The sequence below is a fragment of the Tursiops truncatus genome, unplaced genomic scaffold (genome assembly GCF_011762595.2).
Source record: "Tursiops truncatus isolate mTurTru1 unplaced genomic scaffold, mTurTru1.mat.Y mat_scaffold_495_arrow_ctg1, whole genome shotgun sequence".
Lineage (NCBI taxonomy): Eukaryota > Metazoa > Chordata > Mammalia > Artiodactyla > Delphinidae > Tursiops > Tursiops truncatus.
The window spans coordinates 1-52,814 of NW_022983328.1; the positions used below are offsets into that span (position 1 = coordinate 1).

Below are 52,814 nucleotides of genomic sequence, written 5' to 3' on the forward strand. Positions count from 1 at the left end.
ATTTTATGATTTTTTCCCCTTTTCCTCTTTTTGTGATTGTGTATGTGTATGCTTCTGTGTGAGATTTTGTCTGTACAGCTTTGCTTCCACCATTTGTCCTAAGGTTCTATCCGTTCGTTTTTTTTTTAATTTTTTTCTTAATAATTATTTTTTATTTTAATAACTATTATATTTTACTTTAAATTCTATCTTTATTTCTTTTCTCCTTCCTTCCCTCCTTCCTTCCTTCTTCCCTCATGCCCTCCCTCCCTCCTTTCTTTCTGTCTTTCCTTCCTTCCTTCCTTCCTTCTTTCCTTCTTTTCTTCTTTCTTTCTTTCTTTCCTTCTTTCTACTTCTACTAATGCTTTCTCTCTACGATTTCTCCCTTGTATTCTGAGCCGTGTGGATGAAAGGCTCTTGGTACTGCAACCAGGAGTCACTGCTGTGCCTTTGACAGGGGAGAGCCAACTGCAGGACACTGGTCAACAAGAGACCTCCCAGCTCCACATAACATCAAATGGTGAACATCTACCAGAGATGTCCATCTCAATGCCAGCACCCAGCTTCAATAAACGACCATCAAGCTACAGTGCTGGACACCCTATGCCAAACAACTAGCAAAACAGGAGCACAAGCCCACCCATTAGCAGAGATGCTGCCTAAAATCATAATAAGTCCACAGACACCCCAAAAAACACCACCAGACGTGGACCTGCCCACCAGAAAGACAAGATCCAGCCTCATACACCAGAACACAGGCACTAGTCCCTTTCACCAGGAAGCCTAGACAACCCACTGAACCAAACTTAGCCACAGGGGACAGACACCAAAAACAACGGGAACTACGAACATGCAGCCTGCAAAAAAGAGACCCCAAACACAGTAAGATAAGCAAAATGAGAAGACAGAAAAACACACAGCAGATGAAGGAGCAAGAAAAAAACCCACCAGACCTAACAAATGAAGGGGAAATAGGCAGTCTACCTGAAAAAGAATTCAGAATAATGATAGTAAAGATGATCCAAAATCTTGGAAACAGAATAGACAAAATGCAAGAAACATTTAACAAGGACCTAGAAGAACTAAAGATGAAACAAATGACGATGAACAACACAATAAATGAAATTAAAAACACTCTAGATGGGATCAGTAGCAGAATAACTGAGGCAGAAGAACGGATAAGTGACCTGGAAGATAAAATAGTGGAAATAAATAGTACAGAGCAGAATAAAGAAAAAAGAATGAAAAGAACTGAGGACATTCTCAGAGACCTCTGGGACAACATTAAATGCACCAACATTCGAATTATAGGGGTTCCAGAAGAAGAGAAAACGAAAGGGACTGAGAAATTATTTGAAGAGATTACAGTAGGAAACTTCCCTAATATGGGAAAGGAAAGAGTTAATCAAGTCCAGTAAGCACTGAGAGTCCCATACAGGATAAATCCAAGGAGAAATATGCTAAGACACATATTAATCACGCTGTCAAAAATTAAATACAAAGAAAGCATATTAAAAGCAGCAAGGAAACAGCAACAAATAACACGCAAGGGAATCCCATAAGGTTAACACCTGATCTTTCAGCAGAAACTCTGCAAGCCAGAAGGGAGTGGCAGGACATATTTAAAGTGATGAAGGAGAAAAACCTGAAACCAAGATTACTATACCCAGCGAGGATATCATTCAGATTTGATGGAGAAATTAAAACCTTTACAGACAAGCAAAAGCAGAGAGAGTTCAGCACCACCAAACCAGCTTTACAACAAATGCTAAAGGAACTTCTCTAGGCAAGAGAAGGAAAAGACCTACAATAACGAACGCAAAACAATTTAGAAAATGGGAATAGGAATATACATATCGATAATTACCTTAAATGTAAATGGACTAAATGCTCCCACCAAAAGACACTGATTGGCTGAATGGATACAAAAACAAGACCCATATATATGCTGCCTACAAGGGACCAACTTCAAACCCAGAAACACACACAGACTGAAAATAAAGGGATGGTAAAATATATTCCATGCAAATAGAAACTGAAAGAAAGCTGGAGTATTAATTCTCATATCAGACAAAATAGACTTTAAAATAAAGACTATTAGAAGAGACAAAGAAGGACACTACATAATGATCAAGGGATCGATCCAAGAAGAAGATATAAAAATTGTAAATATTTATGCACCCAACATAGGAGCACCTCAATACATAAGGCAAATGCTAACAGCCATAAAAGGAGAAATCGACAGTAAAACATTCATAGTAGGGGACTTTAACACCCCACTTTCACCAATGGACAGATCATCCAAAATGAAAATAAATAAGGAAACACAAGTTTTAAATGATACATTAAACAAGGTGGACTTAATTGATATTTATAGGACATTCCATCCAAAAACAACAGAATACACATTTTTCTCGAGTGCTCATGGAACATTCTCCAGGATAGATCATATCTTGTGTCACAAATCAAGCCTTGGTAAATTTAAGAAAATTGAAATCATATCAAGTATCTTTTCCGACCACAACGCTATGGGACTAGATATCAATTACAGGAAAAGATCTGTAAAAAACACCAACACACGGAGCCTAAACAATACACTACTTAATGACAAAGTGATCACTGAAGAAATCAAAGAGGAAATAAAAAATACCTAGAAACAAATGACAATGGAGACACAACAAACCGAACCAATGGGATGCAGCAAAAGCATTTCTAAGAGGGAAGTTTATAGCAATATAAGCCCATATTAAGAAACAGGAAACATCTCAAAAAAACAACCTAACCTTGAACGTAAAGCAATTAGAGAAAGAAGAACAACAACAAAAAGCCCCGAAAGTTAGCTGAAGGAAAGAAATCATAAAAATCAGATCAGAAATAAATGAAAAAGAAATGAAGGAAACGATACCAAAGATCAATAAAACTAAAAGCTGTTTCTTTGAGAAGATAAACAAAATAGATAAATCATTAGCCAGACTCATCAAGAAAAAAAGGGAGAAGACTCAAATCATTAAAATTAGAAATGAAAAAGGAGAAGTAACAACTGACACTGCAGAAATACAAAAGATCATGAGAGATTACTACAAGCAACTCTATGTCAATAAAATGTACAACCTGGAAGTAATGGACAAATTCTTAGAAATGCACAACCTGCCAAGACTGAATGACGAAGAAATAGAAAATAAGAATAGACCAATCACAAGCACTGGAATTGAAACTGTGATTAAAAATCTTCCAACAAACAAAAGCCCACGACCTGATGGCTTCACAGGTGAATTCTATCAAACATTTAGAAAAGAGCTAAGACCTATCCTTCTCAAACTCTTCCAAAATAGACCAGAGGGAGGAACTCTCCCAAACTCATTATACGAAGGACCATCACCCTGATACCAAAACCAGACAAGGATGTCACAAAGAAAGAAAACTACAGGCCAATATCACTGATGAACATAGATGCAAAAATCCTCAACAAAATACTAGCAAACAGAATCCAACAGCCCATTAAATGTATCATACACCATGATCAAGTGGGGTTTATTCCAGAAATGCAAGGATTCTTCAATATACGCAAATCAATCAATATCATAATCCATATTAATAAATGGAAGGAGAAAAACAATATGATCATCTCAATAGATGCAGAGAAAGCTTTCTACAAAATTCAACACCGATTTATGATAAAAACTCTGCAGAAAATAGGCATAGAGGGAACTTCCCTCAACATAATAAAGGCCATATATGACAAACCCACAGCCAGCATCATCCTCATTGGTGAAAAACTGAAAGCATTTCCACTAAGATCAGGAACTAGACAAGGTTGCTCACTCTCACCACTCTTATTCAAAATGGCTTCGGAAGTTTTAGCCACAGCAATCAGAGAAGAAAAGGAAACAAAAGGAATCCAAACTGGAAAAGAAGAAGTAAAGCTGTCACTGTTTGCAGATGACATGATACTATATATAGAGAATCCTAAAGATGCTACCAGAAAACTACTAGAGCTAATCAATGAATTTGGTAAAGTAGCAGGATACAGAATTAATGCACAGAAATATTTGGCATTCCTATACACTAATGATGAAAAATCTGAATCTGAAATCAAGAAAACACTCCCATTTACCATTGCAACAAAAAGAATAAAATATCTAGGAATAAACCTACCTAAGGAGACAAAAGACCTGTATGCAGAAAATTATAAGACACTGATGAAAGAAATTAAAGATGATACAGATAGATGGAGAGATACACCGTGTTCTTGGATTGGAAGAATCTATGTTGTGAGAATGACTCGACTACCCAAAGCAATCTACAGATTCAATACAATCCCTATCAAACTACCACTGCCATTTTTCACAGAACTAGAACAAAAAATTTCACAAAATGTATGGATACACAAAAGACGCTGAGTACCGAAAGCAATCTTGAGAACGAAAAATGGAGCTGGAGGAATCAGGCTCCCTGACTTCACGTTACAGTACAAAGCTACAGTAATCAAGACAGTATGTTACTGGCACAGAAACAGAAAGATAGATCAATGGAACAGGATCGAAAGCCCAGAGATAAACACACGCACATATGGTCACCTTATCTTTGATAAAGGAGGCAGGAATGTACAGTGGAGAAAGGACAGCCTCTTCAATAAGTGGTGCTGGGAAAACTGGACAGCTACATGTAAAAGCATGAGATTAGATCACTCCCTAACACCACACACAAAAATAAGGTCAAAATGGATTAAAGACCTAAACGTAAGGCCAGGAACTCTCAAACTCTTAGAGGAAAACATAGGCAGAACACTCTATTACATAAATCACAGCAAGATCCTTCTTGACCCACCTCCTAGAGAAATGGAAATAAAGACAAAAATAAACAAATGGGACCTAATGAAACTTCAAAGCTTTTGCACAGTAAAGGAAACCATAAACAAGACCAAAAGACAACCCTCAGAATGGGAGATTATATTTGCAACTGAAGCAACTGACAAAGGATTAATCTCCAAAATTTACAAGCCGCTCATGCAGCTCAATATCAAAAAAAAACAAACAACCCAATCCAAAAATGGGCAGAAGACCTAAATAGACATTTCTCCAAAGAAGATATACAGACTGCCAACAAACACATGAAAGAATGCTCAACATCATTAATCATTAGAGAAATGCAAATCAAAACTACAATGAGATATCATCTCACACCAGTCAGAATGGCCATCATCAAAAAACCTAGAAACAATAAATGCTGGAGAGAGTGTGGGGAAAAGGGAACACTCTTGCACTGCTGGTGGGAATTTGAATTGGTTCAGCCACTATGGAGAACAGTATGGAGGTTCCTTAAAAAACTACAAATAGAACTACCATATGACCCAGCAATCCCACTACTGGGCATATACACTGAGAAAGCCATAATTCAAAAAGAGTAATGTACCAAAATGTTTATTGCAGCTCTATTTACAATAGCCCGGAGATGGCAACAACCTAAGTGTCCATCATCGGATGAATGGATAAGGAAGATGTGGCACCTATATACAATGGAATATTACTCAGCCATAAAAAGAAACGAAATTGAGCTATTTGTAATGAGGTGGATAGACCTAGAATCTGTCATACAGAGTGAAGTAAGTCAGAAATAGAAAGACAAATACCGTACGCTAACACATATATATGGAATTAAAAGAAATGTCATGAAGAACCTAGGGGTAAGACAGGAATAAAGACACAGACCTACTGGAGAACAGACTTGAGGATATGGGGAGGGGGAAGGGTGAGCTGTGACAAAGCGACAGAGAGGCATGGACATATATACACTACCTAACGTAAGGTAGATAGCTAGTGGGAAGCAGCCACATAGCACAGGGAGATCAGGTCGGTGCTTTGTGACCGCCTGGAGGGGTGGGATAGGGAGGGTGGGAGGGAGGGATATGCAAGAGGGGAGAGATATGGGAAAATATGTATATGTATAGGTGATTCACTTTGTTATAAAGCAGAAACTAACACACCATTGTAAAGCAATTATACCCCAATAAAGATGTTAAAAAAAAACTACAAATAGAACTACCATACGACTTAGCAGTCTGACTACTGGGCATATACCCTGAGAAAATCATAATTCAAAAAGAGTCATGTACCAAAATGTTCATTGCAGCCCTATTTACAATAGCCAGGCGATGGAAGCAACCTACGTGTCCATCATTGGATGAATGGATAAAGAAGATGTGGCACATATATACAATGGAATATTTCTCAGCCATAAAAAGAAACGAAATTGAGTTATTTGTAGTGAGGTGGATGGACCTAGAGTCTGTCATACAGAGTGAAGTAAGTCAGAAAGAGAAAAAAAAATACCTTATGCTAACACAGATATATGGAGTCTAAGGAAAAAAACAAAAGGTCACGAAAAACCTAGGTGTAAGACGGGAATAAAGACACAGACCTACTAGAGAATGGACTTGAGGATATGGGGAGGTGGAAGGGTAAGCTGTGACAAAGTGAGACAGTGGCATGGACATATATACACTACCAAACGTTAAATAGATAGCTAGAGGGAAGCAGCTGCATGGTATAGGGAGATCAGCCTGGTGCTTTGTGACCACCTAGAGGGGTGGGATAGGGAGTATGGGAGGGAGGGAGATGCAAGAGGGAAGAGATATGGGAACATATGAATATGTATAACTCATTCACTTTGTTATAAAGCAGAAACTAACACACCAATTAAACAATTATACTCCAATAAAGATGTTAAAAAATAAAATAAGGTAAAAAAAAAGAAATCCAAAGGATAAACCTACACACCTTTGGTCAATTAATCGATGACAAAGGACACATGAATACACACTGGAGAAAAGACTGTGTCTTCAACAAGTGGTGCTAGGAAAACTGGACAGGTACATGTAAAAGAATGAAATTAGAACACTCCCTAACACCATAAACAAAGATAAACTCAAAATGGATTAAAGACCTAAATGTAAGGCCGGACACAATAAAACTCTCAGAGGAAAACATAGGCAGAATATTTTTTGGCAAAAATCACAGCAAGCTCTTTCTCGAACTGCATCCTAGAGTAATGAAAATAAAAACAAAAACAAAGAAAAGGAACCTAATGAAACTTAAAACCTTTTGCATAGCAAAGGAAACCATAAACAAGACAAAAAGATAACTCTCAGAACAGGAGAAAATATTTGCAAATGAAGCAATGGAGAAGAGATTAATCTCCAAAATATACAAACAGCTCACAGAGCTCAATATCAAAAAAAAAAACCGCAATCAAAAAAATTGGCAGAAGACAGAAATAGACATTTCTACAATGAAGACACACATATGGCCAAGAGGCACATGAAAAGATGCTCAACATCGCTAATTATTAGAGAAATGCAAACCAAAACTATAATAAGGTATCACCTCACTCCGGTTGGAATGGCCAACATCAAAAAATCTACAAACAGTAAATGCTGGAAAGGGTGTGGAGAAAAGGGAACCCTCCTGCATTGTTGGTGGGAATGTTAATTGATACAGCCACTATTGAGAACAGTATGGAGATTCCCTAAAAAACTTAAAATAGAAGTACCATATGACCCAGAAATCCCACTACTGGGCATATACTCTGAGAAAACCATAATTCAAAAAGACACATGCAACCCAATGTTCATTGCAGCACTCCTTACAATATCCAGGTCATGGAAGCAACCTAAATGTCCATAACAGATGAATGGATAAAGAAGATGTGGCGCATATATACAATGGAATATTACTCAGCCATTATTAAAAGAACGAAATTGAGTTATTTGTAGTGAGGTGGATGGGCCTAGAGTCTGTTATACAGAGTGAAGTAAGTCAGAAAGAGAAAAACAAATACCGTATTCTAACACATATATATGGAATCTAAGAAAAAAAAAGTCATGAAGAACCTAGGGGCAAGATGGGAATAAAGACACAGACCTACTAGAGAATGGACTTGAGGATATGGGGAGGGGGAAGGGTAAGCTGTGACAAAGTGAGACAGTGGCATGGACATATATACACTACCAAACGTAAAATAGATAGCTACTGGGAAGCAGCCTCATAGCATAGGGAGATCAGCTCAGTGCTTTGTGACCACCTAGATGGGTGGGATAGGGAGGGTGGGAGGGAGGGAGATGCAAGAGGGAAGAGATATGGGAACATATGTATATGTATAACTGATTCACTTTGTTATAAAGCAGAAACTAACACAAAATTGTAAAGCAATTATACTCCAATAAAGATGTTAAAAAAAGAAAAGAAGATGTGGTACATATACAGAATGGAATATTACTCGGCCATAAAAAGAAACATGTGGGGTCATTTGTAGAGACATGGATGGACCTTGAGACTATCACACAGAATGAAGTAAGTCAGAAAGAGAAAAATATCGTATATTAACACATATATGTGGAATCTGGAACAAATGCTACAGAAGAACTTGTCTGCAAGGCAGAAACAGACACACAGACATAGAGAACAAATGTATGGACACTAATGCTAAAGTGGGGGTGGGATGAACTGGGACATTGGTATAGGTATATATACACTAATATGTATAAAATAGATAACTAATGAGAACCTGCTGTATGGCATAGGGAACTCTACTTAATGCTGTGTTGTGACCTAAATGTGAAGGAAATGCAAAAAAAGAGGGGATATATGTATATGTATAGGTGATTCCCTTCACTTTACAGCAGAAACTAACACCACAATGTAAACCAACTCTACTCCAATAAAAAAAAATGTCGTCAAATATTTTAAGTAATGGGCAGAAGACCTAAATAGACATTTCTCCAAAGAAGACAGACATATGGCCAACAAACACATGAAAAGATTCACAACATCACTAATTATTAGAGAAATGCAAATCAAAACTACAGTGAGGTATCACCTCACACTGGTTAGAATAGCCATCATCAAAAAATTTACAAACAATAAATGCTGGAGAGGTTGTGGAGAAAGGGAACCCTACACTTTTGGTGGAAATGTAAATTGGTACAGCCACTACGGAGAACAGTATGGAGGTTCCTTATAAAACTAAAAATAGCAGTACCAAATGACTCAACAATCCAACTCCTTGGCATATATCTGGAGAAAACCATAATTCAAAAAGATACAGGCACCCAAATGTTCATTGAAGCACTATTTACAATAGCCAGGACATGGAAACAACCTAAATGCCCATCAACAGAGGAATGGATAAAGAAGATGTGGTGCATATATACAATGGAATATTACTCAACCATAAAAGTGAACGAAATTGCATTATTTGTAGAGACATGGATGGACCTAGGGACTGTCATACAGAGTGAAGTAAGTCAGAAAGAGAAAAAAAATATCATATATTAACGCAGATATTTGGAATCTAGAAAAATGGTATAGATGAACTTATTTGCAAAGCAGAAATAGAGACACAGACGTAGAGAATAAACATATGGATACCAAGGGGGGAATGGGGAGTGGGATTGATTGGGAGATTGGGATTGACATATATACACTACTATGTATAAAATAGATAACTAATGAGAACAGACTGTATAGCACAGGGAACTCTACTCAAGGCTATGTGGTGATCTAAATGGGAAGGAAATCCAAGGAAGAGGGGATACATGTATACATGTGGCTGAATCACTTTGCTGTACAGCAGAAACTAACACAACATTGTAAAGCAACTATTTTCCAATAAAAGAAAAAAGGATATTATTAGAGATGGGCAATTGCATGCTATAGCTAAGTAACAGAGGTGGTTTTCTGAAGGATGTACATTTGATCAACTTACTGGGCTTTGGTATAAGCCAACGGCCACCCTCCTCTTTCTGAAGCCACTCAAGAAACCATACTAAAATTAATACATTAAATGACTCATTGGGGGAACTGATAAAATGATAGCCTGGGGAAAACAATACTTTTGGAAACCTTCCCCCGAAATAGTAGCTGAAATATGTCAGAGGTGTCAGATCTGTCCTAAGTATAACCCAGAAAAACCTATTTATACTTCTCAGAACCACTTTCCTTTGCCTCCTGGTCCCTTTGCTATCTGTCAACTGGGTGTTATCTACCTGTCTCCCTCTCAAGGATACAAATATGTTCTGATGATGATGTGCATGTATTCCCATTTGGTGGAAGCCTTTCCTTGCAGACGTGCAACTCCCCTTACAGTGGCCAAAATATTGTTGGAAAGGATTATTCTTTTTTTTAACATCTTTATTGGAGCATAATTGCTTTACAATGGTGTGTTAGTTTCTGCCTTATAACAAAGTGAATCAGTTATACATATACATATGTTCCCATATCTCTTTCCTCTTGCATCTCCCTCCCTCCCACACTCCCTATCCCACCCCTCTAGGTGATCACAAAGCACCGAGCTAATCTCCCTGTGCTATGTGGCTGCTTCCCACTAGCTATCTATTTTACGTTTGGTAGTGTACATATGTCCATGATAAATACCGTATGCTAACACATATATATGGAATCTAAGGGAAAAAAATGTCATGAAGAACCTAGGGGTAAGATGGGAATAAAGACACAGACCTACTAGAGAATGGACTTGAGGATATGGGGAGGGGGAAGGGTAAGCTGTGACAAAGTGAAAGGATTATTCTTAATTGGGGAATTCCTCTGCAATTACATAGTGATAATGGTGTCCATTTCACTGGACAAATTCTAAATGCTGTTTGTGAAATCTGGCCTATGCTACCACATTTCCACTGTGACTATCATCCTCAATCTTCTGGTGTAATGGAAAGAACAAATGACATAATCGAGACCTAACTAGCAAAAATCTCTGAGGCCTTCGGCCTTCCTTGGCCTAAATTGCTACCCATAGTTCTGGTAAACTTAATATCTATACCCTTTCGAAAACACAAACTGTAACCATTTGAAAAAATTATTGAAAAACCCATGATTCTTGACTCAGGACTATGTAAGCCCCTTCTAGTCAAGGGAGATCTTTTACATTATTGTCAAAGTCTCATTAAGGCTCTAAAAAAATGAGCACCTGGTTGAAAACTTTTTCCACAGTGAGCTCCTGGGAGATGGAGATACAGAACACCACAATTTAAAACCAGTGGACTATGTTTATTGGAAAAGACATATTTTAAAGGACTCCTTACAACCCAGATAGAAGGGACCCTATCAGGTACTTTTAACCAACACCCTGTGCTGCTAAACTTAAAGGCGTTGATTCTTGGATTCATGTTTCCAATTTTTAAAAAAAGGCTTCCCCACCTGTGTGGGCCTCTGAAACAGTTGGAGACCTAAAGCTGAAAGTGATCCAGAAGTGACTCAGATGGCACCTAATGTAGATGGCTCTCCCAAGACTTTGGACAAGGCTGGTACTCTCCATGGTCCTCATTGATGAAATCCCTCAAGTTACCCTCGTTCTAATTACTGTCATCATAGAGTTGTTACATCTTCTTCATTATGTAATAACTGATGAGGCACCAAATTGCCTTTCCTTCTTATAGACACACTTTCAAGGAGTGAAAATTTTCATGAATAGGTTCATGGCCAGGAATTAAAGTTTAGTGGAAATGACCCTGGCCCTTTGGTCCTTCGATTTTGACTATGAAGGACTGGAGAATTGAACTTTTGGGACTCCTCCTTGAAGTTACAGTTTTATTAATGTGCTTTATCCTATTACATACAGTAGGCATCCTCCATGAGTGGCAATTCTATCTTGCATTAACTCTGCTGGGAATAAGCCTCTGGCTCCAAGTCTTGCCCATTCGATTAATTTATTCCACTTGGTATTCTTTCACCAACCAAGACCAGGAGTTACCCTTAGTCTTCTTTATATTAAAATAGCTGACTTTTCTTGGGATACTTCCTTTACTAGAGTTATGTTATTATCTCTCTTATTATCCACCCAGGCTCCTTATGACTGGGAAAATAATGCCTTATTCTGCATTTCCCAAAGTCTAGCCATGGAGGAAATCTAAAAGACTATTGGATATGCCATCAGCACCCTAGATAATTCACTGAATACCCAGGATCCCCTTGCCTTGGCTATCTCCAATCTTACTCGTATCCCTCTACCATACCCTTTTCAGAATTCATCTATTCTCCAAGCATACCATGTTCATCTACTCAAATCCACAGTTCCCTTTCCTTGTTTGCCTTGTTTGGAACCAGATAAAACCCAGAATATTCCCATAGGAACATGTGTTCCAACGAAGCCCTTTGGTTACCTGGAAACATCAGATCCAGCTTCCAAACACCTAACTTTACTTCACTGTGCCAAGAAAAACATATTCTCATGATAACCGCCATGTATTCCTACAAGGAAGGCTTCTAGACTGCTCAAATATAACCAACACATGGTTGAATTTCACCTTTGACACCTCCTTTCTCTATGCTCCATCTATGTCTTTATTTGTGGTTGGAAGAGTAGCACCTGGGGGATGTCCTGCCCCAACACCCTAACCCCACGTTCTCAATGTGCTCTAGGACTTTTAATAGTTCCTTTGACTGTGTTAAATTCTTCAGAAATTACCAAATGGCACACACACTCTACTTTCAGCCTATGCCAAGAAACCCCTTCTGAGGGATTTCAGAGGTTCCCAAGAATTATTCAAACCACGTGGGGAGATGGAGCCATTGAAAAAATTATTCAAAATCTCTCTGCTACCATAGCAGACACAGCTAATGCCACAGCTAGAGCATTAAGTGCCCAAAAAGACTTCCTGAATTTGCTTGCTCATGTTATGTTAGATAAAAGATTTTCCTTGGATTACCTTCTTGCAGAACTTGGAGGTATCTGTGTCATCTTAAATAACACCTGTTGTACTTGGATAAATGCCTCTGGTATAGTAGAAACTCAAATTAAGATCTTAACAAAAGAAGACCAATTGACTTCATTCTGATAGTCTTAATACTCCCCTAATGTTTGATTTTTTTATTTGGTTACCCTCAAACATTGTATCTTGGTTCAAAACTGTTCTGCAAACTGGGTTATTACTCTTAATAATTGTTGTCAGCTTCTTTATATTGATAAAGTGCTTGCTTAAATTGATTACTTCTATACTTAGCCATTCTACTGCTCAGTTGATGTTCACACAAGTCGATATACTCGAGGCAGCACATCACGGTGCCTCCAATGAATTTTACAGTCCATCCATTGATTCATTCACACAACCACCCTCTAAGGGACATGATGGACCTGGAGCAGGCAACCAAGCCATTCTGGCTATGTAGGAACAAGAATTGCTCCAATGATGTTTTCTTCAGGAAAAAGCATGGGCAAAAGGGGGAAATGTGAAAAGAACTATGTCAGGAATGACTAAGACATGACCTGAGGACCTCCACGTTTGCTGCCCATGCTGGACTTTTGCTGAACACTCTAAATTAAAACTGCTAAAGAGTTGCTGAGTTGCTAAAAGGAAAGAATAATACTGAGAACTGGACTTCATCTGGACTAAGAAAACATAACTTTCCCTAGTAATGAATGAGATGCATTCCATAACTCAATCTTATGTACAGAATAATTTTACCCTCCAATCCAAATTGTTGGTAAACAACTTGTATAAGACTGCATTGATGTCCCTCTTTTCCTCTAAAAACCCTGGCCATTTCCTCTAGTGGGACACTATTCTGGTTTCTTCCAGACTTTCTGTGATCCCTGAATTGCAATTCTAAGATCCCAAATAAATTACCTTTTTGACTCTTTACAGTTAGTGGTCCATAAAAGTTGATACAAAAAAAGCTTAGTCACAAAAAAGCTTTCACACACATCCTTTTATTTAGTCCTTACAACCACCCTGTGAAGTGAGGAGAACTAATTTCATTATCCCCATTTGGTAAAGGAAGAAAGACAGTCTCAGAGAGGTTAATAAATTTGTCCAGTCATAAGCTACTAGTTGAGGGGACCAGCATTCTAACTCGAGTCTTCCGGCTTCAAAATCCGTGATCTTTCGATTACAACATACTGGGCTTTTATGTGCGTGTCAGTTAGCCTGGGCCACATCTGTTATGATGGATAGAAAAAAATTAAGCAGAGACCAGTTGTAACTCTTCTCTGATCCTCAGCCTGACAGTAGAAAGAAAACTGACTGGAGGGACGTGGAATTCGAATAGAAAGAGGCTGAAGTTGGGGAGGGAAAGAGTAGGCTCTGGAAAGAAAAGAAGTAGAAGAAGCTCTAACTGGGGGGTCAGCTATACACAGACGCCAGCTGGCCTGGCAATGTCACCTCTCGCGTTTTCCTTCCCGGCTGAGCAAGTCCAGGTCCACTCTGCTACACCTCCTTCCTTTCTCATAGCCCACCTTGGGGCTGCACAGATGTTTTTGCCCCCAAAACCCACACATGCATGCGGGGGAGCTGGGGTGGGGGTGATGGTGGTGGTCTGGGCAACTGCTGGGGCAGGTCAGGGGAGGAGTCAAGAGGAGAGTAGGGAAACACTGGATAAAGGAAGTAACTCTCCGGGAGGCAATGCCAAGTGCGGCGCTCAAGAAAGGCTGTTACAACTGCAGCGAGTGTATATAAAAGGCTGGAGTAAAGGCGTGTGTGAGGTAACGACTGGGGAGCCGGGAGGAGCTGGGGTCGGAGGGACAGGTCAGGGAGGGACCCATCAGGCAAACACCCGGCGCGGGGTCCGCGTCACGTGAGAGGACAGTTGGCACAGGACCACCTCTCCTTCGCGCCGCAGCCGCCAGCAGGCAGATCCCAAGGAGAAGAAAGTTCAGATTGGGTGAAAGGGGGTGTGAACCGAGGAATATCACTCGGGTCCCGCGCGGAAGAGGGCGTCAAAGAGCACCCTGAGAAGGCTTGAGGGGGCGTGCCGGGGCTCACGGCAGAGCACCGAGAGGGAGCCCAGGGTTCCCAGCCTCGCCAAACTCTTCTCCTTACCTTGGGCACCGTGATATGGTCCATGACCGCGGCTCCCGCCACCCGACTGCCTCACCGCTACTCGGGCTGCTGCCGCCACCACCGTTCTACTTGCCTCCTTGCCCAACCCGGGTTCCATCTCCCGCCCTGCCCTACTGGATCAAGCTCTCGTCACCTGATCCTCGGGAGGCTCCTATCGCGGCACTTCGCCCATGGCTGCTCCCGCCATCTTGCTTCCTGGCAAATGCCCTTTTCTTTGGGGGAGCCTGTCAAAATGCTGTTTCTTTGGCAGGGGAAACTGTTAAATATACATTCTAGCTTTCTAAGAACACTTAGTTTAAATAAAATCCAGTGATTGTGAGCTTTTTCATATTTTTTATGTGCAAAGCTACTAGGAATGTAGACAGGAGGCAAAAGAGTGACATATTAGGCTCACAAATATTTCTAGGACTGCTTCCATTTTCTTAAGATTAAAAAACAATGACAGATTGTTCTAGCTCAGACTCCAGGTTTGGCCGGAGAGTTCTTAAGTCCCAGACTCGAGTACTGACACCCTTCTCACATCCCATGATGCTGTAAGGATTCTGAGCACCAATATCATTCCACTACTATTTAATGTTATCAGCGATGCACCAGGCAAAGATAATACAGACTGCCTTGTGGTGAAGACTGGTTTTCTGAAGAGTTTCCTGTGAGACCTTGAGCAAGTCACTGTAGAATATTTTTGAAATGGCTTATAACCATGTCCTCCTTTCACTCCCCTTATCCAGGGGGAGCCTACTACCATCAATCTAGTTAAAGCCTGGACTATTACAGTAGCCTCATAACTTTTGTCATCACAGATGTGGGGAAAGGACCAAGGACCCACTGGACCACCTCTCAGATGAGATGCAGTTACTCAGTGGTGTTCTCTGAATCAGACTTGTGATGGCCAAAACAACAGTCTGGGAGTTAGAAAACCTGTTTGTTTTTTTTAACATCTTTATTGGAGTATAATTGCTTTACAATGCTGTGTTGGTTTTGGGTGTATAACAAAGTGAATCAGCTATATGTATACATATATCCCCATATCCCCTCCCTCTTGCATCTCCTTCCCACCTTCCCTATCCCACCTCTCTAGGTGGTCACAAAGCACCGAGCTGATCTCCCTGTGTGATGCAACTGCTTACCACTAGCTATCTATTTTAAATTTGGTAGTGTATATATGTCGATGGAAAACTTGGGTCTTACTCTCAGGTCTGCCACTAACTTGCTTTGTGACCTTGAGCAAATCATGTCACCTCTCTGGGCCTTAAGTTGACCAAGGTTACAATGAGGGTATTGGCCACAATTTGTAGGGTCATTTCTACCTCACTATTGTGATGTTATGGTTTGAAATATCACCTTCCCTACAAAGTGATTTTTTTCTTCTTTTAGTATCCATAACATTTGCTAGTTAAACTACTCATTCCTCATATTTTGCTTTTTTCCCTAGCCTAAAAGCCCTTCCCTCAATCCATGACCCGAGTATCCCTTCACTTCCACGTCTTCAGAAGATACTCACTGCATGCTAAACACTCCTCTCAATTGGCTCTTTTACAATCATCTTGAACTCCAGTTGCTTCATCCAATAGCTCTTCGCAGTGTTCAATCTCCATTTGTTTTGCAGCTTTTTACACTGTTGATTCATTTTCCTTTTTGACATTCTTTCTTCCCTTGGCCTTTATTGTAAAGCAGATTCATTGCCAGCATCCCTCAGTATTCCTTTTCTGCCTTCCTCCCAACTCCTCTTTGCCCTTATTTATCCATTTCCCTGGCTTCTGTCCTCAATCTTCTACTCTCTTTGTTTTCTTTCCCTTGGTAATCTTGATCTCATTCTCAAGTTATATCCTTATCTGCTGGTAGGGTACTCCCAAATTTACATCTCAAGTCCTGTGACCTTTCTCCTGTGCTCAAGTTTGGAACTTCCAACTCTCCCCTGAGAGTTCCGCTTTGGTGTTCCAGCTAGCACATTAAACGCATCACGACTGAAAACAAACTCATCTTTTACACCTTCCTCCTGCCTCTTGCCCTCTCCCACTTCTGCCACCGGCTCTTTCTCAAGTTTTCTTTATCCCTAGTAATACCACCATCATATACTCAGTTACTTAGACTTTAACCTCATGTCCATGCTCTTTGGGATAGTTAAAAGGAGTATGGACTTCAAGTTAAAATTTCGACTCTGCTATTTGCTAATGGTATATGACCCCGGACACGTTACACAACATCTCTGAGTCTCAGTTTTCTCATCTGTAAACCAAGTCTAGTAAGGTGCTTGTGAGGATTCAAGGAAGTAACGTATATCAGGTATCAGGAACATCATAAGGGCACAATGAATATTGGCGGTTACCTTCCCTTCCTCAACTCAGTTATTAAATATTTCTGTTCTCCTCTCTCTCAGATGATTACCCTCCTTCCTTGTTCACTGATAAAATAGAAGGCATCAAAAAGGAACTTCCACATCCTCCCACAACCAAATCTAATTGCTGCTCTTCATGTGAACCCATATAATCTTCCTTCAATGAATCAACTGTTCCTGAGCCTTCCTAAGGCAACTCCTCCACTTGTCCACTCAATTTCATACTCCCTCGACTACTAAATTGTCCCTTCTTTCCTTTATCATAAAACATTCCCACTTTACCAGATCATTTCCATCAGCACAAGGACATGTTTATAATAACATGTTTATTTCCAATTTTAAAAAACCCTTTCTTGACCCACATTCCTCTCCCCCACCTACCATCCCCTACCCCATTTCTCTATTGCACCTTATAGCAAAATTCCTCCCAAGATTTGTCTAAATTATCTACCTCCACTTCTTTTTCTCTCCTCTCATTCTCTATTGAAAACACTCTAATCAGGTTTTACCCCCACCACTCCAACAAACTGTCCTTGTCAGTGTTACCAGTAATCTCCATATTGCAAAATCCAATGGGTAATCCTCAGACTTCTTTTCCTCTCAGCAGTATCTGATCACTCCCTTCCCTTTGATACATTTTTTTTCACTTGGTTTCAGAGACACTGCTCTCTCTCCTACTTCTCTGACATCTCTTTCCCAATCTCCTTTGCTATTTCTCACTTATCTTACCTTCTTTATATGTTGGAATGCTGTCAGTACTCAGACCTTGGTCCTCTTCTCTATTTACACTTATTCCCTGGGTGCTGTCATCCAGTCTCATGCCTTTAAATACCATATTTGCAAAGAACTTCCAAAATTTTATCTCTATTCCTGATCCATCCTGTTAACTCTTAAACTTATATAGTATCCAACAGCATACTGACATGTCTACTTGGATGTCTTAGAGGCACCTCAAACTTACCATATCCAAAGCAGAATTTTTGATTTCTACCTATCTTCTCAAATCTGCTCTTTTTATAGTATATCTCATATCAAAAATGGGCAACTCCAGTTGTTTAGGACAAAAGCCTTGGAGACATTCTCTTTCTTTCATACCCCATACTCAATTCATCATCAAATCCTATTAGCTCTTCTTTCAAAATATTCCAAATTTAATCACTTCTCACCCCTGTATTCTGGCCCCAACCTCTATTTATCTAGCCTGGATTATTGTCATAGTCTAGTCTCCATGTTTTGGCCCTGGTTCCCCTAGCATCTATTCTTTACATAGCATCTTCTAGACTCTAGAATCTATAGAGACATCTCTCCTTTGCTTAAAACCTACCAGTGGCTCCCCATCTCAGAGTAAAAGCCAAATCCTTACATGGCCTATGAAGCCCTACATATGATCTAAGCCTAGTGCCTCTCTGACTATACCTTCTATCACCCTTTGCTTTCTCTGTTTAAGTCATATTGATCTTCTTGTTCTTTCTCAAATATACCAGACATGCTCCTGCCTCACGAGCACTTGCTGTTCCTTCTGCTTAGAACGCTCTTCCCCCAGAAATCCACATGTTCACTCCCTCATTTCTGTCAGGTCTCTGATTAAATGTCACAATATCAGAGAATCCTTACTCGAGCACCTCATATTAAATAAAACCGCCACCACTTCTTCCCCAGCATTCTCTATCTTCTTAACATTTTTTCTTTATAGTTATCAACACCACCTGATATGCTATAAATGTCTTTCTCAGTTATTTGTCTCCCCCTCTAGGATGTCAGCTTCATGAGGGCAGGGACTTTCTGTCCACTGCTAGATCTCCAAAGTCTAGAACAGGCCTGGAACACAGTAGGTACTCAATAAATATTTGTTGAATAAATGAATTTTCTAAGCTATCCCAGATTTTCTCCACCATTAAATTTAATCATTCCTCCTAACATTCCCTCCTTAAGGCAAGTTAGTGTCATTTCAGAGGAAATTAAGATACAGATGGTGAATTGTCAAAGGTTGCAGAAGAGTCACATGTCAGATTGGACCCCCACAGGAGTAGAGAAGGCCTGGGACTAAGAGGAAAATTATGGAAGAAGAAAGTATTAGACTTGTAAAATATTTTCTGTGAAAGGGATACTATCATCTATTATTTATTTGTTTTCTGCCATTATGATATCAACCCCATGAGGTTTTTCTCTGTGCACTACTGTACCCCAGTGCTTAGAAAAATACTTGGCACATAGTTAATGCTTGATAAATACTTGCTGAATGACTAAATGAAAATGAATTACTCTAGACTCACAGCTGGTGTGGGCCAGAAGGTAAACAACTAAAGGGAAAGAGTCTGGAGGCAAGGAAATCATTAGGAGGCTATTATGTTTATCCCCAAAAGGTTGTAAGCCAGTGAGCCTGTGGACATTTTGACTTTGTACCTAGAGCTCAGATCTTAGATTAGCCAACGTCTGAGATACTAGTTGCCACACTAAACCTCACCTGTCCTGCTTTATATGCAAACCTCCAACTCAGTTATGACCCACTTATTTTCTACTTTGAGGGATTTTCTGCTATTAGGGGTTGGTGTCCTTCCCATGGTATCCTAGGGAAGTAAGTAGGTGTGCTTTGCCCCAATATCTCACTAGCTGGAGCTATAACCTAAGAAAGCTACTGCCAAAAGTCACCCATGAAGTGGTGCATTATGACTATTTAAGAAGCCACAGAGCCTTTGTGACCTCACTCCTGCTCCAGAGGTAGCTTGATAAGTCACAGCAGAGGGCAGTTGGGGCATAACTTCACACAAGTCATCAAGACCTCCTCCACCTTGTTTCTGAGGAGAAGCCATCAGAAACGAACTGTGCTTTTAGCTTATTTCAGTTTCAGTTTATCAGTCATCTTGGGCCAACTACCAACCAACTTCTTTTGAAGACCAACTTGCCAGAAAGCACTCTTTTCATCTTTCAGATACAGCTTACTTGAATCATGCAGTGCATAGGGGATATCAGTGAAGAAGTCTGGCAAGACTACATCACCCTCTTCCTACAGACTGGAATGTGCTGTGATGCAGCGGTAATCACCAATTCCCCTCCCTGGTTGTTAGCTTCTTATCCTGAAGTCAACTTGTTCCAATTGACCCAGGAAGAAATGCAGATCTTGCTGGTGAGAGAGGAGAGAGAAAAGTTGTTTCTTCAGGGAATCACCCTTACAGGGACCAAATGCTTGTTGATCCGGGACAACCTGTACACTGAAGGCAACAACACCATGGACCTCCACACCAAAGGCCAGAGTCGGGGCAGCCATGCAGTGACAGTAGTTCAGATCGAGTCTGTATACCTTGTGGTGATAGGACACAAAGGAACAGGAGGAGGGTCTCTCAACTTCAAGGCTTTCAGGATGGCGGGTTACATCAGAGAGGCCATTCATCAACACCTGGCGCATTTCTAACTAAATAAAAAGGCACTGGTGTTTGACCTGGAATTTGAATTCAGTGTTATCTGATTCACCTTCTAGATTAACATAGTCTTGAGGAAAATAAAAGGAGATCCCAGATCAGGTTTGGAGATGTGTGTGTGTGTGTGTGTGTGTGTGTGTGTGTGTGTGTGTGTGTGTGTGTGTGTGTTAGGAAAGGGGCAGATTGGGGAGTGAGTATTCAAGCATTTGTTTCTTTGCACATTTTTTACACCTAGAACACAATCTCTCCCTTCTCAACACTTGGAGGGAAGAGTAGTGGACTGGGAAGTAGAAAATCTTGGTTGTACTCCCAACTTTTTCCTGACTTACTATATTTTTCTCTGGGCCTCAGTTTCCTTATCTGTACAATGAGGAGTGCACTATGTCTCTAAGGGCCCTTCAAGCTCTGGAAATCTATGCTTTTGTAATAATCACATACATCCTTCAAAATCCAGCACAAGTACTACCTCCTTGAGGAAGCTTTCTCTGCCTGCCTGTACCTTAGGACTGACCATAATTTGAATTACTAAAGCACTAACTCTCTGGGTAATTGGTTTGGACTTAATCATACTTTGCCCAACATTTCTTGTATGATTGTCCTGTGATCTTGTTTAACTTTTCACGTACACACTAGTTTTGTTTCCCAACTTTATTATAATCTCCTAAAGGGCAGGTTGTTTGTCTTCTACTTCTCTATTTCCCTCCTGGGATAACCCAGCATGGGGCTTTGCTAGGGGAGTTGGCTACACACATAAAATCACTTATCAGGAATAGAGAGATTTTCCAAAGTGGGGATTCTGCTGGGTGTTGATGATCCAGGGCACTTGTGGCTAGATTTTATTCTTCCAATTTGTAGCTCACCTTTGGACCATTTATCTGTTCATTGTTGTCACCATCAGGGGAAACATGGGTGGGCAGAAGCTAAGACAGAAAGTAAAAAGTTCTAAACATTCCATCTGGCTTGTTGCTAGCTGCTGTGGACATGCTGGAGTGAAAGAAGACAGGAATGAGAAAGATGAGGTTGAGTAATAAAGCATAGTGCTTATTTGACCCTGCTGCCACCAGTCCCCAGGAGCAGTGATTATGGAGAACCCTCTTCTCTGTCAGTCACAGGGAACCACATCAAACCCCCCCATACACACTCTCAAAAGCCTGTAAAGGTCAAGGTTTAAACATGGAGGTTGTAAAATATCTGTGTGCTATTCAATACAAGTATAATGCCTGTCATATATGTAACTTAAATATTTTAATAGCCACATTAAAAATGAAAAATGAGGGGAAGGCGGAAGATGGCGGAAGAGTAAGACGCGGAGATCACCTTCCTCCCCACAGATACACCAGAAATACAACTACACGTGGAACAACTCCTACAGAACACCTACTGAAGGCTGGCAGAGACCTCAGACCTCCCAAAAGGCAAGAAACTCCCCACGTACCTGGGTAGGGCAAAAGAAAAAACAGAGACAAAAGAATAGGGACGGCACCTGCACCAGTGGGAGGGAGCTGTGAAGGAGGAAAAGTTTCCACACTGTAGGAAGCCCCTTCGCGGGCGGAGACTGCGGGAGGCGGAGGGGGGAGCTTCGAAGCTGCGGAGGAGTGCACAGCAACGGGTGCGGAGGGCAAAGCGGGGAGATTCCCGCACAGAGGATCGGTGCCGACCGGCACTCACCAGCGTGAGAGGCTTGTCTGCACACCCGCCGGGGCGGGCGGGGCTGCGAGCTGAGGCCGGAGCGCAGGGAGAGGACTGGGGTTGGCGGCTTGAACATAGCCTGAAGGGGTTAGTGCACCACAGCTAGCCGGGAGGGAGTCCGGGGAAAAGCCTGCACCTGCAGAAGAGGCAGGAGACTTTTCCTTCCCTCTTTGTTTCCTGGGGCGTGAGGAGAGGGGTTTAAGAACGCTGCTTAAAGGAACTCCAGAGACGGGCGCGAGCCGCGGCTAAAAGCGCGAACCCCAGAGACGGGCGCGAGCCGCGGCTGAAAGCGCGGACCCCAGAGACGGGCGCGAGCCGCGGCTGAAAGCGCGGAATCCAGAGACGGGCGCGAGCCGCGGCTGAAAGCGCGGAATCCAGAGACGGGCGCGAGCCGCGGCTGAAAGCGCGGAATCCAGAGACGGGCGCGAGCCGCGGCTGAAAGCGCGGAATCCAGAGACGGGCGCAAGCCGCGGCTAAAAGCGCGGACCCCAGAGGCGGGCGGCAGACGTTAAGGCTGCTGCTGCCGCCACCGAGGGGCCTGTGTGCGAGCACAGGTCACTCTCCACACCCCTCCTCCGCGGAGCCTGTGCAGCCCGCCACTGCCGGGTTCCCGGGATCCAGGGACAACTTCCCCGGGAGAGCGCACAGCGCGCCTCAGGCTGGTGCAAAGTCACGCCGGCCTTTGCCACCGCAGGCCCGCCCCGCACTCTGTGCCCCTCCGTCCCCGCCGGCCTGAGTGCGCCAGAGCCCCCAATCAGCGGCTCTTTTAACCCCATCCTGTCTGAGCAAAAAACAGACGCCCTCCAGCGATCTACACGCAGTGGCAGGGCCAAATCCAAAGCTTAGCCCTGGGAGCTGTGAGAACAAAGAAGAGAAAGGGAAATCTCTCCCAGCAGCCTCAGAAGCAGCGGATTAAAGCTCCACAATCAACTTGATGTACCCTGCATCTGTGGAATACCTGAATAGACAACCAATCATCCCAAATTAAGGAAGTGGACTTTAGGAGCAAGATCTATGATTTTTTCCCCTTTCCTCTTTTTGTGAATGTGTATGTGTATGCTTCTGTGTGAGATCTTGTCTGTATAGTCTTGCTTCCACCATTTGTCCTAGGGTTCTATCCGTCCATGTTTTTTTTTAATTTTTTTTCTTAATAATTAATTTTAATAACCTTATTATACTTTACCTTCGTTCTTTCTTTCTTTCTTTCCGTCCTTCCTTCCCTCCTTTAGACAACGAATCATCCCAAATTGAGGAGGTGGTCTCTGACAGCAAGATTTAGGATTTTTCCCCATTTACCTCTTTTAGTGAGGGTGTATGTGTATGCTTCTGTGTAAGATTTTGTCTGTATAGCTTTGCTTCCAACATTTGTCCTAAGGTTCTTTCCGTCCCTTTTTTTTTTTTCTAAATAAGAAGTTTTTAATTCAATAACTTTATTATACTTTATTTTATTTTTACTGTATCTTCTTTCTTTCTGTCTTTTTTCCTTCTTTCCCTCCTTCCTTCCTTCCTCCCTCCCTCCCTCCTTTCTTTCCTTCTTGCCTTCTTTCCTTCTTTGCTTCTTTCTTTCTTTCTTCCTTCCTTCCTACCCTCCTTTCCTTCTTTCTTTCCTTATACTTCTACTAATTCCCTCTACTTTTTCTCCCTTTTATCCTGAGCCTGTGGATGAAAAGCTTTTGGTGCTCCAGCCAGGAGGCAGGGCTCTGCCTCTGAGGTAGGACAGCCAACTTCAGGACACTGATCAACAAGAGACCTCCCAGCTCCACATAATATCAAACGGCGAAAATCTCCCAGAGACCTCCATCTTAACACCAGCACCCAGCTTCACTCAACGACCAGCAAGCCACAGTGCTGGAAAACCTATGCCAAACAACTAGCAAAACAGGAACACAACCCCACCCATTAGCAGAGAGGCTGCCTAAAATCATAATAAGGCCACAGACACCCCCAAACACACCACCAGACGTGAACCTGCCTACTAGAGAGACAAGATCCAGCCTCATCCACCACAACACAGGCACTAGCCCCCTCCACCAGGAAGCCTACACAACCCACTGAACCAACCTTAGCCACTGGAGACAGACATCAAAAACAGGAGGAACTACAAACCTGCAGCCTGCAAAAAGGAGACCCCAAACACAGTAAGATAAGCAAAATGAGAAGACAGAAAAACACACAGCAGATGAAGGAGCAAGATAAAAACCCACCAGACCTAACAAATGAAGAGGAAATAGGCAGTCTACCTGAAAGAGAATTCAGAATAATGATAGTAAGGTTGATCCGAAATCTTGGAGATAGAATGGACAATAGATTGGACAAAATGCAAGAATCAGTTAACAAGGACCTAGAAGAACTAAAGATGAAACAAGCAACGATGAACAACACAATAAATGAAATTAAAAGTACTCTAGATGGGATCAATAGCAGAATAACTGAGGCAGAAGAACGGATAAGTGACCTGGAAGATAAAATAGTGGAAATAACTACTGCAGAGCAGAATAAAGAAAAAAGAATGAAAAGAACTGAGGACAGTCTCAGAGACCTCTGGGACAACATTAAACGCACCAACATTCGAATTATAGGGGTTCCAGAAGAGGAAGAGAAAAAGAAAGGGACTGAGAAAATATTTGAAGAGATTATAGTTGAAAACTTCCCTAATATGGGAAAGGAAATAGTTAATCAAGTCCAGGAAGCACAGAGAGTCCCATACAAGATAAATACAAGGAGAAAGACGCCAAGACACATATTAATCAAACTGTCAAAAATTAAATACAAAGAAAGCATATTAAAAGCAGCAAGGGAAAAACAACAAATAACACATAATGGAATCCCCATAAGGTTAACAGCTGATCTCTCAGCAGAAACCCTACAAGCCAGAAGGGAGTGGCAGGACATACTGAAAGTGATGAAGGAGAAAAACATGCAGCCAAGACTACTCTACCCAGCAAGGATCTCATTCAGATTTGATGGAGAAATTAAAACCTTTACAGACAAGCAAAAGCTGAGAGAGTTCAGCACCACCAAACCAGCTTTACAACAAATGCTAAAGGATCTTCTCTAGGCAAGAAACACAAGAGAAGGAAAAGACCTATAATAACGAACACAAAACAATTTAGAAAATGGGAATAGGAACATACATATCGATAATTACCTTAAATGTAAATGGACTAAATGCTCCCACCAAAAGACACAGATTAGCTGAATGGATACAAAAACAAGACCCTTATATATGCTGTCTACAAGAGACCCACTTCAGACCTAGAGACACATACAGACTGAAAGTAAGGGGATGGAAAAAGATATTCCATGCAAATGGAAGCCAAAAGAAAGCTGGAGTAGCAATTCTCATATCAGACAAAATAGACTTTAAAATAAGGACTATTAAAAGAGACAAAGAAGGACACTACATAATGATCAAGGGATCGATCCAAGAAGAAGATATAACAATTGTAAATATTAATGCACCCAACATAGGAGCACCTCAATACATAAGGCAAATACTAACACCATAAAAGGGGAAATCGACAGTAAAACATTCATAGTAGGGGACTTAAACACCCCACTTTCACCCATGGACAGATCATCCAAAATGAAAATAAATAAGGAAACACAAGCTTTAAATGATACATTAAACAAGATGGACTTAATTGATATTTATAGGACACTCCATCCAAAAACAACAGAATACACATTTTTCTCAAGTGCTCATGGAACATTCTCCAGGATAGATCATATCTTAGGCCACAAATCAAGCCTTGGTAAATTTAAGAAAATTGAAATTGTATCAAGTATCTTTTCTGACCACAACGCCATGAGACTAGATATCAATTACAGGAAAAGATCTGTAAAAAATACAAACACATGGAGGCTAAACAATACACTACTTAATAATGAAGAGATAACTGAAGAAATCAAAGAGGAAATCAAAAAATACCTAGAAACAAATGACAATGGAGACACAACGACCCAAAACCTGTGGGATGCAGCAAAAGCAGTTCTAAGGGGGAAGTTTATAGCAATACAAGCCCACCTTAAGAAGCAGGAAACATCTCGAATAAACAACCTAACCTTGCACCTCAAGCAATTAGAGAAAGAAGAACAAAAAAACCCCAAAGCTAGCAGAAGGAAAGAAATCATAAAAATCAGATCAGAAATAAATGAAAAAGAAATGAAGGAAACAATAGCAAAGATCAATAAAACTAAAAGCTGGTTCTTTGAGAAGATAAACAAAATAGATAAACCACTAGCCAGACTCATCAAGAAAAAAAGGGAGAAGACTCAAATCAATAGAATTAGAAATGAAAAAGGAGAGGTAACAACTGACACTGCAGAGATAAAAGAGATCATGAGAGATTACTACAAGCAACTCTATGCCAATAAAATGGACAACCTGGAAGAAATGGACAAATTCTTAGAAATGCACAACCTGCCAAGACTGAATCAAGAAGAAATAGAAAATATGAACAGACCAATCACAAGCACTGAAATTGAAACTGTGATTAAAAATCTTCCAACAAAGAAAAGCCCAGGACCAGATGGCTTCACAGGCGAATTCTATCAAACATTTAGAGAAGAGCTAACACCTATCCTTCTCAAACTCTTCCAAAATATAGCAGAGGGAGGACCACTCCCTAACTCCTTCTACGAGGCCACCATCACCTTGATACCAAAACCAGACAAGGATGTCACAAAGAAAGAAAACTACAGGCCAATATCACTGATGAACATAGATGCAAAAATCCTCAACAAAATACTAGCAAACAGAATCCAACAGCACATTAAAAGGATCATACACCATGATCAAGTGGGGTTTATTCCAGGAATGCAAGGATTCTTCAATATACGCAAATCTATCAATGTGATAAACCATATTAACAAATTGAAGGAGAAAAACCATATGATCATCTCAATAGATGCAGAGAAAGCTTTTGACAAAATTCAACACCCATTTATGATAAAAACCCTGCAGAAAGTAGGCATAGAGGGAACTTTCCTCAACATAATAAAGGCCATATATGACAAGCCCACAGCAAACATCATCCTCAATGGTGAAAAACTGAAAGCATTTCCACTAAGATCAGGAACAAGACAAGGTTGCCCACTCTCACCACTATTATTCAACATTGTTTTGGAAGTTTTAGCCACAGCAATCAGAGAAGAAAAGGAAATAAAAGGAATCCAAATTGGAAAAGAAGAAGTAAAGCTGTCACTGTTTGCAGATGACATGATCCTATACATAGAGAACCCTAAAGATGCTACCAGAAAACTACTAGAGCTAATCAATGAATTTGGTAAAGTAGCAGGATACAAAATTAATGCACAGAAATCTCTGGCATTCCTATATACTAATGATGAAAAATCTGAAAGTGAAATCAAGAAAACACTCCCATTTACCATTGCAACAAAAAGAATAAAATATCTAGGAATAAACCTACCTAAGGAGACAAAAGACCTGTATGCAGAAAATTATAAGACACTGATGAAAGAAATTAAAGATGATATAAATAGATGGAGAGATATACCATGTTCTTGGATTGGAAGAATCAACATTGTGAAAATGACTCTACTACCCAAAGCAATCTATAGATTCAATGCAATCCCTATCAAACTACCACTGGCATTTTTCACAGAACTAGAACAAAAAATTTCACAATTTGTATGAAAACACAAAAGACCCCAAATAGCTAAAGCAATCTTGAGAACGAAAGAAGGAACTGGAGGAATCAGGCTCCCTGACTTCAGACTATACTACAGAGCTACAGTCATCAAGACGGTATGGTACTGGCACAAAAACAGAAAGATAGATCAATGGAACAGGATAGAAAGCCCAGAGGTAACCCCATGCACATATGGACACCTTATCTTTGATAAAGGTGGCAGTAATGTACAATGGAGAAAGGACAGCCTCTTCAATAAGTGGTGCTGGGAAAACTGGACAGGTACATGTAAAAGTATGAGATTAGATCACTCCCTAACACCATACACAAAAATAAGCTCAAAATGGATTAAAGACCTAAATGTAAGGCCAGAAACTATCAAATTCTTAGAGGAAAACATAGGCAGAACACTCTATGACATAAATCAAAGCAAGATCCTTTCTGACCCACCTCCTAGAGTAATGGAAATAAAAACAAAAATAAACAAATGGGACCTAATGAAACTTCAAAGCTTTTGCACAGCAAAGGAAACCATAAACAAGACCAAAAGACAACCCTCAGAATGGGAGAAAATATTTGCAAATGAAGCAACCGACAAAGGATTAATCTCCAAAATTTACAAGCAGCTCATGCAGCTCAATAACAAGAAAACAAACAACCCAATCCAAAAATGGGCAGAAGACCTAAATAGACATTTCTCCAAAGAAGATATACAGACTGCCAACAAACACATGAAAGAATGCTCAACATCATTAATCATTAGAGAAATGCAAATCAAAACTACAATGAGATATCATCTCACACCAGTCAGAATGGCCATCATCAAAAAATCTAGGAACAATAAATGCTGGAGAGGGTGTGGAGAAAAGGGAACACTCTTGCACTGCTGGTGGGAATGTGAATTGGTTCAGCCACTATGGAGAACAGTATGGAGGTTCCTTAAAAAACTACAAATAGAACTACCATATGACCCAGCAATCCCACTACTGGGCATATACCCTGAGAAAACCAAAATTCAAAAAGAGTCATGTACCAAAATGTTCATTGCAGCTCTATTTACAATAGCCCGGAGATGGAAACAACCTAAGTGCCCGTCATCGGATGAATGGATAAAGAAGATGTGGCACATATATACAATGGAATATTACTCAGCCATAAAAAGAAACGAAATTGAGCTATTTGTAATGAGGTGGATAGACCTAGAGTCTGTCATACAGAGTGAAGTAAGTCAGAAAGAAAAAGACAAATACCGTATGCTAACACATATATATGGAATTTAAGAAAAAAATGTCATGAAGAACCTAGGGGTAAAGCAGGAATAAAGACGCAGACCTCTTAGAGAACGGACTTGAGGTTATGGGGAGGGGGAAGGGTGAGCTGTGACAGGGCGAGAGAGAGTCATGGGCATATACACAGTAACAAACGCAGTAAGGTAGATAGCTAGTGGGAAGCAGCCGCATGGCACAGGGATATTGGCTCGGTGCTTTGTGACAGCCTGGAGGGGTGGGATGGGGAGGGTGGGAGGGAGGGAGACGCAACAGGGAAGACATATGGGAACATATGTTTATGTATGACTGATTCACTTTGTTATAAAGCAGAAACTAACACACCATTGTAAAGCAATTATACCCCAATAAAGATGTTAAAAAAAATAAAATAAAATAAAATATTAAAAAAAAAAAAATGAAAAATGATACAGGTGAATTTAATTTTAAGAATGTATTTTATTTAACCCATTACATCCAAAATATTATTATTTAACACATAATCAATAAAAATATTATTGATGAGATATTTTACATGTTTGCATACAAAGTCTTCAAAATCTGGTGTGCATTTTACATTTGCAACACATCTCAATTCAGACAAGTCTCATTTCAAATGCTCAATAGTCACAAGTATCTAGTGGCTACCGTATTTGGCAATGTGGGTCTAGACCAATGCCATCCAATGTTTGAAACCCCTCTACAACATCCTTGCTAGCACATCCATCCATCCAACACTTTTCATGCCAGGCATTGGCTAGGTAATTAATAAAAATGTCAAAATAATTGAGAAAAGAATTTTCTTAGATAAAATTCTAGTGGGGACAAGACAAATGAAAAATAAGTTGCAATACAATGAGGTAGATGGCCTGAAAAAGTTTGTTTATGCAAATATGTATTGAGCTCCCACTGTGTCGGGCACTGTTCTAGACACAGCCGTAAAGAAAACACACAAAAACCTATGTTCATAGAGCTTACATTCTAATGGAAGAGATAGAATACGTGTCAGGAGTTAATAAGTGTCATGAAGACAAACAAAGCAGTATAAAGGGAGATAGAGCATGATGGGATGGACTATTTTAAATAGGAGGTCAGGGGCAGCGTCTTTGGAGAGACAATATCTGTACAGAGGCCTAATGAAGTGAGGAAGTGAGTCATGAAGAGAACTAGGGAAAGTGTTTCAGGTAGAGACAAGAGCCATTCAAAGGCCCTGAGACAGGAGTGTGCCTGATCTTTTGAGGAACTATCAGGAGACCAATGTGGTTGCAGCCTCCCAGGACAATGCCCCTTTCCCTTCCCACCTGCAGCATCCTCAGGCATGTTGGTGAGGCAGCAGATACTGTCTTCTGGGGTGGAAGAGCAAAGCAGAGCAAATGGTCTCATTGCTCTCCTTCTGGGTCCTCTTTTTCTAATGAAATTGCTTTAACTTTTATTTTGGCAGTCATATTATACTGCTGACTGACATTGAGCTCCTAGTTAACTAAACCCCTAAGGCTTTTTCACACTGGCTGCTGTTAAGAAAAGAGCTTGAAATAGTGGTAGGGCAATAAGCCAGGGAAAAAATTAAATGTGGAAGTGGCTTCAGTAGAGCCTTCATCTTGGATAGAGCCTCCATGTGGCATGATACATATCCCTGAAGGGAAAGAGAGCGAGGTGAGATGGAGGGAAAAGAAGGAAAATTCTTAAGTTAATTGAGCCTTCTACATTATTCTTTGCAGCCTGGATCTCCCAGGCAAAACGACATGTTCAGGAATTAGGGCCACTGAGGAAAATGGCCTTGCCAGTTAGAAAGGCCGAGGCAAATCTTTCATTAGAGGACAAGCTAAAGTACGCAGATTCCCCATTGAACAAGAGACTTAATTGGGTGTATGGCTGACTGAGGCCCAAGGTGGTAAGCTGGGAAGGGGAAGGGAGCCTAGGTGGGCCACATAGCAGAGATCCTGCCCTTTCCAGCCAGAGAGAAGCACTTCACTGTGGTACCAGTCCATGCCTAGCTTGTTGCCATGGTGAATCTTTCCCTGGAAGCTGAACGTGTCTTGCATAAGTAAGGTACAACTGAAAGTAGAGAAAAATTCGTTTGGGCCCTTCTATTCCCAGAAGGGATCAGGAGAAACTCTGTGAGGGCTCAGTGTCAGTACAGAGAAGCTTGAAACTTGCTGTGAGGATTCATCTCCTCTCTCCATCCACCCTGTGTGACTTTGTTGCTTTAGGTATTCACAGTGGAATTCTGAAGCTAGCCTTAACCTTCGTCTGCCACCTTGGTGCCCACTTTTCCTTTCTTGTACTCTGCAGTCCAGCCACACTGAACAGGTCATTGTTGTCAGGACATGCTTCACAATTTCTTCCATGGTGTTCTCAGAATTCACTGCTACTTGCCCTCCTCTCTTCTCTAACAATCTCAAGCACATATCCTACTTACTTGCCTAGGCCCAGGCACCAGGTCCATTCCTATAATGATATTCCTTACTCCCCAGGTTTGGAGGTGTTTCCTCATGACTTGGAATCCCCCATCTTGTGCTTTGCACCTCTCTCATAACACTTAACTCCTCAACTTTCAGTTCTTACTATGCATGTACATATCTTCTCTCCCTTATTAGCCTACAAGTTCCCCTAGAGATGACTATTTTGTTGTAATTCCCATTATCAGGCGTTTGTGCTGGAAGTTCTCAATGCTGGATGATTAAATAAATGACAGACATAATGAATGGATAAAGGCTGATTTTCCAACCAAGCCACTTCCTTGGTTTCATGCATTTTAAATTAATGGAGACTAGAGGTGCGGAGGGAAGATGGCGGAAGAGTAAGACGCGGAGATCACCTTCCTCCCCACAATATACCAGAAATACATCTACACGTGGAGCAACTCCTACAGAACACCTACTGAATGCTGGCAGAAGACCTCAGACCCCCAAAAAGCCTCAGAAGCAGCGAATAAATCTCCACAATCGACTTGATGTACCCTGCATCTGTGGAATACATGAACAGACAACCAATCATCCCAAATTGAGGAGGTGGATTTCGAGAGCAAGATTTATGATTTTTTCCCCTTTTCCTCTTTTTCCAAGAGTCAGTGCTGTGCCTCTGAGGTGGGAGAGTCAACTTCAGGACACTGGTCAACAAGAGACCTCCCAGCTCCACATAATATCAAAAGGTGAAAATCTACCAGAGATCTCAATCTCAACACCAGCACCCAGCTTCACTCAATGACCAGCAAGCTACAGTGCTGGACAACCTATGCCTAACAACTAGCAAAATAGGAACACAACCCCACCTATTAGCAGAGAGGGTGCCTAAAATCATAATAAGTCCATAGACACCCCAAAACACACCACCAGACGTGGACCTGCCCATTACAGACACAAGATCCAGCCTCATCCACAAGAACACAGGCACTAGTCCCCTCCGCCAGGAAGCCTACACAACCCACTGAACCAACCTTAGCCACTGGGGACAGACATCAAAAACAACGGGAACTACGAACCTGCAGCCTGCAAAAAGGAGACCCCAAACACAGTAAGATAAGCAAACTGAGAAGACAGAAAATCACACAGCAGATGAAGGAGCAAGATAAAAACGCACCAGACCTAACAAATGAAGAGGAAATAGGCAGTCTACCTGAAAAAGAATTCAGAATAATGATAGTAAAGATGATCCAAAATCTTGGAAATAGAATAGAGAAAATACAAGAAATGTTGAACAGGGACCTAAAAGAACTAAAGATGAATGAAACAATGATGAACAACACAAGAAATGAAATGAAAAAGACTCTAGATGGGATCAATAGCAGAATAACTGAGGCAGAAGAACAGAAAAGTGACCTGGAAAATAAAATAGTGGAAAAAACTATTGCGGAGCAGAATAAAGAAAACAGAATGAGAAGAACTGAGGACAGTCTCAGAGACCTCTGGGACAACATTAAACGCACCAACATTCGAATTATAGGGGTTCCAGAGGAAGAAGAGAAAAAGAAAGGGACTGAGAAAATATTTGAAGAGATAATAGTTGAAAACTTCCCTAATATGGAAAGGAAAGAGTTAATCAAATCCAGGAAGCACAGAGGGTCCCATAAAGGATAAATCCAAAGAGAAATACGCCAAGACACATATTAATGAAACTGTCAATATTAAATACAAAGAAATCATATTAAAAGCAGCAAGGGAAAAACAACAAATAACACAAAAAGGAATCCCCATAAGGTTAACAGCTGATCTCTCAGCAAAAACTCTGGAAGCCAAAAGGGAGTGCCAGGACATACTGAAAGTGATGAAGGAGGAAAACCTGCAAGCAAGATTACTCTACCCAGCAAGGATCTCCTTCAGATTTGATGGAGAAATTAAAACCTTTACAGAAAAGCAAAAGCTGAGAGAGTTCAGCACCACCAAACCAGCTTTACAACAAATGCAAAAGGAACTTCTCTAGGCAAGAAACACAAGGGAAGGAAAAGACCTATAATAACGAACCCAAAACAATTTAGAAAATGGGAATAGGAACATACATATCGATAATTACCTTAAATGTAAATGGACTAAATGCTCCCACCAAAAGACACTGATTGGCTGAATGGATACAAAAACAAGACCCATATATATGCTGTCTACAAGAGACCCACTTCAGACCTAGAGACACATAGAGACTGAAAGTAAGGGGATGGAAAAAGACATTCCATGCAAATGGAAACCAAAAGAAAGCTGGAGTAGCAATTCTCATATCAGACAAAATAGACTTTAAAATAAAGACTATTACAAGAGACAAAGAAGGACACTACATAATGATCAAGGGATTGATCCAAGAAGAAGATATAACAATTGTAAATATTTATGCACCCAACATAGGAGCACCTCAATACATAAGGCAAATACTAACAGGCATAAAAGGGGAAATCGACAGTAACACATTCATAGTAGGGGACTTTAACACCCCACTTTCACCAATGGACAGATCATCCAAAATGAAAATAAATAAGGAAACACAAGCTTTAAATGATACATTAAACAAGATGGACTTAAATGATATTTATAGGATATTCCATCCAAAAACAACAGAATACACATTTTTCTCATGTGCTCATGGAACATTCTCCAGAATAGATCAAATCTTGGGTCAAAAATCAAGCCTTGGTAAATTTAAGAAAATTGATATGGTATCAAGTATCTCTTCTGACCACAATGCCATGAGACTAGATATCAATTACAGGAAAAGAGCTGTAAAAAATACAAACACATGGAGGCTAAACAATACACTACTTATTAATGAAGTGATCACTGAAGAAATTGAAGAGGAAATAAAAAAATACCTAGAAACAAATGACAATGGAGACTCAACGACCCAAAACCTATGGGATGCAGCAAAAGCAGTTCTAAGAGGGAAGTTTATAGAAATACAAGCCCACCTTAAGAAGCAGGAAACATCTCGAATAAACAACCTAACCTTGCACCTCAAGCAATTAGAGAAAGAAGAACAAAAAACCCATAAGTTAGCAGAAGGAAAGAAATCATAAAAATGAGATCAGAAATAAATGAAAAAGAAATGAAGGAGACAATAGCAAAGATCAATGAAACTAAAAGCTGGTTCTTTGAGAAGATAAACAAAATTGATAAACCATTAGCCAGACTCATCAAGAAAACAAGGGAGAAGACTCAAATCAATAGAATTAGAAATGAAAAGGAGAAGTAACAACTGACACTGCAGAATTAAAAGAGATCATGAGAGATTACTACAAGCAACTCTATAACCATAAAATGGACAACCTGGAAGAAATGGACAAATTCTTAGAAATGCAGAACCTACATAGACTGAATGAGGAAGAAATAGAAAATATGAATTGACCAATCACAAACAGTGACATTGAAACTGTGATTAAAAATCTTCCAACAAACAAAAGCCCAGGACCAGATGGCTTCACAGCCGAATTCTATCCAACATTTAGAGAAGAGCTAACACCTATCCTTCTCAAACTCTTCCAAAATATAGCAGAGGGAGGAACATTTCCAAATTCCTTCTATGAGGCCACCATCACCTTGATACCCAAACCAGACAAGGATGTCACAAAGAAAGAAAACTACAGGCCGATATCACTGATGAACATAGATGCAAAAATCCTCAACATAATACTAGCAAACAGAATCCAATAGCACATTAAAAGGATCATACAACATGATCAACTGGGGTTTATTCCAGGAATGCAAGGATTCTTCAATATACGCAAATCTATCAATGTGATATACCATATTAACAAATTGAAGGAGAAAAACCATATGATCATCTCAGTAGATGCAGAGAAAGCTCTTGACAAAATTCAACACCCATTTATGATAAAAACCCTGCAGAAAGTAGGCATAGAGGGAACTTTCCTCAACATAATAAAGGCCATATATGACACGCCCACAGCCAACATCATCCTCAGTGGTGAAAACCTGAATCCATTTCCACTAAGATCAGGAACAAGACAAGGTTGCACACTGTCACTACTATTATTCAACATAGTTTTGAAAGTTTTAGCCACAGCAATCAGAGAAGAAAAGGAAATAAAAGGAATGCAAATCGGAAAAGAAGAAGTAAAGCTGTCACTGTTTGCAGATGACATGATACTATACATAGAGAATCCTAAAGATGCTACCAGAAAACTACTAGAGCTAATCAATGAATTTGGTAAAGTAGCAGGATACAAAATTAATGCACAGAAATCTCTGGCATTCCTGTATACTAATGATGAAAAATCTGAAAGTGAAAGCAAGAAAACACTCCCATTTACCATTGCAACAAAAAGAATAAAATATCTAGGAAGAAAGCTACCTAAGGAGACAAAAGACCTGTATGCAGAAAATTATAAGACACTGATGAAAGAAATTAAAGATGATACAAATAGATGGAGAGATATACCATGTTCTTGGATTGGAGGAATCAACATTGTGAAAATGACTCTACTACCCAAAGCAATCTATAGATTCAATGCAATCCCTATCAAACTACCACTGCTATTTTTCACAGAACTAGAACAAAAAATTTCACAATTTGTATGGAAACACAAAAGACCCCGAATAGCCAAAGCAATCTTGAGAACGAAAAACGGAGCTGGTGGAATCAGGCTCCCTGACTTAAGACTGTATTACAAAGCTACAGTAATCAAGACAGTATTGTACTGGCACAAAAACAGAAAGATAGATCAATGGAACACGATAGAAAGCCCAGAGATAAACCCACGCACATATGGTCACCTTATCTTTGATAAAGGAGGCAGGAATGTACAGTGGAGAAAGGACAGCCTCTTCAATAAGTGGTGCTGGGAAAACTGGACAGGTACATGTAAAAGTATGAGATTAGATCACTCCGTAACACCATACATAAAAATAAGCTCAAAATGGATTAAAGACCTAAATGTAAGGCCAGAAACTATCAAACTCTTAAAGGAAAACATAGGCAGAACACTCTATGACATAAATCACAGCAAGATCCTTTTTGACCCAACTCCTAGAGAAATGGAAATAAAAACAAAAATAAGCAAATGGGACCTAATGAAACTTCAAAGCTTTTGCACAGCAAATGAAACCATAAACAACACCAAAAGACAGCCCTCAGAATGGGAGAAAATATTTGCCAATGAAGCAACTGACAAAGGATTAATCTCCAAAATTTACAAGCAGCTCATGCAGCTCAATAACAAGAAAAGAAACAACCCAATCCAAAAATGGGCAGAAGACCTAAATAGACATTTCTCCAAAGAAGACATACAGACTGCCAACAAACACGTGAAAGAATGCTCAACATCATTAATCATTAGAGAAATGCAAATCAAAAGTACAATGAGATATCATCTCACACCAGTCAGAATGGCCATCATCAAAAAATCTAGAAACAATAAATGCTGGACAGGGTGTGGAGAAAAGGGAACACTCTTGCACTGCTGGTCGGAGTGTTCAGCCACTATGGAGAACAGTATGGAAGTTCCTTAAAAAATTGCAAATAGAACTACCATATGATCCAGCAATCCCACTACTGGGCATATACCCTGAGAAAACCAAAATTCAAAAATGAGTCATGTACCAAAATGTTCATTGCAGCTCTATTTACAATAGCCCGGGGATGGAAACAACCTAAGTGCCCATCATCGGATGAATGGATAAAGAAGATGTGGCACATATATACGATGGAATATTACTCAGCCATAAAAAGAAACGAAATTGAGCTATTTGTCATGAGGTGGATAGACCTAGAGTCTGTCATACAGAGTGAAGTAAGTCAGAAAGAGAAAGACAAATACCGTATGCTATCACATATATATGGAATTTAAGCAAAAAACATGTCATGAAGAACCTAGGGGTAAGACAGAAATAAAGACACAAACCTACTGGAGAACGGACTTGAGGATATGGGGAGGGGGAAGTGTGAGCTGTGACAGGGCGAGAGAGAGGCATGGACATATATACACTAACAAACGTTAGGTAGATAGCTAGTGGGAAGCAGCCGCATAGCACAGGGAGATCAGGTCGGGTGCTTTGTGACCGCCTGGAGGGGTGGAATAGGGAGGGTGGGAGGGAGGGAGACGCAAGAGGGAAGACATATGAGAACATATGTATATGTATAAGTGATTCACTTTGTTATAAGGCCGAAACTAACACACCATTGTAAAACAATTATACCTCAATAAAGATGTTAAGAAAATAAATAAATAAAATAAAATACCACTTACTACTGTCTTACATAAGATATATTTATTTGTTTATTTATTATCTATATTGCATAATAGAATATAAGTACCATGAGAACATAGATGTTTGACTGTTATGATTATTGTTATATCCCCTCTAAAACTAGCACAGTGCCTGGCACATAGGAGGTTCTCAATAAATACTTATTGAAAGAGTATATGAACAAACATTTTCAAGGGCCTAATATGCTGCAGATCTTGTGTTAGGCTATACTGAGAGGAGTGAGGTAGTTGGAGATAGACCTTCTATCCTGTGGTGGGAGGAGGAGGCTTACAAATTAGTCAGGGAGTCAAATCCACCCACTAATAACTCTCCTGAGGTAGAATGTGGTAGCTACTATGAGTGTGTATAATCTTCAATGCAATGTCAGGGGTGAGATAACTTATTTCAGAATAGGGTAGTTTCTGAAATCTTTGGAAGAAGGTGGGATATGACCTGTGGTTATGGAGATGTACAGAACTGTCAAAGGTGAGAAGAAGCAAAGGGAAGGAAATTTCAGATAGAGGGGACACCTTGAGTAAAGGCACAGAGAAGAAGTGGCAGAAATGTTTGGACAGACAACTGAAGGTTGTCTAGGGTGGCTGGCTGGAAAGTAAGCTGCATCAGAGTGAGTGGAAGAGGCAGACTAGGTTCAGGGCAGGAGGCTTCTGGCTCTCTAGGCCAACTATGAAAACTGAGAAACATCTTACAGAAATGAATAGTGTGTATTTATGAAAGCAAGCAGCAAGAATACTGGATTAAGTTTATATCAAAAAGAAACACCAACCTTCACTGTGGAATTAATGCTTGGCACCATCAGAAAAATCCCTACAGGGGTACTAGTGGATAGTGAAAAATATAGAGGATATTTATCAGGTTTTTATATTTTTCTGAACCTGCCTGCAAGCTTGATTTTAGATGTCCCAAAAGGTTTCTCACTCAGTTCTCACAGCTGGGACAAATTGTTGCCATCAAAGACATCTGTTCTTTGTTAAATGGCCCAACACCCAGGCAATCTGGAAGAATTGCATGTTATGTATAAAAAATCATTTGCACATTGCTTAAAAAAAATCTTCCAAGCCCACATTGCTGCTTCTCAGTACTCTTACAATGTCAGCTATCTAGTGCATTCTGCCCCATCCTCATCATTGTCCTTGCCATCATTATCATTATTACTATCACCACCATCATATTATTGCTTTAGGGTGAGGAGGGGGGACAGGATTATTTCAGTCGTTACTTTAAGAGGCCATTCATTTTCATAGATCTCTCCTTTCACTCATAGTATGGGCATCTTTATTTTTGAGTGTTCTTCATTTTTATCTTACCAGCATCCCTTTTCTTCCTTTTGATAGCTGTCTCCCCAGTTTCCCTTTCCTCAGTGGGTCAGGTAGGTTGGCACACCTCCTCTTCCTGACTCATTGTTCCCCTGACCACAGTGAGTGGTTCAGGACCAGAAAGTGACCAATGCTGAGCCAATCCTGGGACTTTTGCTGAAATGACTGGTAATATTATATTTTATTTCCATTGGAATTACTAGATATAAGGATGAGGATAATAACAGAAATCCCTTGTTGAGTATTTACAATTATTCTAAATCCTTTACATGGATTAACTCATTTCATCATCACAGTAAATCAATGAGGTAGGTAGTATTATAAACCATGTTTTACAGAGGGTACATAACATCAAGTAACTGTCAAAGTCACACAGTAAGTGGCAGAACAGGGAGTCTTCTGGCAGTGGAACTTCACAACTTGTGCTCTTGACCATTAGGCTATATTGTAGATGAATATATTATATAAGTCTAAAGTAGTTGGGGGTGAAGCTGGAGTGACTGAGAATGAAACTGGACTATTAAGAGAGAGAAGTCACATCCTAAAGATGTCATTGAGCTCCTGAATCCAGATACCCTTGATCTTCTGAGGTCTCTGAATCAATAAATTCCCTTTTTTGCTTACGCCAGTTTGAATTGTGTTTCTGACACTTGCAAAACTAATCTTCTTTCAATTTTGTCTTACTCAGAGCCTCAGATTTCCGTGAATTGGAAGTGGAGGAGGAAGAGTCTTGGACCACTTCAGGCCCTGACTGGCTCCATTATCTCCTCCTCTTGGAGCCACATGACCTCTGCCTGTAGTTCCAAGACGACCTTAGTCTTTGGAGCTATCACTGACCTATGAAAAGGGAATCTAAATCATGGCTGAGGAGATTCTCCAACAAGTACCATTGACTGGAAGCCTTGCTTGGACATTGAATCACAGTACTACTCACTAAGCTTTTGCCTTGCTATCAAAACCTTGTCCCCACCTTAAAGTCTGGTTTTGGTAGTTCAGTTGCTTCCTGCATTCCTCTTTTTTTCACTGCCTCAGCAATCTGCTTGATGTCATCATCCTTCAGGAAAAAGGGTCCAGGCTTTTCCTTGTCTTTTCATTTCCCAGCCACCAGAATCCATCTTGAAACCTCAAGTTGATGGCTGAGGTTCTGCTACTTGCTAAGTAAGAGGCTTCTCAAATGCCAAATGCCCACCTGATATTCTTGTATCATATATATCTGACTTACATATGGTACTTGCTGCCAGTCTGCTTTGGTCTGGTTTTGGCATATAGGACATGCTCAATAAAAAGTTGAGCATGCCCTATAAGGTTGTAGTAGGCATTTATTGTTTACCTTCATAACATCCACTCCCCAGCATCCCTCTTCCCCTAAATCCTTGGTTTCTTTTTATGGATCCATATGATGAGGTTTCAGAGAGGCTGATTCTACCCTTAACTCCAGGAGTTGATCAATCAAACACATTCTACCCTTTATCTGCAAAGATTAGTTCAAGGGTGATTATGTGATCAAAGCTGGTCAAATCAAAATGAATGTCACACATATAATGGGAAAACTGGAACAAAGATGCTTTCTTTTTTCTTTTAGATGTAAAAATTGAAGAATGTATCCCTTGAAGGTGTTGGCAACCATCTTGGGGAACTAGCCTTAGGCTGAAGCCAAAATCATGGAAGGCATGGAAGTTCACAGGAGCCTGTGAACTTGTTTCAGTCCCTCTCAGCCATGATCTGGGAGCACCTGGAAAACATAGACGTGGGTAGACACCCATGGATGAGAAAGCTTTGGTAGAAACCCAGGTTTCCAGAGGAGAAGTTTTCAGCACTCTGCTGGAACAAACAAAACAAAACACCAAAACAAAAAAAAAAGAAAAAAAAAGTTTAGATGCATTGTAATGCGTAAGAGGAACTTTTCCAGCATCATCCCTCCCCTCAAGCCTACACAGCTTAGTGCTAGAAAAGGTCGGTGCTCTCTTGCACAGGGTAAAATGAGAGTAGTTAGTGAGTTCTCTAGCTGTGTGGGACAATATTAAAGAAACCCATTTCTCTCCTACAGAACCTAGAGTATTAAAGCAGGCCCTCCATGACAGGGAGGAGGGAGGAGATTAGGAAATCAGCAGTTAAGAATATCAGAGGGCATTAAATGGACACAATTCCTGTTGACTGCTTTATAGACTCCAAAAGAAATCCTGTCCATCCATGAGCCACTGGAAAAACTTCATCTGAAGATCCTCTCAACTGGCCCATGGGTACTCCCAATGCCCCAGTGCCAAATCCATACCTCCACTCTGTGGCTGGCTCATTGTGTGCACTCCTGAGGGTGGCAGCGAGAGCAAGCTTGGGTAGACAGGAAGGAGGCACAGAAAGCAGGCTAGAGGCAGTCAGCAAGGGAGAAAGCACAATCTTGAGCTACAGTGACACTTTCAGGAAAACAAAAGAAAGGTTTCCAGCAGCCAGTCTAGTGCATTGTAAGATCAAGAGGAGATATACTAACTTAAGAATTCTTCCACAAGAGGGAGCAAGAAACGTAGAGCAGTGCATTCATAAAAGGCCAAAGAAATCCTCAGAATATAAAACAGGAACGATGGAAAGTATCCCACATCTGAAGGCAGCTAGTAAACATAGGAGGAGGTGACTGCTACTTCAAATGCAAAAAATGCAATGAAAAACTCCAAGGAACCTGAAGAATTAAGGAAACATGACATCATCAAAATGTCACAATAATCCTCTAGTAACTAAATCCAATGACATGGAAATCTGTGATTTACCTTATAAAGAATTCAAAATAGCTGTTTAAATAAAATTCAATTGCGTACAAGAAAACACAGAAAAACAATTTAACAAAATAAGGAAAACAATACAGAAACAAAATTAAAAATTTAACAAACAGATAGAAATCATAAAAAGAACAAAATAGAAATTCTGGAGCTGAATAATTCAATTAATAAATTCAATGCAATAGAGAGCATCAACAGCAAAATAGATCAGGCAGAATAAAGAATAAGTTATTTAGAGAATAAGAACTTTGAAATAACCCAATTAGAGGAGATCAAAGAAAAAAGAATGAAAGAGAGCAAAGAAAACTTATGTGATCTATAGGATTCCATCAGAAGAAGAAATATTAGAAAAATCAGTATTCCAGAAGGAGAAGAAAGGGATAAGTAAGCAGAAAATTTATTTACAGAAATACTCATTGGGGAATGATAATCTGTTAAATAAATGATGCTGGGAAAACTGGGTAACCACAAGCAGAAGAATGAAAATGGACCCCTATCTTTCACCACTCACAAAAATTAAAATGAAATGTATTACATTTTTAAATGTAAGACCTGAAATGGTAAAACCCCTAGAAAAAACATGGGGGAAAGCTCCCTGACAATAGTCTTAGAAATGATATTTTTGGATATGACAACAAAAGCACAAGCAATATATACAAGCACAATAGCAAAAAAATAAGTGGCATTATATCAAACTAAAAAGCTTCTGCACAGCAAAAGAAAGGTTCCCTTTTCTCCACACCTGCTCCAGCATTTATTGTTTGTAGATTTGATCATGGCCATTGTAACAGGTGTTAGGTGATACCACATTGTAGATTTGATTTACGTTTTTTTAATAATTAGTGATGTTGAGCATCCTTTCATGTGCTTTTTAACCATCTGTATGTCTTCTTTGAAGAATTGTACATTTATATCTTCCACACATTTTTTGATATTGAGCTTCAAGAGCTGTTTGTATATTTCGGAGATTAATCCCTTGTCAGTTGCTTTGTGTGCAAATATTTTCTCCCATTCTGTGGGTTGTCTTTTCGTTTTGTTGATGGTTTCCTTGGCTGTGCAAGAGCTTTTGAGTTTAATTAGGTTCCAATTGTTTATTTTTGGTTTTATTTCCATTAATTTAGGAGACAGGTCGAAAAAATATTGATGGGATTTATGTAAGACAGTGTTCTGCCTATGATTTCCTCTAAAAGTTTTATAGTATCCGGACTTATATTTAGGTCTTTAACCCACTTTGAGATTTTTTTGTGTGTATGGTGTTAGGGTATTTTCTATTTTCATTCTTTTACATGGAGCTGTCCAGTTTTCATAGCACCACTTATTGATGAGACTGTCTTTTCTCCATTGTATATTCTTAGTTTCTATGTCATGGATTAGGTGACCAAAAATGTGTGGGCTTATCTATGGACTTTCTACCCTATTCCACTGATCAATGTTTCTGTTTTTATGACAGCACCATATTGATCTGATGACTATAGCTTGATAGTACGGTCTGAAGTCAGGGAGCCTGATTCCTCCAGCTCCATTGTTCTTTCTCAAGATTGCTTCAGCTATTCATGGTCTCTTGTGTTTCCATACAAATTGTAAAATTATTTGTTCTAATTCTGTGAAAAATGCCATTGATAATTTGATAGGGATTGCATTGAATCTGTACACTGCTTTGGGTAGTGTAGTCATTTTCCCAATATTCATTCCTCCAATCAAAGGACATGATATACCTCCCCATCTCTTTATGTCTTCTTTTATTTTTTCCATCAGTATCATTTTTTAACGTCTTTATTGGAGTAAAATTGCTTTACAATGTTGTATTAGTTTCTGCTGTATAACAAAGTGAATCAGCTATATGTATACATATATACCCATCTGCCCTCCCTCTTGCGTCTCCCTCCCACACTCCCTATCCCAACTCTCTAGGTGGTCACAAAGCACCGAGCTGATCTCTGTGTGTGATGCAGCTACTTCCCACCACCTATCTATTTTACATGTGTTAGTGTAAATAGGTCAATGCTACTCTCTCACTTCGTCCCAGCTTAAAATCCCCCCCCAACATGTCCTTAGGTCCACTCTCTATGTCTGTGTCTTTATTTTAATTTTTTTTGGTTCCATATATGTGTGTTAGCATATGGTATTTGTTTTTCCCTTTCTGACTTACTACACTCTGTATGACATCTCTAGGTCCATCCACCTCACTACAAATAACTCAATATTGTTTCTTTTTATGGCTGAGTAATATTCCATCGTATATATGTGCCACATTTTCTTTAATCATTCATCTGTTGATGGACACTTATGTTGCTTCCATGTCCTGGCTATTGTAAACAGTGCTGAAATCAGCATTTTGGTACACGAGTTTTTGAATTACCGTTTTCTCAGGCTATATGCCCAGTAGTGGGATTTCTCAGTCATATGGTAGGTCTATTTTTAGTTTTTTATGGAACCGCCATACTTTTCTCCATAGTGGCTGTATCAATTTACAGTTCCACCAACAGTGCAAGAGGGTACGCTTTTCTCCACACCCTCTCCAGCATTTGTTGTTTGTAGATTTTTTGATGGTGGCCATTCTGACCAGTGTGAGTTGATACCTCACTGTACTTTTCTTTTTTTTAAACATCTTTATTGGGGTGTAATTGATTTAAAATGTTGATTTCTGCTATAAAACAAAGTGAATCAGATATATATATATATATATATTCCCCCAACTCTCTCCCTGTTGCGCCTGCCTCCCACCCTCCTTATCCCAACCAACTAGGTGATCAAAAAGCACTGAGCTGATCTCCCTGTGCTATGCGGCTGCTTCCCACTAGCTATCTATTTTACATTTGGTAGTCTATATATGTCCATGCCATTCTCTCACTTCGTCCCAGCTTAACCTTCCCCCTCCCTGTGTACTCAAGTCTATTCTCTACATCTGTGTCTTTATTCCTGTCCTGTCCCCTAGGTTCTTCAGAACACTTTTTTTTTAATTCCATATGTATGTGTTAGCATACGGTATTTCTTTTTCTCTTTCTGACTTATAACATTCTGTAGGACAGACTATAGGTCCATCCACCTCACTACAAAAAACTCAATTTCATTTCTTTTTAGGGCTGAGAAATATTTCATTGTATATATGTGCCACATCATCTTTATCCATTCATCTGTCGAAGGACACTTAGGTTGCTTCCATGTCCTGGCTATTGTAAATAGTGCTGCAATAAATATTGGGGTACATCACTCTTTCTGAATTATGGTTTTCTCAGGGTTTATGCCCAGTAGTGGGATTGCTGGGTCATATGGTAGTTCTATTTTTAGTTTTTTTTAGGAACCTCCATACTGGCTGTATCAATTTGCATTTCCACCAACAGTGCAAGCAGGTTCCATTTTCTCCACACCCTCTCTAGCATTTACTGTTTGTAGACATTTTGATGATGGCCATTCTAAAAGGTGTGAGGTGATACCTCACTGAAGTTTTGATTTGCACTTCTCTAATTGTTAGTGATGTTGAGCATCTTTTCATGTGTTTGTTGACAATCTGTATATCTTCTTCGGAGAAATGTCCATTTAGGTTTTCTGCCCATTTTTGGATTGGGTTGTTTGTTTTTTTGATATGGAGCTGCATGTGCTGCTTGTATATTTCAGAGATAAATCATTTGTCGGTTGCTCTGTTTGCAAATATTTTATCCCATTCTGAGGGTTGTCTTTTCATCTTGTTTATGGTTTCCTTTGGAGTGCAAAAGTTTTTAAGTTTCACTAGGTCCCACTTGTTTATTTTTGTTTTTATTTCTATTTCTCTAGGAGGTGGGTCAGAAAGGATCTTGCTGTGATTTATGTCATGGAATGTTCTGCCTATGTTTTCCTCTAAGAGTTTTATAGTGTCTGGTCTTATATTTAGGTCTTTAACCCATATGTGTTTATTTTTGTGTATGGTGTTAGGGAGTGTTCTAATTTCATTCTTTTAAACGGACCTGTCCAATTTTACCAGGACCAATTATTGAAGAGGCTGTCTTTTCTCAATTGTATGTTTTTCCTCCTTTATCAAACATAAGGTGACCGTATGTGCGTGGGTTTTTCCCTGGGTTTTCTATCCTGTTCCATTGATCTATATTTCTGTTTTGGCTCTAGTACCATACTGCCTTGATTACTGTAGCTTTGTAGTATTATCTGAAGTCTGGGAACCTTGTTCTTCCAGCTCTGTTCTTCTGCCTCAAGATTTCTTTTGCTATACTGGGTCTATTGTGTTTCCATAGAAATTGTGAAATTTTTGTTCTAGTTCTGTGAAAAATGCCATTGGTAGTTTGACAGGGATTGCATTGAATCTGTAGATTGCTTTGGGTCGTATAGTCATTTTCACAATGTTGATTCTTCCAATCCAAGAACATGGCATATCTCTTCATCTTTATCATCTTTAATTTCTTTCATTAGTGTCTTATAGTTTTCTTCATATGGGTCTTTTGTCACCTTAGGTAGGTTTATTGCCAGGTATTTTATTTTTTTTGTTGCAATGATAAATGGGAGTGTTTCCTTAATTTCCCTTTCAGATTTTTCATCATTAGTGTTAGGAATGCAAGAGATTTCTATGCATTAATTTTGTATCCTGCTACTTTACCAAATACATTAGTAGTTTTCTGGTAGCATCTTTAGGACTCTCTAGGTTAGTATCATGTCATCTGCAAACAGTGACAGTTTTGCTTCTTCTTTTCCGATTTGGATTCCTTTTATTTCTTTTCCTTCTCTGATTTCTCAGGCTTAAACTTCAAAAACTGTGTTGAATAAGAGTGATTAGAGTGGGCAACATTGTCTTATTCCTGATCTTAGTGGAAATGGTTTATTTTTTTCACCATTGAGAACAATGTTAGCTGTGGGTTTTTCATATATGGCCTTTATTATGTTGAGGTAAGTTCCCTCTATGCCTACTTTCTGGAGGATTCTTTTTTATCATAAGTGGGTTTTGAATTTTGTCACAAGGTTTTTCTCCCCCTATTGTGATGATCATATGGTTTTTATTCTTCAATTTATTGATGTTGTGTATCACACTTATTGATTTGTGGATATTGAAGATTCCTTGCATCCCTGGGATAAATCCCACTGGATTATGGTGTATGATCCTTTAAATGTGCTGTTGGATTTTATTTGCTAATATTTTGTTTAGGATATTTGCATCTATGTTCATCAGTGATAGTGGCCTGTAGTTTTCTTTTTTTGTGACATCTTTGTCTGGGTTTGGTATCAGTGTGATGGTGGCCTCATAGAATGAGTTTGGGAGTGTTCCTCCCTCTGCTATATTTTGGAAGCATTTGAGAAGGAAAGGTGTTAGCTCTTCTCTAAATGTTTGATAGAAGTCACTTGTGAAGGCATTGGCCCTGGGCTTTTTTTTTTTTTTTTTTGGAAGATTTAATTGCAGTTTCAATTTCAGTGGTTATGATTGGTCTGTTTATATTTTTTATTTCTTCCTGGTTCAGTCTTAGAAGGTTGTGCCTTTTTAAGAATTTGTCCAGTTCTTCTAGGTTGTCCATTGTATTGACATATAGTAGCTTGTAGTAATCTCTCATGATCCTTTGTATTTCTGCAGTGTCAGTTGTCACGTCTCCTTTTTTATCTGTAATTCTGTTGATTTTAGTCTTCTCCTGTTTTTTCTTGATGAGTCTGACTAATGGTTTATCAATTTTTTTATCTTCTCAAAGAACCCACTGATAGTTTTATTGATCTTTGTTATCGTTTTCTTCATTTCTTTTTCATTTATTTCTTATCTAATATTTATGATTTCTTTCCTTCTGCTAACTTTGGGGATTTTATGTTCTTCTTTCTGTAATTACTTTAGGTGTAAGGTTAGGTTGTTTTTTGAGCTGTTTCTTGTTTCTTGAGGTAGAATTGTATTGCTATAAACTTCCCTCTTAGAACTGCTTTTGCCTGCATCCCATAGGTTTTGGGTCATCGTGATTTCATTGTCATTTGTTTCTAGGTATTTTTTGATTTCCTTTTTGATTTCTTCAATGATCTCTTGGCTATTTAGTAGTGTCTTGTTTAGCCTCCATGTGTTTGTATGTTTTACAGATTTTTTCCTGTAATTGATATGTAGTCTCATAGTGTTGTGGTTGGAAAAGTTTCTTGATATGACTTCAATTTTCTTAAATTTACCAAGGCTTGTTTTATGACCCTAGATGTGATCTATGCTGTAGAATGTTCCATGAGCACTTGAGAAGAAAGTGTATTCTGTTGATTTTGGATGGAATGTCCTATAAATATCAATTAAGTCCATCTTGTTTAATGTATCACTTAAAGCTTGTGTTTCCTTATATACTTTCATTTGGATGATCTGTGCATTGGTGAAACTGGGGTGTTAAAGTTCCCTAGTATTATTTTGCTACTGTCGATTTCCCTTTTTATGGCTATTAGCATCTGCCTTTCATATTTATGTACTCCTATGTTTGGTGCTATATATTTACCATTTTTATATCTTCTTCTTGTATTGATCCCTTGATCATTATGTAGTGTCCTTCTTTGCCTCCTGTAATAATCTTTATGTTTAAAGTCTATTTTGTCTGATATGAGAATTGCTATCCAGCTTTCTTTTGATTTCCATTTGCTTGGAATATCTTTTTCCATCCCCTCACTCTCAGTCTGTATGTTTCCCTATGTCTGAATTTGGTCTCTTGTAGACAGCATATGTATGGGTCTTGGTTTTTGTATCTATTCAGCGGTCTGTGTCCTTTGTTGGAGCATTTGATAAATTTACATTTACGGTAGTTATCCATATGTATGTTCTGATTACCATTTTATTAATTGTTTTGGGTTGTTATTATAGGTCTTTTCCTTCCATTGTGTTTCCTGCCTAAAGAAGTTCCTTTAACATTTGTTGTAAAGCTGGTTTGGTGGTGCTGAATTCTTCTAGCTTTTGCTTGACTGTAAATTTATTAATTTCTCCATCGAATCTGAATGAGATCCTTGCTGTGTAGAATAATCTTCGTTGTAGGCTTTTCCCTTTCATCACTTTAAATATGTCCTGCCACTCTCTTCTGCCTTGCAGAGTTTCTGCTGAAACAGCTGTTAACCTCATGGTGATTCCCTTGTATATTATTTGCTGCTTTTCCCTTGCTAGTTTAATATTTTTCTTTATATTTTAATTTTTATAGTTTGATTATTATGTGTCTTGGTGTGTTTCTCCTTGGATTTATCCTGTATGGGGCTCTCTGCACTTCCTGGACTTGGCTGACTGTTTCCTTTCCCATATTAGGGAAGTTTTCAACTATTATCTTTTCAAATATTTTCTCAGTCCCTTTCTATTTTACTTCTTTTTCTGGGACCCCTATAGTTCTTATGTTGGTGTTTTTAATGTTTTCCCAGAGGTCTCTGAGACAGTCCTCAATTATTTTCATTCTTTTTTCTTTTTTGTGCTCTGTGGTAGTTATTTCTACTCTTTTATCTTCCACGTCACTTATCCATTCTTCTGCCTCAGTTATTCTGGTGTTGATTCATTCTAGCGAATGTTTACTTTCATTTACCATGTTTTTCATCATTGTTTGCTCTAGTTCTTCTAGGTCCTTGTTAAACGTTTCTTGTGTTTTCTCCATTCTATTTTGAAGATTTTTTATCATCTTTACTATCATTACTCTGAATTCTTTTTCAGGTAGACTTATTTCCTCTTGTTTTATTTGGTCTGATCGGTTTTTACCTTGCTCCTTCTTCTGCTGCATATTTCTGTCTTCTCATTTTGCTTAACTTACTGTGTTTGTGGTCTCCTTTTTGCAGGCTGCAGATTCATAGTTCCCAGTGTTTTTGGTGTCTGCTCCCAGTGGGTGAGGTTGGTTCAGTGGGTTGTGTAGGCTTCCTGGTGGAGGGAACTGGATCCTATGTTTCTTGTGGATGAGACTGGATCTTGTCTTTCTGGTGGGCAGGATGGCATACAGTGGTGTGTTTGGGGGGTGTCTGTGAACTTATTATGATTTTAAGCCACATCTCTGCTAATGGGTGGGGTTGTGTTCCTTGTTGCTAGTTGTTTGGCATAAGTTGTCCAGCACTGTAGTTTGCTGGTGCGTGACTGTAGCTGGGTCTTAACGTAGAGATGGAGATCTCTGGGTGAGCTTTCATTGTTTGATATTACATTCAGCCAGGAGTTCTCTGGTGCACCATTGTCCTAAACTCAGCTCTCCCACCTCAGAGCCCCAGGCCTTACACCTGGCTGGAGCACCAAGCCCTGTCAGCCACACAGGTCAGAAGAAAATGGAGGAAAGAAAGAAAGAAAGAAAAAAAAGAAAGAAAGAGAGAAAGAAAGAAAGGTTATTAAAATAAAAAATTTATAATATTTATTTATAATAAAAAAAGTAATAAAAAAAAGAAGGAAGAGAGCAACCAAACAAGAAACAAATCCACCAATGATAACAAGCACTAAAAAGTATATTAAAAAAAGAAAAAGAAAATGCAGACAGACAGAACCCTAGGAAAAATGGTAAAAGAAAAGCTATACAGACAAAATCACACAAAGAAGCCTACACATAAACAGTCAAAAAAAGAGAAAGAGGAAAATATATATATATTAAAATAAAAGGAAGAGAGCAACCAAATCAATAAACAAATCTACCAATAATAATAAGATCTAAATACTAAACTAAGATAAACATAAAACCAGAAACAAATTAGATGCAGAAAGCAAACTCCATGTCTACAGTTGCTTCCAATGTCCACCACCTCAATTTTGCAACAATTCATTGTCTATTCAAGTATTCCAGAGATGCAGGATACATCAAGTTGATTATGGAGATTTAATCTGCTGCTTCTAAGGCTGCTGGGATAAAATTTTCCTTTCTCTTCTCTGCACAGCTCCTGGGTTTCAGCTTTGGATTTGGCCCCACATCTGCATGATGGTCACCTTAGGGCATCTGTTCCCCACCCAGACAGGACTGGGTTAAAATAGCAGCTGATTAGGAATTTCTGACTCACCCAGGCTGTCGGGAGGGGAGGGCTATGGAATGTTGGGACCAGCCTGCTGTGACAGAGGCCAGAGTGACTTTGCAACAGCCTGATGCCCGCTGTGTGTTTCTCCTGGGGAAATTGTCCCTGTACCATGGGACCCTGGCTGTGGGCGGGTGCAGTCTCCTTGGAGGGGAGATGTGGTTAGTGGCCTGTTCTTGCCCACAGGATTCTTGTGCTGCATCGGCAGCAGTATTAGCGTTTCATGCTCGTTTCCTCGTGTCTGCACTGATAGCCACTGCTTGCATCAGTCTCTGGAGCTCGTTTAGGCAGTGCTCTGAATCTCCTTCACATGCCCTGAAATGATGGTCTCTTGCCTCTTAGGCAGTTCCAGACTTCTTCCCACTCCCTTCTGGCTAGCTCTGGTGCACTCACCCCCTCAGGCTGTGTTCATGCAGCCAACCCCAGTCCATCTCTCCCTAGGATCTGACCTCCGAAGCTGGAGCCTCAGCTCCCAACCCCCACCCATCCAGGAGGTTGAGCAGACAAGCCTCTCAGGCTGGTGAGTGCTGGTCAGCACTGATCCTCTTGTGCAAGAATCTCTCTGCTTTGCCTTCTTCACCCTTGTTGCTGCACTCTCCTCCTTGGCTCCGAAGTTCCACACTTCAGCGCACCCCCTGTCTCCACCAATGAATGGGCTTCGTAGTGTTTGGAAACTTGTCCTCCTTCAAAGCTCCCTCCCAGAGGTGCAGGTCTCATTCCTGTTCTTTTTTCTCTGTTTTTCCATTTTTTTTTTGCCTACCCAGGTACATGGGGAGGTTTTTTGCCTTTTGGGAAGTCTGAGGTCTTCTGCCAGCATTTAGTAGGTGTTCTGTAGGAGTTGTTCCACATGTATAGACGTACTCTTGATGTATTTGTGGGATTGAAGGTGATCTCCACCTCTTATTCCTCTGACATCTTGAAGTCCCCCCCAGTTTGATTCCTATAAGAATGCTTTTTTGATGTTTTCCTAATACTTGTAACCAACCTATAGTTTCAATTGTGCAAATGTAGGTGCAGTTCCAAAAAAATGTTGGTGATAGTTTTGTATTTATTTTATCAAATAAGATGAAAGTGAAACAAATGAAAATGTGGTTATGAACTTCAGCCTGTTTTTCAGTATATATGTGTGACATTTTTCTTGAAGTGTCTGGGGATACTTTTTAATATTGGAAGAATATTTCCTCATTGTTTTATTTGTGTGTCTATTCACAATGTAAATAGATACCATGACACAGCAGAAGTTTCAAGGTTTAATGTGCTAGTGTTAACATTTTCTCTATCACTTCCTTCGGTCTAGACCAGGAGATTATCAAACTATGATCCATGGACCAAATCTAGCCTGCTGCCTATTTTCATAAATATAAAATTTTATTGTAATACAGTCACATGCATTGCTTTTATTATTTTGTATGCTGGGCTTTTGGCAGTAGACTATAACACGTAGAGTAAACACATTAACCAATCAGAGACTGGCATGGTCGCACAGAGCCTAAAATATTAACTACCTGACTTTTTTACTATATAAAAATGGCGATAACAAGATGTACACAGTAAAAATGAACATAAATTCATATAGTGAGCTACGATTTCTGTGGTTTTGAAATACTCTTATCAAGGATAGATTTCAAACTACAATATGAGATCACTGATGTGGAGTTGGTAGAAGATGTGCAATATCTATCATACATTTATAATATATTTAGATAACCTCAACAGCACAGATAACAGTTAATGTAGTAAAAGATTTAGGATGTGATCAGCTTTGAGTATTTATAAACATTGTTTTTAATATATTTTTTTAAATTTTGAGTTTGTATATTTAAGTGTTTTTCAAATTTTTATTGAAGTATACTGTTGACATACAACATAAGTTGCAGGTGTACAACATAGTTATTAACAATTTTTGAAGGTTATTTC

At 39.6% G+C, this 52,814-nt stretch overlaps 1 protein-coding gene across 1 annotated transcript; it reads left to right on the forward strand.

The window, feature by feature from the left end:
• Nucleotides 1-20,109: 20,109 nt before the first annotated feature.
• LOC101323988 (profilin-1-like) lies at nt 20,110-20,571 on the forward strand. Its single transcript, XM_004329597.4, has one exon. It carries the CDS (start codon nt 20,110-20,112, stop codon nt 20,569-20,571), a length of 462 nt encoding a protein of 153 aa, XP_004329645.2.
• The last annotated feature ends 32,243 nt before the right edge of the window (nt 20,572-52,814 follow it).

Coding starts and splice junctions, on each gene's coding strand:
- LOC101323988 (XM_004329597.4), top strand. CDS start 20,110: ATGCAGTGCATAGGGGATATCAGTGAAGAAGTCTGGCAAGACTACATC.